A 72,089-nucleotide genomic window follows, 5' to 3' on the forward strand; every position below is an offset into this window, starting at 1 on the left:
TCGAGTACACATTTTGATGAAATGTCATTATATTTCGCCACGTGTATGATTTCAACGGTCAGATCGGATGACAGAATTATAATTTTGTGGGATCCAGTACGATTGGAGACGCTGGCCTGCATTTATGGGCTGAGATTTTGACCATGGTCAAGAAATAACTTTAACCATGGTTAAAAGTGATCAAGTGCTTCTTGATGTATCTTTTTTACCGTGTTACAGCACCGACGCCGAATTCTAGGCCTCTGTTGTATAAAAGGAGTCGCTTTTTAGCGATCCTCGCCGATCCGAAACCAGTTTCTTGGTGAGATTCAGTGTGATCTTGTTAGAAATTGGATTTTCTGTAGAGGTTTTATCAGATCTAGGGTTAAAATACGATCGATTATATTCAAATTTGTTGAAGAACGGAAGATCTGAGATTTTTTAAGATTTTTTTTTGATGTTTTGGAGTTGTAAATGGGAGCGATTTAGGGTTTGAGTTTTATATTTAGTGAAGATCGAAGTGAGGAATGCATATATTGGAAATGTATGTGAACAATGAGGAATGTGTGAGATTTTTGTGGGATTTGACGGAGTAATCGTTGAACAAAAGTAGAATTTTTTTTTATAATTTCTGATTTCTTTGTAGAGTTCGGAGGATTTGAGTGAAAAAGACAGATTTTTAGTGTGAAATTTATCAAATTTTGATTAGAATTGTTTGAGATTTTGGTCGTTTAGTTTCTGTATTTTAAAGATTCGACTTTGGAGAGCCGTAGATAGGATAGCGACTCTGAGGGGATTAAAGGACGTCTTAGGGTTTTTGTTCAATTTTGTAATGGTGCGGCGATCGGTTTCGAGGAGATTTCTGCAATGTCGAGGCGTTGTCTGTAATTAAAATATTTAAGTAAGAAGGAGTCGTCTTGGATTGTGAGGTGAAGACATCTATATCTGTAAATTATTCAGAACTCAGTTGTTCTTCATCTCGATTAAAGATACTTAGATCAGACATTGAAGAAGGGGACGATCGAATCTCCAATACCTCAACCACAAAGCTTCGATTTTTTTTTTTTTTTTGAATTGGGCGGCAAATTCGGACTCAGAATCCAAGTTTCTGGATGTCGTAGATGAGTCGGGTTCAATGCGGGGATGGGAATCACCATGTGCAGGTTAGAACAGTCTAAGAAGAATTCTGATCACAAGGCATATAGGGAGAGATTGTGGAAGATGGGGTTGAAGGCTTTTGGAGAAAGTAAGGCAGAAAATTTGAAGAATTCGATGGTCTCTCGATCTCGAATGAAATTGTGGATGATTCGAGCGATGACTACTGTGTTGCTCTGGACTTGTGTGGTACAATTAATGGCTTTCGATGATATGTGGGGGCCGAGAGTGTTGAAAGGTTGGCCTTCTTGTTTTATGGCTTCAGATTCGCCTTTAGATGTGAAGTTATCTTCTGTTCCTGTCAAAATCCCCCTCCCACCCAAAAGTGAGTTTCAAAATTTCTCAATTTAGATTCATTTCTTTTTTTTCTAATTGGAGCATTGATGACTAAACAAGGGATAATTCTCTTTGATGCTTTATGTGAATTGGATTAGTAGATTTGTATCGATGTAGAGAACCCACATTTTATTCTTCTTGAATTTGTCCATAAATGTATGATGTTATTAATGGGTTCTAAAATTGGATTTCTTGGAATTATGTTATTTAGTTCTTGATTGTGGATGCCCTTTTACCAATCAATCTGAAATTGATAATTGTTTCCTTTAGGGGTTTATAAAAACAATGGTTACCTGATGGTTTCGTGCAATGGAGGGCTTAATCAAATGCGGTCGGCCGTGAGTGGTTTTCTAATTTTCAGAATTCTAATGCATTGCCATGTCCATTGGATTGCCAACCTTACCATTTATCTATTTATGAGCCCCTCACCCTTTGGTCTGCTCTGCAGATTTGTGACATGGTTGCTATTGCAAGATATTTGAACGTCACACTTATAGTTCCCGAGCTAGATAAAACGTCGTTTTGGTCCGATCCGAGGTGTGGGTCAATTTTCTTTCCATATCATTCGAACTCTTTTTAAAAATTTTAAATTTCTGATAGGGATTTGATTTCTGAGTAACAATATATTTGTTTGACATGATAGTGAGTTTGAAGACATTTTTGATGTGGATCATTTTATTAAATCTTTGAGAGACGAGGTTCGGATATTGAAAGAACTACCGCCTAGACTTAAAAGAAGAGTGGAGCAAGGAGTGTTCTACTCCATGCCCCCCATTAGTTGGTCTAATATTTCTTATTATCTTCATCAGGTAAGGATGCATCTGTTTATTTTTCTAGGTCGATACCTTAATTGCATGACTACAACTAATGGTTTATTTTACTTTTTTCCAAACAGATTCTCCCTCTGATTAAAAAGTACAAGATTGTGCATTTAAATAAGACCGATGCTCGGCTTGCTAATAACGGCCTACCTATAGAGATTCAGAAGTTGCGCTGCCGAGTTAATTTCAGTGCTTTGAGATTCACTTCTCAGATAGAGGAGTTAGGTAAAAGGGTTATTAGTCTTCTAAGGCAAAATGGTCCTTTCCTAGTCCTTCATCTTAGATATGAAATGGACATGTTAGCATTCTCTGGTTGTACTCAAGGCTGTAGCGACTCAGAAGTGGATGAGTTGACTAGAATGAGGTGGGCATTTTTCGGTCTTTTTACAAACAAGTAGGCAATCCGAAATTTAATATCCTTCTTTTAGTGGTTTTAATAACTTTAGAACACTTATCATCAGATATGCTTACCCATGGTGGAAAGAAAAAGTGATAAATTCTGAGCTCAAAAGGAAAGATGGTCTCTGCCCTTTGACACCCGAGGAAACGGCCCTTACCCTTAGGGCGTTGGATATTGATCCTAATATCCAAATTTATATTGCTGCCGGAGAAATATACGGGGGGAAAAAGAGAATGGCTAGTCTGGCAGCGGCTTATCCGAATTTGGTTAGTAGATGGAATCGAAAGCAACACTTTTAATATATAATATAATACTTTGATATTATCTTCTTGTCCTTACTGGATGCTATGATTCTTGAAACAGGTTAGAAAGGAAACACTGTTAGGACCTTTGGATCTTAGGTTTTTCCAAAACCACTCATCTCAAATGGCAGCATTGGATTATCTGGTCTCACTGGAGAGTGATATCTTTGTTCCTACATATGATGGAAATATGGCCAAAGTAGTTGAAGGCCATCGCAGGTACTATTCAATTGATTGTTGTGTCACCTTATATTAATATGTAGTAATTAGTTGACTGATCTCTTGTTGTTGTGAGACATCTGATTAAAGATTGCGGATTATAGTACACCCACCTTTTTTTTTTTTGGATGGGTAAGCTGGACTTGAACCACAAGCACAAAGTTGCATTGCAATCTTTCAAACCGTGCTATGGGACTAAGTTCCATGCTTCCACTGACTTGGATAGAAAACCATCCTTACTCCCACTCTTCAGTGGAAAACTCGAAACTTATTGATCCATTGAGCACAACCTGAACTTCCTCTTGAAATTTGTCAAACCTAGCTATTGTTCCAAGCCCATACTACCACCAATTTGGATATATAACCATCCTTACTACCACTTGTCAGCAGAAAGCTCTAAACTTATAAAACCCTTGAGCACAACCTGAACTTCCTCTTGACACTAACAGCCCTTCTTCCCTGTTTTTGTGGCCATAGTGATGAAGTCTAGGGAATAATTCAGAGGGGAAAATTTTGGAAAGAATTGCACTAGTTGGAAAAAGATAAGGAAAGTTGTAAAATAAAAAGTATATATTATTAATTATGGCAAATATATACTTATATATAAACATAATATTAAACAAAATTTATAATATAAAAATGAATTTTTCATATTAAACATAATATTGAACAAAATTTCATATTAAACGTAATATAATTCTTTTCATAAAATCAGATATTTCCGTCACTATGCTTGTGACCCATTTGATTAAGTAGACCGATCAAAAAATTGTGGTGAGTCAGAGGGAATGCTGTTGTAGTCAACTTACAGGGTTTGGGTCATTTCTATTTAAAAGATGAACCTATGGAAGTTTCAGTTATGGTCCTTTAAGTGTGCCACTTTTATTTAGAATTCAAGTGTTCTGTCTCAGATGTGATTGTTGTATTTCTTTGTTTTTTAGATACTTAGGGTTCAAGAAAACAATTCTATTGGACAGAAAGCTTATAGTTGATCTGATAGACCAACACAACAATGGATCATTGAGCTGGGATGAGTTCTCCTCTTCTATAAAGGAAACTCATGAAAATCGCATGGGAAGCCCGACCAAAAGAGTGATGATTCCAGATAGACCCAAAGAAGAGGATTATTTCTACTCTAATCCAGAGGAGTGTTTGCAACATCAAGATGAGCTAACAAGTTTACATGAAGATCCCATTTTCGTCGAGTGATTGATTGTTACTTTTGATCATGATCTCCTCATACGGCATCGTTCTTTCGAAGACTTAAATGGTCTAATTTTTTCGAGGAGGTGGTATTGAAGTGGGGGTAAGGATTTTGTATAAAATGGAAGCAAAAGAGGAGAGATGATTTAGGGGAGCGAACAACTTCCAGAATGTCTGGAAATTCTTCAGGAGTAGCTCCATAATATTTATATCTTTTATATATTTACGAATAATTTGATTCTTGTATAGACAATGCCCTGCCATTTCAGGGAAATATAAGATGAGCTGCAATGTACAATGTCGAGGTATTCAAAATAGAGATTCAGTTGTTTATCAGGGTTTGGGACTCGAGGAAGGTTAGCCCTTCTTCTTCTTCCCATGTATTCTTTTGGTTCTTCCAGGATCTTTTTATTTTTCAAATTCATCACATTTTGATTTGCCCTAAATCTCTGGAACCCATGCCATTCACTAAAAGACTTAACCACGATTCTTTGTGACCCAGATCATGAGCAGGAACATTTATATGCACATGGGGAATGCTGGTAAGTAGGATAGGGTATTTGGCTGCTACAAATTGTAACAAACTAACTTGGGGGAAGACAATAAAGTTGGAAATGTATTATCTAGGGAAGAAGAGGAAAGACTGATAATTTATAAGTTGAAGGGATATTCTTGAAAATGACAGAATAGACAAAATAATAAAAACTATCCTTGAAATACCATTCGTCACGAAGGATAAAGATTGAGATAGAGATGGAGAGGGTGGACAATTGTTGTGTTTTATTATATAAACACTACAAAAGTATTACTTTTTCCTATGGAAGATGAACAAATAAATATTTTAAGATGGAAGAGATCTCTTATATTCCCATTATGCCTTGAAACATTTTCTTGAAACTATTAAAAATAAGCAATTCAAGGATGACAAGAAATCCCAAAGATTTGGAGGTTGGCTAAACAAATCTTGTTCTAATAATCAATTTCTCACTGTTAATTCCTCTATTCTAATGGTCAAACCTTGTTCCTCTATCCCAACATGATCGATCCTAAATAAGGAATTTGGGTAATTTTTTTAATCATTAGTGGTTCCAATATAAAAATTGGCACAAATGAGAAAAATATGATATCTCATTTTGGTTAATATCCGTATTTTCAAAATGATGTCATGCACCTTGATCCCAATTTTGTCTAAAAGATTAAAGTCTTTTGTAAAAAGACGAAAAACATAACCTAAAGGCCATCATCTTCAACATCTAGCCAGGGTAATTTTTTTAACCTCAACCTTAATATTTTCTATCCTTCCACCTTTAAACTTCAAGAACAATATTGGTTTTAAAAAAAAAAAAAAAAATTTGACTAGAAAAATCAAAAATTCTTTACGGGAGATTGAAAATGATTTAAAACAATAAACCTACGAGATCAAAGATGAAGATATTTAGGTAATTTTCAATAGTCTCTTAAAGAAGATTAAGATCGGTTTTTCCTTTCGAACACTTTGATCTTAAGAATGCTAGTTTTGAAAATTGAGTGAATTAATCATTTAAAAAAAAAAAAATACTTAACTTCCGATATTTCTTTGTAATAAAATCTTAGGACCACCTAATGACAATGCGCTGGTTTTGTAACCCTAACCCTAGACGACCCCCCCCCCCCCCCCCCCCACACACACACACAAAACAGCAGTCTATGTTACAATTAATACTTTTTTTTTTCTTCTAAAAAAATAGAAAAATAAATATTATTTCTTGAGTTGACGTCACTCCATAGTCATTCAAGCTGAGTTGACTCACAACATCATATTTAGTATTCTGAGTTTTATAAGATTTGGAGAGGTCATTGGGCCATCTTTCCACCTGGATCATTGGCATTGTCTTTTATATTTTATTTTATCTTATTTACTGGGATCGACAACATGTATACCAACAAATAATAAAATGTATTATATTATAATAAAGAGTCTCACAGATGTCACAAGTCACAACTTTTCACTTTAACTATATTTTACTTCTCAATATATGATATAATATTATTAGATGTATTATAATACAGTATACTTATCATTCATTCCTTCCTCCTTGGGATTCTATTGTTTAGTGATCTAATAAACAATTATTATTTATTAATATTAGATTAGTGGGACGATGAGAAAATGATTGTACAATACAGCTTGTAATAATTTCAAAATGAAAATTTTAGATTTTTATTTGTTGTCATAACTAATCGTTCTAAATCTCACAGGTTGTCCGATATGCCTTTTGTTAGAAAGAACCCTATGATCTGAAGTATAAATTAATAAGAACACAAGAATCTTACAAGACATAAGATATATGTGGTTCGGTCAAAGCATCGACCTATGTCTACGGGCAAAAACGACGATTTCACTATATTAATCAAAGAAGAACTAGGTTATAATTTTTTTCTACCTCTCGTATCTCTTACACCCTTTAAGGTTTCATCTCTTACCTTTTATATAGTTAAGGTTATCAAAAGGTTAAACGGGTCGGATCCAAATTCAAATCAAATAGGTCTAATATTTTGTCCAGAGGCTTTGTCCTTAGACCCCTAATAATGGTGGAGAACCCACCCCACACATTACCAATTAAACAAATCATGCAGGTCGTTAACAGATCATCAAAAAGATCTGGGTTGAATCCACGACAACTCTCCATTTACAAGAATAGAAGACATAACCTAATACCTTTTTTTTTTTTTTTCCTATTTTGTTAGGCAAGCAGAGATTAGTGGTAGGTTCAACACTCCACACGTCTTACCAATTTAACTAAGTTGACACTTTCCCTTTCAAACTTTTTGTGCCTTAAAAATTTTATGGTATTTTGCAGTTAATTTTGGGATGAAATGGTTTGAGAATTTCTACAGCCATATCAATTTTTTTTTGTTTACTTATGATAATGTATTAATTATAAGATAAATTCTCAAATACGTACAAAAGTTTTTGGTATTTTCGAAATGTTGGCAAAATTATCACGTAATGTTGACAATTTGATAACATTATGCGGCAATTGTGTCAACACATGTAACACTTCAATATTTTTGAAAACTTCGACAATTATTTAGGAATTTATACTTAATTATAATAAGTAATTAGACATTTGTTATTTATAATGTTTTTAATTTTTAGGGGAGAACCTAGAGAGGACGAGAGAGCATAACTGAAAAGTTTTCTTTGAAGAAGAAAACATCCTATAATAAATAAGAAGAAAAAAAAGATAATAAGGAAAAGAAAAAGTGAGAGATGGGTAAGCAATGAGTCGTGATTTTCTGACGCCCCTGATGTGGCATGGGTCAGAATCATAAATTTTCCCCTCGGGATACATAATTTTACATCCCCATAAATATGTGTAGTTGTGTATCCCGAGAAAAAGAATCTATGATTCTAGCACATCCCACATCATAGTGCGTCAGAAAATCATTATTCTTTTTCAATTAGATTGAAGTGAATTGATTCCTAGTAATCAATCCAAAAGTGATATTTTTCCTCGTTTAAGATTTTGAATTTTCACTCTCTCTGATTCTTGAAGAAAATGAAGGTTTTTTTTATTTCTTAGAAAAAAAAAAATCTAAAGGAAAAATAAGAGATTGAAATATTTGGGGTTCATATAAATATTTGATGTCTTATATTTAGTTTCAATAATAGGTTCTATTTACTATTTTCCTAACCTAATATCGGAATTACACTAAGAGCTGGTTAGAAACCCATTGACTTCAAATAGATTCTAGACAGGTCTTTTAAGTCGAAAAACAGATTCAAACGACCCAGCCCAAAACTAGGCCCCTTGGACTCCAAAAATTGATGAATAAGTGGGCCCACTAGAACATTCAACACATGCAATTTGGGTTTTGGCGTTGCTTGAATCAGGCTAAACATCCAGCAGTCTCAACATGACATGTGTCCCTATCAGATTGGTCTTTTTTTCTTATGTGTCCCTCTCTTATTTGTCACACATCTTTACCAAGTGCTTCCTTTCAGGAGTTGCCTTCCCAAGAAATCTAAATCACATTTTTTTTTTTTTTTTACATAATGAAATATGAGTTATATAACATTTGGTAATGGTAAACTTTTAAGAAGTAAAAAAAAAACTGCTATCGGCAACTTTCACTTATTACATCCCACAACTATACATAAAGAAAACAAGGCCTCGTTTGATACAACTGTCAGAATCTGTTGTAAGAAATTGTTGTCAAAAATTGAAATACTGAAAAACTTGTTTGCTAAAGTTTTGTAAAAGTGTTGTGTTGTTTACTAGAATCTGATAATTATTGTATGATACAGCTTGTAGAATCTACTGTATTAGGATAAAATGACCAAAATACCATTAAGGTTGATAGTGCACCCAGAATGCATAAAAAATACCAGAATATCCTTATAAATATATAATTACATTAAATATATATAAATATAATAATTTTATATTAAAAATAATTATTTTAATTTTAAAAAGTTTATAATTCTTTAAAAATTTATAATTCTATAGAAATTTCGACATTATCTCCTCTTAAAAATGGACATATGAAATTTTCTTGATAAACAAAATACCTGTATAATACACAATCTTGATAATACATCCAGAATGCGTAAAAAATTATCAGAATACCCCTATAAATATATAATTACATTAAATATATATAAATATAATAAATTTATATTAAAAAAATTATAAATTCTTTTTTTTTAATTTTAAAAAATTTATAATTCTATAGAAATTTCAACATCTCATCTTAAAAATGGACATATGAAATTTTCCTAATAAACAAAATACCTGAAAAATTAATTTTGATAATACACTCAAAATGCACAAAAAATGACCAGTATAATTTATATTCATAACACATCCACATAATATCGCATTTATATTCTAACATCATTTATTAGGTAATCCACACTACATGATCAGTATGTAGCATATGATGAAAACTTGATCAAATACAAAAGAAATACATAATCTTGAAGTCTTGAAAATCTAAGAAAGATGATAGAATGATCTCTTAGATGATATAACGATATTGAATTGTCTCATGCATTGAGAAGCATTGCCACAACAAATTCTAGGGAACTCAAGATCCATAAAGACTAACGAGTGAACAAATCAAAAGATTTTATCAAACAAAATATAGAGGGACAAACTCATCAATGAAGCTTCTGGAGGCCCCTACTAAAAAAAATTGGTGCAAATCTAAAGAGATATTGAAGGATCTAACAAGAACTATAGAAAACTAATTTTAGCTCAATGAGGTAAAGTTCCTTTACTATGTGGAGGGAGGAATTGAAGAAGCCTACACCCAAAAGCTCAAAAACATAGGTTCAAAAAGTAGTTGAAAACCAACCAACAGAAAACCTATATCCCATGTACAACATGTTTAACCCCACAAAGTCAATTTAAGATCTCTTTTATTTCAACAAGGCTTTTAAATAGTAAGTAATTTAATTGGAATTGGGGCCTATTTCTTTCCTAAAATTCTATAACAAATGTAAGGACAGAGCTCCCATACTCTCTTTTTTAATCTTGTATAAGTTTTCTTTTTGTTTTTAAATATATATTTTAGGTGAGATGTCTAGGATGTGAACTGGATTCTTTAAGGTGGAGAGACTCCATCAAACCTTTTTATGTTTTAAAATCAGCTCACCAATCTACATCAAGAGCTTTTAATTCTCTTTTCGACATGAAAAAGATATTCATAATGCCATCAAATTAAACGGCGTGATCTACGTAGATATAAAGTACATAACTTTCTGTTATAGCTGTTTTGTTATCTCACCAAAAACAGAATAAATAAAACCTTAAAAAGGTCAAGAACTTCATAGTAATCTCAGAAAAAAAAAAAAAAAATCAAACAAAACAAGACAATAATCAGTAAAAAAAATTATGAAAAATCACCACAATAAAATTAAACAAATTTCCATCTTAGTGGAAGCTTAAATTAAATAACAGCTATAAATTCAATGCTTAAGACTCAGACAGTTATAAGGTGTATCCCACCACAACTTATTTGTCATTCGATGCATTTGCCCCATCATCCAAACAAACCTAACTTTTTGTCCCATTTCTTTACTTTTAATCAATTCCACATAAGAATTATATGCTTTGGTTAATGAATTTGTTCACCAATCAAACCACCCAATCAAAAGCATAAAACCCAAATTAAACTTTAATATGTAAGTAAAATGAAATAAACAATCCACATCAACCTAAAAATCAAATTAATTGAAAGAGAGGAGAAAAGAATCAAACCTTCGAAATGTTTCTACACCTTAAGAAGACGAACGCCGACCCTCACAGGCTAGACTCTCATTGAAATTATTCGAAGGGTACTTCATTGTAACCATCCCAACTTCAAAAACTAAATTTTCACAACTCGACCGATCAAATTCCAGTAATCGACCACCACTGAAATAAAGCCCTAACTCTTATCCCGCTAATCTTTACGATGTGACCTTCGACGAGTTTCCCCGTAACTATCTCCGAAATTTACAGAGAAATCTCTAGAGGTTCGATTGAGAGAGTAATCTACTAATTTTGTGGGAGGTAATCCGATTGGAAATCTGTGCGAGATAGAGAGAGAGAGAGAGTGAGTGATGTGTGAGATAGAGAGAGCTGTGTGAGCGAAAGCTGTGCGTGAGAGAGAGAGGGTTCCGTCGACAGAGAAGAGAAGAAGAGTGATCGAGGGGCATTTACGTTGTTTCATTTGAACCGTTTTTTGGTAGTTCACATCTCCCGCAAACGTGAATTAGAAAAGTTTGAAAATACCATTTTTCCTATTTGTGTTTAAAAATGTAAATTCGTAACGCAATTCGTTAACAAACGGTAATTATCAAAACTCATATTCACATCGCAAACGCGGTACAAAGCGCTCTAAGAAGCGTTAACAAACACCCACTAAGTGAATGATTGAAAATATGTAAAATGGTGCCAATAGAAACTCTCTCTCTCTCTCTCTTATTAATTTTAATTTTTGCGAGATTTTTAATTTTTAAATATAGGATTTTGGACATTTAGCATAAAAATTTCATAGATTTATGACAATGGTTCGACTTTTTTTAATACTTAAAAAATAGGGTCATTTGCTACAATAACTTGTGTTTTGGACATAAATGCTACCCACTACAATTTCTTTAATAAACCTTTGAAAAATATTCTTTTAAATTATAATTTTCTCCTTCTCAATCTTTTATATCACTGAAATAGAGAGATATCCTCATTATCTATACCAAAACACACCAAATAGCCATAGAGCTCACTGACCTAGCTTTGAGGACCAGTAGTGAACCTTATAGATCTGTCTACTGTCGTGATCTATTGGAACTTTTCTCGAAATGATATCACGCATTCCTCTCTTTCTTTCATTATTTAAATTCGTTTACATATTCTTATCAACTTTGACATATTTTTAGTCATATATATATATATATATATATATGACTAAAAATATGTCAAAGTTGATAAGAATATGTAAACGTGTATATATATATATATATATATATATGACAAGTGATAGTAAAAAACTTAATGATTTCATAAAATTTGTAAGGTATAATTCATAAAATTTACCCTATGTCGAACCTCGACTCTAAAATGAATGTATTATAGCATTGAGACTCGACGTTACCTATCATCGAACCTCAACCAATAGTTATAACAAAATGTTATAATACATTCCAGTGTTGAGGTTTGATGATAGGTATTGCTGAGGCTTGATGCTCTAATATATTCATTCCAAGCTTCAAGGTTTGACACTAGGTAAATTTATGAATTATGCCTTGAATATTTTGCGAATCAATTAGTTTTTGACTACCAATTTTCATTTATATGATTATGAAGGAGAAATATATCAAGGTTGATAAGAATATATAAATGATTTTAAATAAATGAAAGAAATAAGAGAATGATAACATTTGGTAGAAACCTCCAATAGACCATGAATCAAACACAAGAGTAGACATATCTATAAGATTTACTTTCGTTCCTCAAAATTAGAACCTTGTTGGTGAGTTGTAGTGACCATTTGATGGGTTTTGGTAAAAATCATAAAGATATCTCTTTCTATTTTGATGGCATAAAAAATTGGGAGGAAGTCACAATTTAAAAAAATATTTTTCAAGGGATCACTAAAGAATTTGTAAGGTGGGGAATTTTTTTTTTCAAAAAATAAGAGTTATTGTAGCAAATGGTCATATTTTGAGTATTAAAAAAAAAAGTGGCCTATTTTTTTTCATTGTCATAAAACTATGGAATTTTTATGCTAATGAGTCTAATCATAATTGCAAATTGTTTGAACGGGTGTTATAATGTTTGGTAATGTTGTGATTATAATCTAAACTAAACCTTGTTAATGTTTGAAGAGTGTAATGTTGTGATTATAATCTAAACCAAAATCCACCAAATAGACATGGTGGAGCTCTGTAACAAGGCTCTAGCTTTGAGGAACGATAGTTAACATTGTAGATCTATCCACTCCCATGATGTATTAGAATTTTTCTCCAACTGTTATCACTCTTTCCTCTCTTTTTTTTCATTATTTAAATTCATTTACACATTCTTATCAACCTTGATATATTTTTAGTTTTATATATATACTAGCGGATGCACGTATCTATGTCATGGGTCATTTCGTGCATTTCTTCTTTACACATTGAATATTCTATACTTGTTGAAAATCAAATGAAACATATGTTTAACTTAGAGAGCTACTATTGGCACCTAAATTTTCCTCATTACACCCCAATTTTTGAAATTAATTATCACACCCCAATTAAAGATTAAAACATACTCTTCAAACATAGATTTGGCATCCAATCTTTTTAAAAACATTCAAAGCCACCTTTTATTTCACTTTGTTCTCAGAGAAATTTGTTAGTTCAACGTTCTCAATTTCGCAAAGTCTCACCAAGACCTAAATTTTAAGCCCATTTTCATTTTCACTCACTAAAAAAATCTAGAAATTAGCCAAAATCGTCAAAATCCCCTAAAATACTGTGCTTAAAACCATGAAAATTAGCCTTGTTTCACCAAGTTCCACCTTGAGATGGCTTTTAGTTAACATTCATCCAATAAATAATTATCTAACTTGGAACACTTCTTCTTACACCATACAACCCTCTTCCACACAATTTTAGGCTCTTCTCTTCTAATAGATACCATCATGAATTGTCTCTTCCGTACATGAAGATGAAGATAAAGAATCAAAACATAAATTGTCTCAAATTAGTTCAAATAGAAAGTTAAAAAACTATTGAAGAAAAATGTAAAAGATTTAGGAAGTGTTCGATAATTAGAATAAATAAATCCTTACATTAATGAGTTTTGAAGCTTCTAAATATTTGCTAAACCATCTATGTCTAACACAAACTTTTAACCATTTACAAATTTCTCTAGAGAGAGATTTCTAGGATTTGAAAGATGGAAAAAAAATGGGTGGTTTCTAAGTAGTTGAAGTGGTTATTAGTAGAGATTTCTCCCAGCCCTAGGATCTTCCTAAATAGATCTTAGATCGATAACTATGTTTAGGGGGATAAAGATGTATTTTATATATATAAATGAAAAATGACAGTAAAAAACTTAATGATTTCATAAAATTTTGTAAGGTATAATTCATTAAATTTACCCATTGTTGAACCTCCACATTGGAATGAATTTATTATAACGTCAAAGCTCGACGGTGCCTATCATTGAACCTCAACGAATAGTTATAACAAAATGTTATTGGTAACAAAAAAATTTATGATCTACCTCGATATATGTAAGATAAGATTGCAAATGATTTTGATGAAAATGGAGATATAAATTTCAGTATTATCCTTTGATTAACAATAAAGTACAAAAATAGTGGCAACATGCGTGTAGCTTTTTGCTTTTCAAGCTTTACACTTGATTGGCTGAGAAGACTGTTTTAATGGTGGTTTTGTTGTGCTTGATCTTCTATAGAGTCTTTGTGTGAAATTTTTCTTTGCAGGATTCATGTTTGATCAACTGAGAAGGTGGTTCTTGATTTCTTGATAATGGCTTGTGATGTTTAGTCTTCCATATAAACTTTGTGATTTTCTTCTCTTCAAGCTTCACATTTGACCGACTGAGAATGATTTCTTAACTTCTAGAAAATGATTTATAGGTTTGATCTTTTCTAGATGCTTATTGTAAATTTTCTTCTCTTCGTGCTTCGTGCTTGATCGATTGAGAAGGATTTATTGGCTTTCGAAGGACTTTCGTGCTTGATCTTCTCTGGAGTTTGTTATAGATTTAGTTTCTTCAAGCTTCATGCTTTATTAACTGAGAAAGATCTATTGACTTTCGAAGAAGGACTTTTGAACTTAATCTACTTTTGAATCGGAATCCAAGACTCTTTTAAAGAACTATACTTCATCTTTGAAGAAAGTGATCTCGGTCCCCTTTCAAATGAGTGAGGCTTTGGTATTTATAGACTTAGGTTAATCTGTCTTTTAAATTATGCCTCAACTTAAAGACCTCTAATTCGTTCATCTGAAGGTTAAATTCATCCAAATCCAATTTTAAAGATTCTATGGATTGTTGGTGGGTCAAACTTATTATTTTGGTGTAAAGCTCAATAGTTAATGTAGATCACTTGGATTTTGTTGAATCATGGGCTTTATCTGCAAAAACTCAAACTCAAATAGTCGTAAGCCTGTCCCAATCAATGGGCCCCAATTTAGATTTAAGGATTTTTTGATAATTTAAAAAGTTGTACGATACCTTTAAAATTTTAATACCTACAGTTATAATACATTCCAATGTCAAGGTTTGATGATAGGTAATGTTGAGCTTTGATACTATAATATATTCATTCCAATGTCGAGATTCGATACTGGGTAAATTTTATGAATTATACCTTGAATATTTTATGAAATCATTTAGTTTTCGACTACCAATTTCTATTTATATGGCTATGAAGAAGAAATATATCAAGGTTGATAAGAATATATAAATGATTTTAAATAAATGAAAGAAAGATGGAAAGAGGGATAATATTTGGTAGAAACCTTCAATAGATCGTGAATCGAACACGAGAGTGGACATATCTACAAGATTTACTATCATTCCTCAAAAATAGAACCTCATTTGTGAGCTCCAATGGCTATTTGATGAGTTTTAGTAAAAAGCATGAAGATATCTCTTTCTATTTTGATGGTATAAAAAGTTGGGAGGAAGTTACAATTAAAAAATAAAAATTCAAGGATTTATTAAAGAATTTGTAAGGTGGGAACATTTTTGTCAAAAAAAAAAAAAAAACATGAGTTAATGTAGCAAATGGTCATATTTTGAGTATTAAACAAAAGTGGCATTTTTTGTCATTGCCATAAAACTATGGAATTTTTATGCTAATAGTCCTACGATTTTATATGAGCCTAATCATAATTGCAAATTGTTTGAACAGGAATATTATGACTATAATCTAAACTAAACCTTGATAATGTTTGAAGAGTGTGTTGTAATCTTTAATTGGGGTGTGACATGTAATTTAAGAAATTGGAGTGTAATAGTAAAAGTTGGAATGCCAATAGCAGTTCTCTAAAAAAAATGAGTTATATTATTATTAGTGATTGTGTTAATCGAGTGAACAATCTATGTTAATTCACAATTATAGACCTGCTCTCTTTATCCTTCTATAAAGAGTGGTTGAGATTTAATCTCTTTATGAATCTCAATGAGTTATCTTTCCTTTTTCAAGAATATCTTTTCAAGTTTGCCGATCATGACTAATAAGGAATTAATTGTGTGATTAGTAATAGATTAGTGATAGTTCGTGTGTGATTGGGGACATGAACTATATTTTGTTTTAATGGGTATATAGTATGACAATCTTTGCCAAAAGAGCCGTGCTACACTGACTTACTACAACACTGCCTTCAGCACTTTGTGTACGGTGAACCATCGGTTTTCCTCGATTTTACATTCCTTGTAGCCTGAGAAAAGCATTTATGATGGCTACGTGCACAAACAATGCTCAAGATAATATTATTTTTGAAGTCAGTTTAGCTTTGTTCTTGTTGAAAAATACGGTAACTTATTTTACATTTAAGGACATTATGGTCATTTGACAAGAATCTAACAATTAAAATAATAACCTTAATTTGTGTACACAATAGGATTGCGACTGATGTGATAAAGGCACAGAACCACACGTTTTTTTCCTGTGTATCCCGATGAAAACGATCTGTGGTTCCAAGTCAGCCACGCACCAAGACCACGTGCGTTCATTACGACTCTTAAAACAATAGAATCCAACTTTTCTCAATTCTAAATGATTGAGTCCAATTGGAGATACTATTGACTCATTCGAAAGCAAAAGGTTGGTATCTATTGACTCATTCAAAAAGCATGAAAATCCAATCGTTACGAACAATTCTATCTTAGGCGGTGTTTGTTTGCGCTATTTTTCAGTATTTATTGCTGAAAAAAATTAAATTCAGCAATTTTATCAAAATAGCGCATTTGTTTACTCTATATTTTCAGCGCTTATTGCTGAAAATAAGTGAAAAAAAATTCAGCACTATTTTGATGCTGAAAAAAAAATGCTGAAGCGGTAAGCACTTCGCTTTTTTCAACATGGACAAGTATGCCCTTTATTTTTTTTAGCATGGACAAATATGCCCTTATTCTTAAAAGGATATTACCTCTTATATCCCATGGATAAGTATATAAACACCCCACAAATTAATAAACCCACACTATAGCTAAATTATTTTGTCTTATATGGGTCAAAAGTTTTGGAATGAGTTGATTTTTGGTGAGGATGATCTCTACAATGAGGAGATCATCTTTACAAAAAATCAGGACATCTTGAAACTTCTAACCCTATCAAAACAAGTTTAAGAACCGTAAATTGTCCTTTTTTTAAAAAAAAAAAAATTTATTTTTGACGAGTTAGAAGTTTCAAAATAGACTGATTTTTGGTGATGATGATCTCTAGACCATATAGACCATCCTCTCTAAAAATTTGCTCATTCCAAAAACTTTAACCCATATAAAACAAAACAAAAAATGATTATAGTGTGGGTTGCCCTTATTAATTTATAGGGTGCTTTTATAATTACACATCATTCATTTCCATAAAAAGTTATTCATCCAAAATTAAGTTCTTTTAAAGTTGATTTCAAATTTTGGTGACTTGTATGACATTATTATTTTTAATTTGAAATTTATGGGTTTTTATAAATAAAAATTATTATTTATAAATTGAAGATTTGAGTATTATTTATTATTTAAAAATAAATTGTATTTTAATTTTATAATAAATAATATATTTTATTGTGTTTAATAATAAATAAGCATTTAAAACATGTAAATAAAGTATAATATGATTGTAAGGGTAACAAAGACAATTTACCAGTTTCAACAATGTGTAACAAACATGATTCAGCATCTAAACAAACAACTTTTTCAGCACTTAAATTAAGCGCTTAATGCTATTCAGCACTTATTTTTTTCAGTTTAACAAACAGCACCTTAGTCTCTCGATTTAAGTGTTTTACCCCACCAGTTGGATTTTGTGTTCTACCAACCAAACTTTAGTCGTAATAATTGGATTAGCCCACTTGGCATACTCAATTGACGTGACAAGTTCGGGTGCCGCAAATCTATACTCCTTGGGATACATGATTCCCTCGGGATACACTTTTAAATGGGGAATCCCGAGACATACAGATCTACGGCTCCCAAACTTTTCATGTCAGGAGAGTTGATTGAGTGTGCCACATGGGGTAGTCAGATTATCACGATTGATCAAACTTTCATATTTTTTTCATGAATTATCTCTTACAAGTAAGGCTGTCAATGGATCGGGCTGGGCCGGATCTTTTAAAGCTAAAAAAAGTTGGCCACAACACATCTAAATATTGGGCCAGGCTTAAGAAATAAAACTTAATTGATTAAAATAATATTTTATTATTAGATTTGAAAATATTAATAGCATTCTATACAATAATATTTTACGGGCACCATTATTAATTTATATAAAAAATTATTATTATGTAATATATTTTAATATAGTCTAGCGGGTCCGACGCCATTCAAAACCCAAACACGACCCTTTAATAAATAGGGCTTAGCCCGGCCCGAAAATTACATTGACTAATTTATTAAACACAAACCCGGTTCATGGTGGGGCAGGCCAGATCCGGGCAAAACCCAGCCCATTGACAGCCGTACTTACAACCCAACCTCTTTGGAAAATCCATATTTTTTTTTTCCACAAAAAATCCCTTACTGTTCAGCTTTATAAATATTTTAGTGACAAGATCGCTACTTATATAATCTTCTTCATGATTTTGATTAATTACTAAATTGTCAATTATTTCTTATAAATCATTTGTAAGATAAGGGCTCTCAATAATAATATTACCATTCAAAAATACTATTGATTAATATACCACTCCGCCAAAAAAAAAAACTTATTTTTTTCAAGGAGGACAAAAAATAAAGATTGATTTAGATCTGCCCCTCCACATTTTAGTCAAAATATTAGAGCTATCCCTATGTTTTCAAACCAATAACATACCTCCCTTGACCAGTCTTCTTCTCTAAGATGAACATAAATGACCTCATCTTCAACCTCTAGTTGCAGAACCCCTTAATTTTCTCTCAGAAAAATTCTATCATCTTCAACCTGCTTTTTATCCTCACAACTTTAAGAATCTATCTCCTAAAACCATCAAATCTTTAGAACATAATATGTTTTCTTGGTGTAGAAGTTTCAATTTTCGGTTTTCCTGGAAGACATTCAAAGCCATGAATTGAAGATAAGGTTGATTGGGTTAAAAATAGTTTTACCAAGAAGTTAACAAACTTGTAGATGTTAAAGGAGGAGAGAAGCCAACTACTGACCACATGAACTTTCAAGTTTCAACCCACTTCTTTTGGGACCTATACCCCAATTCAAACTTATGAAGCATAAAAATCATTATAGATGCTATCAGTATGATTGTTATTTCTTTACTTTACCTAACTTATTACAGGTCAAGGTATTCAACAGCAGACAAAATATGAGGCACCTTGGTAAAAGAAACCAAATCTCTTAAACAGGTACAATAAAAGAAAATTCCTATGTCAATGGAAAGCTTGAAACAAAAGCAGCTTCTCAAAATCTTTATGGAAGCCTCTTTAAGAAATAAAAAAAAAACAAAAAATACATATTGGTTCATGATAAGGATTCTGTGCACCTGTCCCGACAAACCAGAGACAAAGCATGTACAACCTATCTTTAACCATATCATTTCTGAACCAGGAGATAACATCAATAAACCACCAAAGAGAGAAAGAAAAGAAAGAGAAAAATGGTGTTGGTGGTGGCGGGAGGTGGGAGGTGTAAGACAATTAAAGTCATACTAAAGTTTCCTGTGTCTTGAGCCTCTTTTGAGCTTGATCCGAATCCTCACCACTGCTTGCAACCCTAGAATGTGACATAGCTTGATTTCTAGAGCAAGGGTCTTTATGATCCTGAGGCATGAAGACAATGATTAGGTGGTACTTTGTTCTTAGTTAATAGCCTGCGTAAAGACATCCAGGCAAAAGAGTCACGACTTTAGACTAAACTGAAGGTTATGTTCTTGAGGACACAAGTCCCAAACCCAAAAGCATAACCCCAAGTAGAGTTTTTAAAATAATATGTCAAATTCATATCAAATCTTAACCCCCCAATCGATTTGTATCTATGTTTGAATCCTTTTAGATAAAAAAAAACCAAAGAATTCCAAGGTAATCTTACCAATCACAGTTAAAAGTACTATAATTTGAATTAAAACATGAGGTACATGGCTCCAGTGTATGTAATTTTTTTTTCTTTAAACAATATAGAAATGAGAATTAGTGGGTTGGGTGTTTCAACTGATTGCCTAACAAGAGTGACTATAAGTGCATTGGGATTTGGAACTGTTAGAGTTCATATTTAATGTCATGTGGGCCCAATACTTAAGTCCACACGACCAACCACATGTTTTTAATATAAAAGAGAGACCGAACCCTATTGGGAGTGACCGACTCATTCTCCTCTATTTTCCTCATTCTCTCCTTAACCCTAATCTTCTAAAACATGGTATTAGAGCATTTCTACAATTAGATCTGCTTGATTTCTCTTTTTTTCTTCCCTTTTCTTAATCCTTTCTTTTTTTTCTCTTCAATCCAATACTTCCAAAAAGCCTTGGTTCCAAAAAGGGATTAGGTGTTTGAGATTTGTTTGTTTGCATCTAAATGTTTATCTAAAGCTTCATTTGTATTTGTTTAAGGTGTTAATGAATGATTTGGGAATTGATGGACAGTTTTGAAGTCTTAAAATTTTTGTTTCAACAAAAAAAAATTGTGACTAGTGTCGTGCGAAAAGTGTCGCGTGAATGTGCTCATGAACAATGTTTTCTGCACACAAAAATCGACTTCTCAATTAATAGTTTGAAATTTTGTCTAGATCTCGAATTTTTTTTTCCGGGTGGTTTTGGGTTTTGCGATTTTATTCCGATCGTTGTTTCGAAACCCTCTCAACCCTAGCCACATATCATAGAATATCCCAAGGATTACCATCTTTTTTTAATCTTTGTGCGGGTTTTCAATTTACTCCTCCCCGAGTGGCAAATTTGGGGATTTCTGATGATGTTGGTAGAGGAGCTCATGGTGGTGATTTGAAGTGTACCTATTGTAGCTAACACTGAACAATTTTATTGGAATAAATGGGGTAAACCTGCTTGAGCTAATTGGGCTCAAGAGGAACCTCCTCAGAATTTCACTGATTGCACTTCTCAGAATACATTTAGAGTTGCATTTTCCGATCTTACCACACAGTTGGAAGAGATTCTTCAGAAGTTGACCACGTTGACTGCAAAACCTACTTCACCCACAACTACTTCAGGTAATCCCACATGTATGGCTGCCAAGTCTCCCTCATCTTGGGTCATCGAATCAGGAGCTAGTGCCCACATGTCTCGTATATCTTGTCTTTTTTTCTAAATTTCACTCTTAATTCTCACATTGAACTAATTGATGGGTCCACTCGTAATGTAGTTGGGAAAGGTGATGTTTTTCCAAACTCATCTCTTCCTTTATCTTTTACTCTTTTAGTCCCTAATTTCCTTTTAATCTATTTTCTGTTAGTCGACTTACAAAATCATTACAGTGCTCCATAACCTTCTTCCCTTCTTATTGTGTCTTTCAAGATCTCAAGACCAAGAAGATGTTGGTTTGGGACATGAAAAATATGGATTATACTATTTAATGCATGATGCGCCTGCTTTTGCCTTGAGTGTTTCAGTTTCACCCCTTCAATGGAACTATCGGTTAGGTCATGTGTCTTTGACTAATTTACATCGTGTTATTCCTAAGTTGAGTTCAGTGCTAGTTTTAGAATGTGAGGCTTGTCAATTGGGCAAGCCTTACCGTAGTTCTTTTCCTAGTCATATAGAGAGTCGTTAATCTAATCTTTTTGAAATAATTCATATAGATATTCGGGGTCCGTCGAGAATAAAAAGTTTATATGATTTTCATTACTTTGTGGTGTTTGTGGATGATTATTCTCGTATGACATGGCCCTTCTCATTGAAAGATCGTACTGAATTTTCTCGTGTTTCGCTTACTTTTTATAAAGAAATTTCAGTCCAATTTAGCAAACTAGAGAAAATTATTCATTCTGATAATGCCTTAGAATACATGCGATCTTCTATTCAGTCTTTTTGTTCAGATAATGACATTATTCATCAAACCAGTTGTGTTAATACTTCTCAACAGAATTGTGTTGTGGAGCGAAAACATCATCGTTTACTTGATGATGCTTGCACCATTATGTTTCAGATGCATGTACCTAAGTCTTACTAAGGAAATGTTATCCTCACAACTTGTCATCTTATTAATTGCATGTCATCATCAATTTTAAATGGTCAATCACCTTTCTCTTTGGTTTATCCTCAAGTTCATATCTTTACTGTTACTCCTCGAGTCTTTAGTTGTATTTGCGTTGTTCACTCATTTGACCCTGGATTGATTAAACATTTCCCAAGATCCATCAAATGTTTCTTTTTAGGTTACTCTCGTATACGAAAAAGGTATAGGTGTTTGTGTTTTCTCGATCATATGTTGATACATTGCTCATTTTCTTATAATATTTGGTCGAAATTCCTTGGTCTCTTTGGTTTGAATTGGGTTCCTCCTCGTAAGTTCTCCTCGTTGTTAGTAGAATGGACTAGTAACGTTTTCCACTCCAGAAAAAGGATTCCTTGGGCTTTGCTCCCCTCAGCTATCGCTTGGGGGATCTAGAACGAAAGAAATAACAGAGTGTTCAAGAATCAGAGTAGCAGTTCTCATGTAGGTTTTTTGGAGATCTTGGGTTTGTTATACCTTTGGTCAAAGCAGCATATAGAGTTTGCGGGGACTACATTTGATGATTTTGTGTTTAGATGGCACTCATTTTGTAATTACTAATGTTGTTTTTCGTTTCTTTATTGTTCTTATTTGAGGCTTTCTCGGCCTCTTTGTTTCTTATTTCCCCTTTATGATCAATATATTATACTTTTCAAAAAAAAAAGGTATAGGTGTTATTGTCTTGTCACTCAACGCTACTATGTAAGTGTTGATGTGATATTCTATAAGTCTACACCTTATTTTTCTTCTATTGGTGTCTCATTTAACTTGAATCTTATATTCTTATCTCTTCTCGTCAGGGGGAGCTGTTTCCTACAATTTCCACCACTCTTGTGCTTCTAATTCTTCCTGCAGGTGACCCTTCCACCGTGCCTCTTCAAGTATATCAACGCACTCGTTTCCGAGCACCTCCATCTTCTTTGCTAACCCCAAATCCTTCATCAACTTCACTTGAGGTTCTTCCACATCTACCAGTATCTACTTCTACCTCTAGTGATCTTCCTATTGCTTTAAGGAAAGATCTACTCTTGTTGATTTTGTGTTTTTTCATTTGATGTTAACTTCATTTCGCCAATTTGTATTTTCCTTGTCTGTTATTTCTATTCTCACTTCTTACGCACAAGCATTATCCTCCTTTGAGTTGAAACTAGCTATGGATGAGGAGTGCAGCCCTTCATCATAATCATACTTGGGACCTATTGGGAAGTAGGTTGTGGGGTGTAGATAAGTGTATACAGTCAAGTATCTTCCTAATGGATCTGTTGAGAGGTTGAAGGCTCGCCTTGTAGCCAAAAGTTACACACAGACTTATGGGATTGATTATAGTAAGACTTTTTCTCCAGTGACTCGCCTAAACTCTGTTAGAGTTCTTATATCAGTTGGATATTAAAAATGCCTTTCGACATGAAGACTTGCAAGAGGAGGCATATATAGAGTAGCTATCTGGATACGTTGCCTTTGGTAAGACTGACCTAGTGTGTCGTATTTATAGACTAAAGGCCCTACCCCCGGAAAGAGAGACAGAAGAAGTTGAACTTCGGAGAGCTTCTACTAGCTTGGAATTCCCTTTTACCCTAGCTCAGGAGAAAAAAGGCCCTAGGATATCTTCTCCTACTATTAAATGGAGGATTCCGCACGACAAAGCAAACCCCCTTATTGAGCTAAAAGCGCACTTATGGTATCCTACAGAAAGCAATCTATGGGTTAGAACAGTCGCTTAAAGCTTGATTTTATAAATTTAGCTCAGTTGTTCTCGCCTATGGATTTGTTAAGTCTACGTCTGATCTTTCAGTATTTTATAACACTTATAGATCCCACTACTAAGCTTGATGTTGAACAAGGGAAGATTTATGCTGATGTAGGGCGTAATCGTAGGTTAATTGACAAACAAATCTACCTGGCTGTCACTCACCCAGGTATTACCTTTGTTGTGGGAGTAGTTAGTCAATTTATGCATGCTCTGCAACAGACTCATTGGGATGTAGTGTTTAGGATACTGAGATATCTAAAGGGGTAACCAGGCAAAGGATTATCATAAACTTTCACTTCTTATATCAATTACTGGCTTCTCAGATGCTGATTATGTGACAAGCTGGACTGATCATAGATCTACTTCTGGGTATTGTACCTTCATGGGAGGTAATTTGGTGTAGTCAAAAAACAACAAGTTGTAACTCGTTTTAGTACTGAAACAGAATACAAAACGATGGCACATACTGCATGTGAGATGCTTTGAGTTCAAAGTCTTCTAAAGGAGGTGGGGATTGAAGTTCCTACTCCTATGCCTATGTATTGTAATAACCAAGCTGCTAGTTATATAGTTAGTAATCCAGTATTCCACGAAAGAATCAAGTACATTGAGGTTGATTGTTACTTTATTCATAATATGATGATGGCTAAAAAGATATCTACTCCCTATATTAAGTCAGAAAATCAATTGAGAGATGTTCTCACAAAACCATTGTCAAGAGAGTTCCTTAATATTTTTTGTATTAAATTGGGCATGTCAAATTCGTATGCTCCAGCTTGAGGGGAGTGTTAGAGTTCTTATTTAATGTCGTGTGGATTCAATACTTAAGCCCACACGACCCATGTCTTATTTCTCAATAATGTAAAGTCGTGTGAGCCCAATACGTAAGCCCACATGACCAACCACATGTTTTTAATATAAAATAGAGGCCAAACCTTGTTGAGAGTGACCGACTCATTCTCTTCTCTATTTTCCTCATTCTCTCCTTAACCTTAATTTTCTAAAAGGAACCTATTGAAATGAGGTAGAAATTTATATTCTGACAATGAGATATTGCCACATGATTGGGATTTTATTTTTTTTTAGAAATATATATTGTATAATTAGAATAGTGCCTCGTAGTGCATATTGGGATTTTAACGTAAAAACCTGTTTGGTCAACATTTGCAAGTTTTTGTACAAAACCTTGACATTATTTGTGGGTATTATTTCATAATTTTTATGACTCTTACGATCCACCCACCGACTTGAATCCTAATCATTGTGATTTAATGATATAATTCAATTCTGACAGCTTTGATTCCAAGTACTCTAATGCAATTCCTATAATTCTTAAATGCTAAACTGACATAACAATAGCATAATCACACTAAAGACCTTTGAAGTTCAGATGGGACAGAAGATCCAATAAAACTCATTACACTGCAGGCAAATGCCTGGGTAAATTTTGGTTTATGGTAATATCCAATTATTCCCCCTATTAGGGAAAGGGCTTCAGCAAAAAAAAAAAAGCTAAGGAAAGGAGGAGGGGGTGTGGGGTGGAGTACCTTTGCACCAGATGTCATAGTAGTCAGTCTATTGATTGCTCGATTTCCGACATCAACTTGCACTGATATACTGGCTTGTGACAGATCAACACCTGAGCTCTGCAGTGCTTGCGTCAAATTATTCAACAACCTGCTTCCACATTAAACCCATTCTCACTATAAGCATAAAATTAACATCACTTCAGATGAAGACTCTTTAAAGAATAAACAGTGAACTCCAGTTAGATTTTCTGTTGTTGCCAGAGAACAGAATTATATTTCATGCAAAACAAACCAGGCAAGAAATTTTGTACAACTTATGGGTGTTCAATGTCAATGGAAACAAGCATGACAATCCCCTATCTTCGGCTATCCTCAGCAGGAATATTCTAAATTTCTAGTAATGACTTGAGTAACACACACGGATTCCCTGATGTCTGGACTGATGCAAGGACCATATTTCAAAAATCATATTGACAGCATGATCCTTAAGTTCAATCGCCCTACATTTCTCGTAAACCATAATGCATTTGTTTTCTTTGAGAAATTAATCAGACAATAGAATGGCAGGATTGATGCTATTCTTGGACTATGGAACAAACAACAGTTGTTCCACGAATCAGACAGCCTTGTTAATAGCTATGCATCATTATCCGGTAGAGGATATACTTGTCAGCAGCATGGGTTACTCATTCTACATTTCCATTTTTAGAACTGAACATAATTTTGTTTAAACTTTCAACAATTAAGGTCAAATTAGTGTTATAGATCAAATCCTGTTGACAACAGAGCTGTGAACACTACATGCAAGGATTAGTGCATCAGATTTCAACAAAAGATGAGGGAGTTTCATCACTAGAATAAGAATATAAACAAACTAAAATAACAGTTACTCACCTTTGAGAATAAACACCAGCAATGCTAATTGTGCCCCCTTCAATAGTGAGCTCACCCCGTTCATTTAACGCATCATTTGTGACATTGCATTCCGTTGTGCATGGTGTACTCTGCCACAACTGAGTTGGAGGCTGGGATTCCATATTGTCCACATCGGAGATAGGTCCCTGTTGTGCAAGCCCACTACTCCTTCCCAAAGGAGTGAAAGTGTTTGGCTGGAGAGGAACAGGTAGGGGTATGGTCCTGTTAGCTAGTCCAGAGTGGTGATCCATTGCCTTGTAGGCAGAACTGGCGCTCAGGTCAGATTCTAATGGGTTCTGTGTGTTTGTCAGCATGCTAGGGGTGCCCACCATGCTATTGTCATCGAACTTACCAGCAAACATCAATGCTGGATCAGTGCCATTATTTATGACTCGAGAATGATCAACCATATTTTCTACAGGTCCATGGCCATTTCTCTGTTTCAAACAAAGAAGGATGGTCACTTAAATTTTTCATAAAAATGAATATATTGGGAGTAACAGATCTACAGACTAAAATGCATTAAATGCCCAATGTCAGAGTCCAACATAGGTACAAAGTGTTGGATTCGAAAAATCGTGCAAAATAGGATTCATAGGCTTTACATTATATTTAAAATAATTATTCTTATTTAAGAAAAATGACAACAATGATCATTGGATGGGCAGATATGAACAACACATCAACATTCCATTTATGCACAAACATGGCGTAATGTTGACAAGAGTATGTGTGGGAACTTGTGGACTGCAACACTTTGGACAGGCACATTCAAACATACACATGCAAACAAGACCACCAATCCCTACCCAATCTTCTACCCACTTATGCATGATTCCTAAGCCCACATGGATGCCCATATTCTAAAATGTCTTGGTCAGGCAAAAGCATGGAATTGATATTTTACCCATGGTGTCAACTTCAAGGGCTCTTGATTCCACCCTTGGTATGAAGCTGACGCCTCATACCGATGTACTTTTTCCTGTAAAAGCTGAACGTACTCAATGACCTGCACAGAAATACAGATTTTCTAATCATGACATACCTATTTTGAAGCATCCAGGTAACATAACACATATAATATTAAAATTCATAATGTACCTCCAATAAGAATGATGCCTTATCTCTCTTCTGATCATTCTCGGGTATCAGATCTCTCAATATCTGAAATCTGCATGAGAAGTTTATTGACCATCAAGTCTATTGAAAAGTAACACTGGTGTTCCTTGGGACTAGGAGCACTTTTATATTTAGCAACAGATTCACAAAATCCAAATTTTTGTCTTTCCCTCCATCCTTTTGGATTCTCAGATAACTGGGAATCCAAAAAGAACTTTGGATTTTGTGAATCTGTTGCTAAATATAGAAGGATGGAGGGAACTGGGAAAGCTATTAATCACACAGGAACCTAAGCTGCATAACAATACACCTATGTCCACCTCACATTTTCAGGGGTCATAATTTTAACATCATGGCAGTCATTACAATGAATTAACAGAAAGTACGATGGATACAAGATTATCAAAATAGTTAATAACAACTCTTCTCATATTACTAGCACGCAGTGTAGTTAAAGCTTCATCTAGATGAGCTCCTCACCTAGCTGAGACCCCTAGCACCTGAAGACTGGATCAGGCAGGTGTTCTGACAGAAGTGGTCACACTAGATATTTACACGTTAGGTAGTAGCCAAGGCACTAGGTGTTAAAGCATTGCCTAGGATAGCCATACAAAATTAACGTTAAATGTGCTAACTACATTAGAAATTAATACATTTTAGAGGCAAATCTCAGTATGGTTGCTGCTATTATAATCATTACCATTGTTTGTCTATCCATTTTTTAATGGACATACCACATTCAGCGAGTTCTTATGGGACAATAGAATTGAATCTAAAACAATTCAATTAAGAAGGTAGGTCTACATATCAAACCCATTATGATGGTGAATATGACTGCCTTGCAGAAATGGTCATGGAGCTATGTGGAGGAGATGGAACACCTTTACAGAAAATTATTAAAAAATATATTAATTAATTATTATTATTATTATTTTAAAATTGTAAAAAAGATAATAAACAGATGGTTAACCACTGAATTTTAACTTTCCAATTTTACCCCTACAAAAAATAGGTTGTACAACCACCTGTTTTCACTAACGATCCACGTGGCAAGTCAAAACAGGCAGTTTGACCATGTGTTTTGAATTTTTTATCTTAAAAACCTGAAAACAGGCTGCCCAATAGCCAATTTCTGCCAACACTCCACGTGGCATGTCAAAACAGACAGTTTGACCGCATGTTTTCAATTTTTTATTTAAAATATCAGAAAGTAGATCTAACGGTCAAATATTTAAATGAAACAGGCAGTTGGACCAACCGCTTTCAATTTCAACGGTCACATAACAGAATTTTGATGAAAACAAGTTGTTGGACAACCCATTTTCAGTTCAAACGGTCATCAATGGTATTATTTTGAAAAAAGGTGGTCCAACCGCTTGTTTTCAACTTTTCACCTATAACTAGGCGCTTGGTGGCTGGTAGGAGTGCACATTGGATTGGACCAAACCAAGAACTGAACCATGGCACTTCGGATTGGGTTGGTTCGGTTTTTAAGCTAATCAGTTCGGTTTTGGATCACAAATTTGAAAAACCGATGATTCGGTTCAGTTCTCATTTCATGGGAATCCTAGAACCGAACGAATATATATCTTATGTTCTCCTTTCCTCATCCCAAAAAAGCTTTTGGATTTTGAGAAGAAACCCTAGCCGTCAACCGCATCATCCATCACCAGAGAAACACTCACCGTCTCTCTCTCTCTCTCTCTCTCTCTCTCTCTCTCTCTCTTCTCTCTCTCTCTCTCTCTCTCTCTCTCTCTGTAACATCCCTTGATCCCCCAAACACTTATTTGATTGTGTTTGACTAGCCTTACTAAGTTAGTAAGGATTTCACCATCACTAAGGGTTTTTGGGCTCAACTTGTGGCATCCAAACACATGATCCAAGGCTTCAGGGTTTTAGAGGATAAAATTCTGTGAATTTTGAAAAATAAATCTCAAAAAATTATTACTTTTTCACTGTTGTATTTCAATTTTAAGGTTTGGAGTTATATTGAAGTTCGGTTGCCATCCATTTTTCAAAACCTTGGATCAAGTTTTTATATAAAAAAAAAATTGGTCCCGAGTTTTTTGAAGCATTTTAGAGGTCTGTGGTGTTGGATTGCTGAGGTGGTAATCCATTTGAGAAAAACAATTCTTAGTAAGGCCCAAATCTTTACCAAGTTAGATGACCCGAGAACCAAACCGAACCGAACTAAAGTCAGTTTGGGTTGGTTCAGTTCTAAGGTGTAGTCGATGCAATTTTGATTCCGAATTTGTAGAACCAATTAAGTTCGGTTTGGTTCTAATTTTGCCCCCAAACCGAACAGTGTGCACCCCTAGTGGTTAGGGTGTACAAAGAGAAGAAAACATGCACTCTAAGCACCTGATTTAGTGCGTGAAGAAAACATGCACTTGCAGTCTCTGGTTTCATGGTCAAACGTAGTGGTTACATGTAAAGGGGCATTGAAAACAGGCAGTCCAACCGCCTATTTTCAAGGGGAGTAGTGAGGCCCTACATATGGAAGTATTTTGGGTGTTTAAATTTTAACTTTTCAAAAACTGGTGATTGAACTGCCTGGTTTCATAAGCAGGCAATTCAACCACCTGTTTCTTATCTTTTTTAAAAAATTAAAATATTTTTAATAATTAATAATATTTCGTATAAAAAACTCATAATTATACTTTTATTAAGATAGTACTTCATAACATCTTTATAAATATTCTTGAAGTGAGATAAAATTACGCTACTAGCTACCAAATTGCTTTATAACAACAGAAAATTATTTTAAAAAATAATTAATTATAAAATAATATAACACTTTTTAATAATTTAAAAAAGATAATAAACAAGCAGTTGTACCGCAACTTATGAAACTAGGTAATTCAACCGCCTGTTTTTGAAAAATTAAAATTAAATTACCCACAATACCCTCACGCCTAAGGGCCTCCCTACCCATTGAAAACAGGCACAGGCGATCCAACCGCCTATTTCCAAAGTTCATTTTGTCTTTTCCTAATTACCCACTGCACCATTGCATTTGACCACCTCTTTGACCCTAAAAACAGACACTCCAAGTGTATGTTTTCATTTCTTTATACACCTCAGTGATGTAGGACAGTGAGGGAAAAAGAGAAAATTTGGGAAAATAGAGAATTTGGTTTAGGATTTTGGGTAAAGATTTGGGCGACAATAGTAGAAAATTTCTAAAATCCCAATTGGCTATATTTTAAAATGTAAAACACAAAGTTTTCCAATTACAACTTTTTGAAATTACGATTAAGGAAAGGATTAAGGTATTTTGATTTTCCACATTTTGAAATTACGATTAGGGGGAGATTTAGGGTATTTGGATTAGAGATTAATGAAATAAAAGTTAAAGAAAGTATGAAAGGATTAAGAATTGAGGTTTGTAGGTTTCAAGAATCAAGAATTCAAAACTCAAGTTTCAAGATTTCAAGAAATCAAAAAATCAAAAATCGAGAATTCTTATTAAAAAATCAAGAAAACAGATGTTATGGGTGGTTTTTTGAAAGGATTGGAGGTTTTTGATGGTTCCTTGATCTTTAAAAAAAAATGTTAAAAAGATGGATTTAAGAAGATAGAGGATAAGAAGAAGATTAAAGAAAGAAACAAAAAAAAAAATTTGATATTTACCTTGGAATCACTCCAATGATTTCCATGGCATCAGCCACATTGAATGCACCAACATTCAAAAGAAAACAGAGACTCTTATAATTTTGTTTATTCCATTCATTCTCTCTCTTAAATTTTCAACCCTAATAGACTTAAATAAAAGACAAGTTAAAATTACTAAACTATCCCTAAACATTATACTAAGACCACGGCCAATAAAACATGAAAATAAGCCCAAAAAACATAAAAATAAAATCTTAAAACAATTCAAAACTAAAAAAATAACTAATCTCAAATAATCTCAAATGATAAATCTAGACCTAATTAAGTGAAAATCTAAATAATTACAAATTTTTCATCGGAACCCTTGACCGTTGACTTGATTTGTGTTTCGCATTACCTAGCTACCAAGTGCCTATTTATAGGTGAAAAGTTGAAAACAAACGGTTGGACTGCCTGTTTTCAAAATAATATCGATGATGACCATTTGAACTGAAAACATGTTGTACAACAACCTATTTCATCAAAATAGATTAGATGACGATTGCAGCTAAAAATAAATGGTCCAACCAGCTATTTTCATACAAATATTTGACCGTTAGACCTGTTTTCAGAATTTTTTTTTAAATAAAAAATTGAAAACATGCGATCAAACCATCTATTTTTTTTTTATAAGTATAATTTTATTGAAAGAAGAAAAGATTCAAAGAAAGAAACAACAGTTGTCGAGGTGACCAACCAAAGAAAACGAAAAAAGCCTAAACTATTACGCTATGTGTCCCATCCAAATACAAAACCCTCAAAGAAAACACCCTTGAAGTTAGGCCACAATTTGGACCGAATGAACAGAAGTCCTAAGATATTTAGATTGAGCTCCTGATGAGAGGTTTCCAAGCCTTTTAAGTCGGTTTTGACTTGCCACATGGACCATTAGAGAAAATAAACTGGTGAACAGTCCATTTCAGGTTTTATAAACAAAAAATTCAAAACAAATGGTCAAACAGTCTACATGAATAGTTAATGAAAACAGGTGGTTGGACAACCTGTTTTTGCAGGGGTAAAATTGGAAAGTCAAAATCTGACAGTCCGACCACCTGTTTATTATATTGTTTTACAATTTTAAATATCAAAATTAATTAATTAATTTTTAATATATATATATATTTTTTGTAATCTTTAATGGATAACCATTGACTATGTATACTATAATGGGTGGTCTCCTACTCATCAAAAATAAAATAAAATATGGATGGTTTCTATAATTAACAAATGTTCCTACGAAAGTGGAGTTTGAAAAGGAATTACCAACCTCTACAACACCGTTCATTGTTGAATCAATTTTTCTTCAAGATTGGACTTTCAAAGAGATTCTAGAAAAACACTTGGTGTGGTGATTCCTCTATTTATCACGATTTTCCTCCCATCTACAACCTATTTCTAGTAATAGAAATTTCAATCAATCAATATACCTATGGATCTAGAGTTAAACATGATCCATCCTGGAACATGGGCGGCCAACGGAAAAACCTAAAAGATTGAGAGATCGACATCATGGTTTTATATTTTTTCTTTTTGGTCATAAAGGCTCAAATCAATGTCTTCAACTTCAACAACAAAGAACTTTATGGTATGGATAATCAAACCCCAAAGGTAAATTCTTGATTTCTGTTTGTGATAGGCAATGGTAAATTCTTGATCAAATCTCTCTATGTTGTTATGACCAAAGACACTAAGTCTTTTCATCAAAACCCTTTGGAGTACGCCTATACCTCAAAAGTCTCCTTTCCCTAGATAGCTTGCTTGACAATATTCCCAAAGTTGACCACTTTATTATTTTAGAATTTTGAATCCCTGATAGATGCTCATCGTGTAAGATGGTGGTAGGGAAGTTAGACCACCTCTTCATCAACCAAGAATTCCCTAGAAGAGTGGGGAGTTCTTTTAACCATTTTGGGATTTATTGAACAATTCCCATGTGCATCTTGGACATTATTAAGGGTTGGGCTGCCAATGACTTCTCTACGAGATGCAATATGTTATGAAAATGCTGCCTTCACAATGATTTAGGGCATTTGGAAGGACCAAAACGCATCAAATACTCATGAATAAGAAAGAGGGTGAATAAGGAAGAAGACTCGAAATGGTGGTCTTAAAAGTCAAGGTTCTTACATACAACTGGTCATCCATTTTTGAGGATTTTAGACGCATCCACACTGAGGACTTGGTCATCAATTGGGATTAGATGACCCCATTGATGGTTGCTTTCCCTTTGGGTTTTTGCTAGTCTCTCCCTCACTAGAACTCTTCTAGTGCACCATCATTCCTAATTTTAAATTTGTATTAGATAAATAAATCATCGCCCATACTTCACCAAGGAATTGCACAATGATTTTTACGACATTTGAGCACTTTAATGTCATGTGGACATATTGATTTGTTATTCCTTTGATCATCCCAAGATCTGGGGAAACTGCAAAAAATGACATGGAGTAGCCACAGAAACTCCCACTTGATATGTCACCAGAAAAAACGTTATAAAGATTACATTAGACAACGATTTAAGAAGGTTAGACCGTACAGTTTGAGAAGGTTTGACCAATGATCCAAGTGAAATATTGGTGAAATAGTTGGCACGTGTTCTGACCACAAATTGAGAAGGTCAGACAGGTACAGCATGGTGAGATACAACCTATGTTGGAACTTCTCAACCGTATATATAAAAATAAAAATTATTGAAATAGAACGCATGGGAATAGAATTAAGTGAAATGCACTTACTAAATAGGCGAAATTTTGATTCAAAACATCAAGACACCATGCTCTATGCAGGGGCAGAGCCAGGATTTTGCTCATGTGGGGGCAACCAAGAGTAGAAAAAAAAATTGTGGGGACAATTAAGAGTGAAAAAAATAGTTATGGGGGCAACTAAGAGTGGAAAAAAAAAATTTGTGGGGGCAGCAGTGGCAAATTTCTTTATCCGCCACTAAAATCTATCACAATAGTTCATTAACCCATAGAATTTGAAAATGCTTGTGGGGGCAAGTGCCCCCACAGCCCCCACTCTAAATCCTCCCCTGGTTCTATGAGGAAGGAAAGGCAATAAAAAAAGATCATTCTTTAGTTCCCTGAGACTATTCAGCGAAGTAGTGCAGAGAAAGCAGTGATCGAAGGCAAATATTGAGCCATAAGAAGATGAAACATGAGAATAGGTGGACCAATATTTCTCTTCCCAATTCTTTTCTGTTTTCATTGAGAAAGATTTGCATCATTGATCTCTCTACTCAAGTCACATATAACTATTTATTTGCATCCAACTCTTTTGTAAGTCCCCATCCTGACCCCCACCCACCTCCACTCCCACACCTTCCCTCTACAAAACCTTTAATGGTAGTCAACCATAAAATTAATGGAAAAGGAGGGGATTTTTTATTTGGGAAAAAGGGTGTTAAAGATAGATTGAAAGAACCAAGATTTTGGTTCCCAGATAGAAGTAAGATGACAAGAAACAAGATTTGAGTGGGAAGAAACAAGTGAGATGAAAACCCTAACTCTTATCACAAAAATTCGCCCAGATGTGAGACATTTTCAAAAATTTCAACAACAAATTGGTCCTGGGACATCAACAGTTCAGTCTGTTTAACAATCAAAGTGTTGATCACAGAATTTACACGAACCAAAACACCTTTACTACACATTCCAGTCCGATTTTCAGAACATGAAATTTTTTTTTTTTTTAAATGAATTAGAATCCATGAGAAATGATTTAATAGGGAACTTGCCTCTCGTTGATTTTGCACCTCCTTCGCTGCTCAGTGGCGGAGTGCTTTGATCGTGGCGTGTTGGCTCTCTGATCAGCCCTCTTCCCATCTCCTGTTACCGTTAAAAAAACATATATATTTTTATTTAAATTACAAACTGTATTGGCACCAAAAAAATCTCATTTTTTTATATTTTAAGAAACTCTCAAATACAAGTTATCAGAAACTCATGAAGCATGCAAGGCCGCCCCAAATTCGATGAGACATGAATCTCTCTCATATGCGCCAAGTGTTACAGCTAAATTGACAGTAGTCCCCTCCCCAGCGCATGTTAGATTCTCAGAATAAAAAGGTAACCAAAGATTCATTAAGAATAAAGAGCAATAAAACCCCAACCCACGGCACATGTTAGATACCAGCTATAGAACTCTAGAATAACATACCTTTGTGAGAAGAAACAGACTTTTTAGAGAGGAATTCCTCCTCATCGTCTTCTTCTTCGTCCTGAAGACCTCTCCCAGATTTCATCATCTCCATGAATCTCTCTGATTCTTCTTGTCTGATTTCCTACAAAGTTCCCAAAAACCAGCTCAAAAGAAGAAATCAATTCAAGAACACAAATATAGAAACCCTAGAATAAGTGGAAGAGAAGTGGAGAGAGAATGTGTGTCACCACCGACTTGGAAGTTGAAAAGGAGCTGAAGCTGCTGTGATTGATGAAAGGAGACTGTAATGGCCGCTCTGATGAGTGATCAACACTGCACCAACTTTCAGCTATGCAGGAGAAGAGAGAGAGAGAGAGAGAGAGAGAAATGCCCTAAGTTTTCCCCTCGATTAATTTGTAATGGCTTTGCTATTTTGCGCATGGAAGGTGCTGTGCCTGTTAGGTGTGGACATTGGATTGGGTAAATCCGATAACCGAACCAATCCAAAGCCTTTTGGATTGGATTGATTCGGATTCAGCATGGTTTGGTTCGGGTGTGGATTGTAAAAAACAAATCCAATTATTTTGGTTCGATTCCGGATTAAGGGTATAATAGCACCGAGCTAATCCGAAATATGGGTCCCGTTCAACACCCAACCATTTGCCCAACATGTTTTGTCCTACATGGATTAGAAGTTTTGGAATCGGTTGATTTTTTTGTGAGGATGATCTCTATGGTGAGGAGATCATCCTCACCAAAAATTAGTTCATTCCAAAACTTCTAACCCCATATTTACAAGTTGAAAAATCGTGAAACGTCCATTTTTTGTAAACCATTTGTGATGGAGTTAGAAGTTTTGGAATGGGCTGATTTTTTGTGAGGATGATCTCCTCACCATAGAAATCATCCTCACCAAAAATCAACCAATTCCAAAACTTTTAACCCATGTAGGATAAAACATGTTGGGTAAATGGTTGGGTGCTGAACATTTCCCCCGAAGTATATATATATATATATATATAGAGAGAGAGAGAGAGAGAGGTAACTTATCAAAGTCTTTAACTTCATCCCCTCTGTTTTTTTCTAACAAAAACTCATAATAAAAAATAATTTTAAAAAGTACACAAATCTCTCTTTCAACTCTCAAATGGATCTACCCATTTATGGAAAAACTTTCTCAAGAGTTTGATTCCTTATTTTTTTTATGATAACCTTTATGTTGTGTTTGCTAAATGAAATATACTATACGAACCCAGACTTGGATTTATTAATCTACCATTTATGGATTAGTTTCCTCGCTAATCCATCCAAAATACCAATTTAAAAATTGTAATTTTTTTTTTTAGTCTCATTGAGCTTCCTCTAATTTTTAATTTATATAGATTTCAATCAAAATTTAATCATAAAATCATTTTCATTTTTAAAATACCATTATTTATGATCTAATCCAAAGGGTTTATCTTTTGAAAGAAAAAATATTAGTTTTTCTATTTTGAAAGTATGAGAACTGAGAACCGATCCGAACCAAGGTTGGTTTGGATTGGTTCGGTTCTATAAGGTAATTGGATTGATTTGGTTCCAAATTTGTAGAACCGATCATGTTTGGTTTGATTCCAATTTTACCAAAATCCGAACAATGTGCACCTTATGTTGCGCTCTTTTTATTCATTGTTTTGGGTGGCAAGCCTAATTGGGTTTGGATCATGATAAATAAGTCGAATCCGAATTAGGGAAGTCAACCCGGTTAATTGTTCTGTCATTAATGTATAGTTTTAAATATAACAATAATTATTTAAATATTTTTTAAAATTTTATAATGATTTTTGTGACTGGATACTAATTTATGGTTGTGTGACTTTATTTTTAGTGGTAGAAATGAAACTTATTTTTTTCCAATAAAGATTAAAATTTTACTAAACAGACTATATATGAGTCGGGTCAGGTATACTTATTTATAAATGGGTTGGGTTTAGATTTAAGTTTTTGACACGATTATTAAATAGATTGGACTTGGGTTTGGTAAATTTTCATGATACCATTACCTCAACACAACCCGACACATTGCCACATCTAGTTTTACCTTGAAATTTAGGATCTCAATGGATACCATTTAACTCGAACCAAAAATTAATAATATATATCTATATGAGGAATGTTAACGTCCAATACTTTACAAGGACATTAACATTGTCCACTACATTTATTTTTCAATAATATCCCCTTTCCATTTTGCCTTTTCAGTGAAAAAGAAGGGTGTGTTGGTCTTTTACATAATAAATTTGTGTTTACATAATAAATTATACTAGCATTTAAGTCTTTTGAATTTGGTCTAATTAATGTGTGCCCTTAGGGCACACATTAAAGTGCAATAAATATATTTTGAGAATTGGATTTTGTATTGAAAATAACCTTCAAAAAAATTAATTTTTACCAAAATACCCTTAGATTCCAATTTTCAAAGCATATTTATTGCACTTTTAGGGCACACGTTAACAAAATCCTTTTGAATTAAATGTTTCTTTTATACTAAATATTTTGGCAATCAATAGCAACATAATAAATGCATTTATTAATGGTATAATAAATATATTTATTGTGTAAAAGACATTCCAAGACCTCATGAGGATATTAGTATTATCCAATACTTTTTTTTCCTAATAATACTCTTACTCATTTTGTCTTTTACTGAAAAAGACAAGAGTATATTGGTCTTTTATATAATAAATGTTTGTTTACATAACAAATGTTATAAGCATTTAAGTATTTTGAATTAAATATTTTTTTTTTTTTTTTTTGTAATAAATGTTTTGGCAATTAATGCCAGCATAATAAATGCATTTATCATTAGCATAATGGATGTATTTATTATATAAAAGACTAACATGCCCTTATATATGGGGAATGCTAACGTCCAATACTTCATGGAGACGTTAGCATTGTCCAACAATTTTTTTTTTCAATAATACCCCTCTTCGTTTTGTTTTTTAATGAAAAAAAACAAGAATGTATTTGTTTTTTTACATAATAAATGCTTGTTCACATAATAAATATTATAAGCATTTAAATATTTTGAATTAAATATTTTTTTTGTAATAAATCTTTGACAATCAATGCCAACATAATTAATGCATTTATTAATTACATAATAAATGTATTTATTGTGTAAAAGGCTAATAATATATATATATAGGGGAACACTAACATCTAAGACTTCATGGGGACGTTAGTGTTGTCCAACACTCTTTTTTTCAATAATACCCCTCCTCGTTTTATCTTATAGTAAAAAAAACAAGGGCATGTTAGTCTTTTACCGAAAAATACATTTATTATGCTGGCATTGATTGTGAAAGTATTTATTATAAATATATATATATATATATATATATATATATATATATTTAATTAAAAATACTTAAATGCTCATTGCATTTATCATGTAAATAAACATTTATTATGTAAAAGACCAATACACCCTTATCTTTTTCATTAAAAACTAAAACAATGAGAGGTATCATTAGGAAAAAAGTGTTGGACAATGCTAACGTCTCCATAAAGTATTGGATGTAAGCATTCCTTATATATTCCAATCAAAAGTTCTAAACCCTTTTTCAATATTCGGTCAAAGTATGGTCAATAAAGATGAATTTTAATATATATTTTTAAATTATTAATTTATATCCTCGCTAATAAATTATAATTATTTTTACGATAATGCATAATTTTCTTGAAGGAATAAAAGTTTTACATTGATTTAAAAGAGGCCTTTTCTAATAGGGTCGGAATTCATACTCATGAAAAGTGAACTCATATGTTCACACACAATTTTAACTGTGTATATGTAAGATCCAAACGGTTGGGATAAAGATGAATCCCAAGAATATATTATAGATCACTAAGTCCCAACTGTTGAAACATATGAGTTCACCTTCACGAGCTATGAATCCCAACCCTTTTCTAATATTGCTCAAATTTTTTAATGGAAAAAAATATACTTGCATCTAGAGAATATACAATTTTACTATCATTGGGAGTATTTTTTTTTCTCATTCTCTTATTGCAAATCAGAACCATGGGTACTAGTGTTCTTGTGAATCTAATATCCAGTTCCATTTATTTTAGATTTGAAAGCAAAAAAAGAAAAATTGTTCCAAAGTATCTTTGTAACCAACCCAGAATCGACCCATTGACACTCTTACTCCATGTTGGTTAAATTTTTGTTTTCTAAATACGTGTTAAAATAACACATATTCAAATTATTGACTCAATTGTCTATCTAGACAAATTAACTTGACAATCATAGGCGATGAGTTAAATAATAAGAGTCTGACTATCGTAAGTTAGTAAGGATTTTCAGTCTTACTAAAGATCCTTGGGCTCGCCTTGTCACATCAAAAAACATGATCTAATGCTCTAGGGTTGTAGAGGACAAAATTCTATGAACTTCGAAAGAAAAATATATATATATTTTTCACCGTTCGATTTTAATTTTAAATTTTGAAGTTAGGTGGAAGATCTGTAGTCATCCATTTTCAGAACCTTGATCAAGCCCAAATTAAATCATTTTTTGATTTTTTTATATGAGTTTTTCGATGAAATTTAGAGGATTGTGATGTTGGATTTCTTAAATGATAATCCATTTGAACAAAACAACCCTTAGTAAGGCTTAAAATCTTATTAAGAAAAATGTTTCTTAGATAATAATATGTTATATTTTAAATACTAGAGTTTGCCTGAGCATCCTAGGGGTGCAATTTGATTCAATTCAAATCGAGATCCGAACCTAACCAATAGCTTTGGGGTGGTTTGGTTCAATTTGGATTGGTTTGGTTCCAATGGAATTTGGTTTGGTTCTAATTCTTATTTAGTGGAACCGACCTATGTCAGTTCGGTTCCAATTTGACCTCAAACCGAACCAAGTTGCACTCCTAGAGCATACTCCTTAAGGTTAATAGGTATACGAGAAAATGTAATAAAGTTGATGGGGGCTAATTTTTAGAAAAAAGGGCAAGAGAGGAAATAAAATAAAGCTGAAGGCATATTATTGAAAAATGATATTATTAAGAAGAGTAGGAGAAGAAAGGTAATAAAGTTGGAAGGGTATCTTTAGGGAAAAAATGAGAAAAATAACAAAAGTTAGATTAAATTTGAAACCCTACTCATGTAGGGGATAAACATTGGAAAAAGAACCCTTGTGTTTTATTATATGGACATGGATTTAAAAACTATTTTAATATGTTAAAAGAGATTCTATTGTCACACCATCTTTGGCTAATGCCACTCTAATGCATTTGTAAATCACCAAAGAATTAGGATGCATCTTGAGAGGGCATTAGTAAAAGTTGATGTGATAACAAAAGCTCTCTATTTTAATATAAATAAAAATATAGAGTTGTTATTAGCACCCCAACTTTTACTTATTACACCCTAATAAAAAATAAACAGATCATTCAAACATTAAGAAGGTTTTACTCAAATTATTATCTCAACATTACAACACTCTTTCAAACAATTTCAATAGTTGTTTACTATTATGATTAGGCTCATATAAAATCTTAAACAAAAAACAAAAACAAAAACAAAAAATCTAGAAAAAAAATTTAAGAGAGAACTTCTATTGGCACCCCAACTTTTATACTTATTCTCAACCATTTACTTATTTTCTTTATTTTTAATTGGGGTGTAACAAGTAAAAGTAGGGGTGCCAATAGCAACTCTCTAAAACTTTTGAAATTATTGGACTTAGTCTTAGACCCATAGTTCAATTGGGTTTGACACATTGCAAAACAACTTTGAGGTCGTTGGTTCAAGTCTAGTTTACCCACACACAAAAAAGTTAAAAAAATTATATAATCAAATAACTCAGACGTACTCACTCGATTGAGTTGACTTTACAACATGGTTCCATCAAGCTTGGGGGCCTATTCACCTAGAGATCAAATCATTGACTTGGCCTCATTTCAAGTCGACTCAACCAAGTTTTGACGCGATCCAAACAAGTTTAAATGCTATGACAAATTTTGGGAAGGTATTTGTTAGGGTTGGCAATTGGTTGGATTTTATATAATATCTAATTAGATCTTAAATATAGAATTTTGATCTAGACTTTGGTGTTTTGGATCAGATTCGGATTAAAATTTGAAATCCAATAAAATTTCAAATCGCTCTTAGATTAATCTCAATCTAATCTGATGAATATCTAAACCAATGATTTTTACAAACGTCCTTTTAGTTCAATGTTTATAAAGAATTAAAAGAAGAGGTAGGTAATTTAATTTGAATTAAAGAATGGGTAGGTGTGTGATGTACAACATTTATGAACTTAAAAGTTCAACCTCTCATCTCTCTCTAAAATAATTATCCCCCTAAAATCCATCGTCCTCAAAAACTTACCCAGATGTGAAAATCATATTCCCTCAAAATCCATCGTCTTCAACTCCTCAATGGCTCCACCCCGTCTCTCTCTTTCCCCCACAAACCTAGTCTTCAAACATCTCCTCCTCAAATCATCTTCTCCACATTTTCGTCAAAAAATAGAGTTCATGATGCTTGGATCGAATTGGTTTTGGATAGAGTGAATTCCTAATTGGATCGGATTTGATATTGATCCAATATCGAATTGATCCATTCCCAACCCCTAGACTTTGTTATCTGTCTAAACAAACCAAAAGGTAACTAAAAAAAAAAAACTGTAAATGTACACTAAGTTTATCAAAAGTCTACCTCCTTTTTTTAATGAATTAATGGTGAATTTTTTTTCCTAAAATACCCTTCAAAATTTAAATTATTAAATCACTTTTTTTTTTAATAAAATCAAATTTTCACTAATTGTTTATGAGAAGAGGGAGGTTGATTTTCGATCAAGGGTGGTAAACTTAATCTTACATCTTAAAGGGGTGTAAACCTAATACCAATTTCGTGGGGACCTATATTGCATTACCCTACAAAAAAAATATTCAAAATAAACCCATATAAATATAACCTTGAATTGGATCAATCAAGTCTAAGAGCAACTCCAACGCATCTTCCAAAATCTCTTCCATTTCCATCAAATGCCATATTGGAGTGTAGAATCCACTAGAGGGGTCTCCAACGCAATCTTCCAAAACCTCTTCCATTTTAGAATTTTAAGTTTTCAAGCTCCAAAATAAAAGATAAGTAGAGCTATTCCGGGCTCCAAATTTGTTGATAGATGGGTAGAGTTTCATCTTGGATTGGAACAAAAAATATATTAAAATTTTATGGATCACCAATTTGGAAGACACTGTTGGAGTGCAAACACCATGCTCACACAAAATGGTGATTTATAATGCTCAAATCCTCTATTATGGATTATCAAAATGGAGTTTCCCCTTGGAGTTGCTCTAAGTTTGGTACCAAGATGTTGACTTTTTCAATCACACCCTTGAGTTTGTTTTGTTACAAGCTTTGACTCTAGAGCTTTGTTAGTTGTAAACAAGGTAGGAAGTTTGAGAGAGTTAGAGTTATGGAAATATTTTCCTTATCTCATTGTGAAAGTAGGATTGAGTTTATATAAAGTATTAATAGAATCTTTACAGCTATGGAATCCTCAATAATATATTTTATACAAAAATAATTACAAAAAATTTCATATCACAGTAGATTTGGTGAAGAGGAATTTCCTTAAGTGAATGGGATTCTTATCCATGATTGATTCAGTGTAGCTCAAATTATCATTCTTTAACACGCCCCCATAAACTCAAGGTGGCATCATGAACTTTGAGTTTATCCCTCATGTATAGAAAACGGGTTTTGGGTAGTCCCTTAGTGAGTCCATCGGCTAATTAGTCTTTGGTGGAAATGAACCGGACATCCAGATCCTTGCGGACAACTTTATCTCGGATAAATTGGAAGTCAATTTCTACATGTTTTGTGTGAGCATGAAAAACAGGGTTAGCTGTAAGATAGGTAGCTCCAATGTTATCACACCATAGAAGAAAAGCAATGGAAAGATAGACACCCATTTCGCACAGAAGTGATTGCAACAAAGTGAGTTCAACGACTGTATTGGTTAGGGAGCGATACTCAGATCCGGTATTAGAACGAGCCATAATAGTCTATTTATATGAGCTCCAAGAGATCAAGTTGGGACTAAGGAAGATGGCATAGCCACTTGTTAATCAATCAAAATAAGCAGTTAAAACACAGGATGAAGCTCGTTGGAAGATAAGCCCATGGGTAAAAGTGGCCTTAAGATATCAAAGGATTTGTTTGAATGCTATCTAGTGATCTAAAGTTGGCTGGTGCATGAATTGACACACCTTGTTGATAGCAAAGGCGATATCAGGACGTGTTAGAGTGACATATTGAAGGGCCCCAACAATGCTTTGATACATAGTAGTGTCCTCAAGTAGAGTGTCACTATGATGAGAAAGTGAAGTAGTAGAAAAATGGGTGGAGATCGGCTTGCATTTAACCATATTAGCTCGATCTAGGAGATCTCGAATATAGCGTTGTTGTTAGAAAAGAAGTCCATGATGAAGCAAGATAGCATTAATGCCCAAAAAATAGTGTAAAGGCTTAAGGTCTTTGGTTGCGAATTTGGAGGCCACATTACGAATCAAAGAAACATCGGTAAGAGAATTTCCAATTACCAATATGTCATCAACATAAACAAGGACAGATATGATGATACCTGATTTGTTGTAAACAAAGAGTGGGGTGTCGGTCTTTGAGCCAAGAAAACCTTGCTCTAAGAAAAATGAGCAAAGACGTTCAAACCATGCTTGTGGAGCCTATTTGAGTCCATAAATAGACTTATGGAAATGACAAGCATGGGTTGGATGTTGAAAATCAATGAACCCAGGAAGTCAAGACATGTACACTTCTTCCTATAATCATCCATGGAGAAAAGCATTATGAACGTCCAATTGTTGAATAAACAAGTCCTTGGAGATTGCAAGAGAGATGACTACTCGAATAATTGTTGGCTTAACCACTAGACTAAATATTTCAGTATATTCGATTTCTGCTTCTTGGTTATAACCTTTTGCTACCAAACACGACTTATAACATTTAAGAGACCCATCGACATATTGTTTCATCTTAAAAATCGACAACCAATAACACTTATGGTAAGATGAAATGGTACAAGGGTTTATGTTCCATTATTGAGAAGAACAATAAATTTTGTGGCCATAGTTGAGCGTCATTCTGGACTGGAATTCGCTTGAGTAAAACATGTTGGTTTGGACATGGGGGACATCAACCTAGAAGAAAGAGCTATAAAGAGGAGATATTTAGATGACATAAAGGCCTTTGAGCATCTAGTACTATTTTGAGAACATGTTACCATGTGATGAAGTGGAAAAAATTTTGGTAACTTAACTTTGGGCTGAATTTTAGTAACTTTGGGACATCAGCAAGGTCGGGATGGTGATTGGAATCATGTGACACATCTGAAATAGGCAGGGTAGGTTGAGGAGATGAAATAAAGGGCAAACAAGTAGTGGGAAACTGGGTTCTAACTGAAGTATGTGCTACTACAATAAGTGAGTTAGCCACGCAGATGAAGTGTAATAGATTGAGAGGGCTTACTAAATTAGTTGCATGACCAGTAAATGAGTGAACCAAACCAATTGAGTTGGATAGAACTAGAGAAGGTCTTGCTAAAGTCAATTGAAATTGAGTACATGGTGCAATTACTAGTGGTGGTGCCATGGTAGTTGTTGATCTATACATTTGTGGTTGACTTGTTGGAGATTCTTGAAGTGCAAAAAAAAAAACACCTTCTCATAAAAAATGACATGGTGTGGTACAAGTATTTTGCCCATTGTAGGATTGAGGCAATTGTATCTTCAATGTTATGCACTATAACCTAAGAAGATAAGTTAAAACCCATGTGACGTTTTGGCTTCATTGAGCTAAGTCCATTAACCTCCATGGTTTTAGTTTCTAAATTGCATGTGGATTCTATAATATAATAGATATCAATTTTAAATGGAAATCCAATATCATTATAATTATATTCTTTAAAAAATTAGTAGGAAATCTTGATGGATAGGAAACCTACTAAAAGAATTAACCTAGGCCCTCAACCTTCATCTATAAAAGGGATTGACTAACCCCATATTAGAGTTATTAAAAAGACACAAAACATTGAGATAAAGGAAGTGATACTCATCGATCACAAAAACTCAATCAATTCAAATAGAGAAAAGGAAGAAGATGAGTCTAGAACAAAAGACCAATCCAATTGAGATTTTGCAAAACACGAGGAAATAAGAGATTAAAAAGAGCATCTTCAAAAGTATTGGATTGAAAGTTTAATGATGACACAAGCTAAGTAACGATAATTTGAACTAGATTTTTGTTCATGAATGATTGTTTGAGATATATGTTTGATTGATTCTATTGGGATAAAATAATAGTCGCGTTAAGATTTGAATGTATAAAATAATCAACATGTGGTATCAGAGCGTAGGTTTTGAATTTCCATATCTTGGTTACCATTCATGAATAAAAGATTTCAATGACTTATAAAATTCTTGTGATAATTTCTTGGACTCACTATGTAACCATAATTGTTAAGTTTTTCATTGTTTTCTTTTACATGTATATATATGTTTTTATTTTTATTTTATCTTAGAATTCAATCACATATTGATTTGGATTTCTAATTTAATATTGGTTGAAATTTAAATTTGATATTTGTTTAGATTTTTTCATTATTTATTTATTTATTATTGTTATTGGAATTTTAGTTTCACATGTATGTTAATTTCTAATTCTGCTTTGCATGTATATTTAATTTGCAATTTCAGTTTTATATGTATGTTAATTTTCAATTCGGTTTTACATGTATATTTGATTTCCAATTTTGATTTTACATGTATGTTAATTTTTAATTCTAGTTTTACATGTATGTTAATTTCCAATTTTTTGTTTTACATATATATTTAATTTCTAATTTTGGTTTATACATGTATATTTAATTTTCAATTCGGTTAAAACATGTATATTAAGTTGTCAATTTTGATGTGATATGTATATTGTTCCAATTTTGGTTATTAACATTATTTTGTTTTGATACAAGATTATGATAAAATGAATTGATATTTTATTTTATGATTCTTGACCAATTGAATCTTAGTTTTGGCATTAAAATTTTATTATAAAAAACATTATGCAATATCATGTTAGTGAAATATTAAACTTTGATTTAACCAATCTAGTAAATATTATTGAACAATTTAGATAAACATAAATTTCTTAATTTTGTAGTTACCAAAGTGGCCTTAATTAGCAACATTTATGAGTTCTCTAATTGTATTAAATTTGGTCATCAAGGTGACATTAAAAAATAATAATGTTTACAATTATAGACTCAATTAGAAAAATGGGATTAGTCCAAAAGAGAATTTCATTTAACTAATTAAACTCTAGGTAAGATAATATAATCTATATAATTTAGCAGAATTAGGATTGGATACCCTAAGGTAACAAAATTGACTGAATAAATTATATAAATTATGTTAGCCTTACAAGGTGAATAAAATTAATTTTTACCATTAAATGAATGAATAATGAATATACCTAATTTAATCCAAAATATAAATTTAGGTGATATTAATAAGTTCATCATTATTTAATATAACTCAAAGTACTAATTAGAGCATTGTCCTTATAAAATTTCAATTTCTGATCCGTTGCATTCTCATGCATCCACTATCCCAACTTTATCGAATCGAACTTTTCAGAATGGTATGAGCACATCCAATTCACTTTAAGAGTTCAAGATCTTGACCTAACACTCATCTCTATAAGACTTGTAGACCTAATTGAAATAAACATAGTAGAGCAAGAAAACTTATTTTCTTGCTTGAGAAAGATTGAATAAGATTAATTTGATGTTCATGAGAATGACTATCACTAACAACATCAAGACCTCTATACCTCTGACTGACAATGCACAAGAATACTTGAAGAACGTGAAAAAAGTTTAATTCTGTTGATAAATCACTTACGGGTATACTGATGATTGAGTTGACAACTATGAAGTATGATAGGATACGATGAATACAAGACCACATCATCAACATGACGGACAAGATTGTAAAATTAAGAGTATTAGAAATGAACGTAGATGATTCCTACTTGGTTTAATTCATCATCAACTCTTTCCTGACTCAGTTCTGACCTTTTAAGATTTATTACAACACTAATAAAAACAATTGGAGTATGAACGAATTGACTAACATGTGTATTCAAGAGGACATGAGATTGAGACGGAAAAGGAAATAGTATGTTTTTGTGACGACTGAAGGAGTAAGAAAAAAAATGAATATCAAGGAAATGGAAGAATAATTCATCAAAAAAAGGTAAAACGTTTGGGAATGCCAATTAGGTTGAAGGGAAGAACGACAATGATGTCAAATGCTACTTCTGTGGCAAGACAACACATAAAGAAGGATTACGAAGGGAGGAATATTAAGGAAATAAAAGAATTCATCAGTAAAAGGTAAAGCGCCTGAGAATGCAAATCAGGCTGAAGGGAAAAACGATAATGGTGTCAAGTACTACTTCTATGAAAAGACGGGACACATAAAGAAGGACTACGTAAGACACATAAGTTGATTTGAAAAGGAAGGTCTTTCTTTTCTATGTTATGAATTAAATTTAGTTAAAATACCTTCTAATACTTGGTGGATTGATTCTGGAGTCGTAACTTACATTATGAATTCGATGCAGAAATTCCTTTCAAACAAGAAACTAATATAAAGTGAAAGATCTGTATTCACAGGAAATCGTTTTAAAACACAAGTGTTAGCTGTAGGGACCTATTACTTGGTATTGAAGACTGGTCATCAGAGGGATCTAGAGAGCACTTTTATGTTCCTACCATATTTAAGAATTTAGTTTTTTTTTAATTTAAATTGGATAATTTAGATTATTCAATTTTTTTAAATGTGGATAATTAAAATTATTTTTTCGTTTAGTTTTAGTTGAATCTAGGATTTTAATTAATGATTTATATAAAATAAATTTAAATTATGATTATGCCTAGTCTTTAATTTCTTTACATTCAAATAATGGTTTGAAACGTGACTTGATTAATAATTTTTTTTTAATCTTATAGTATAAACATTTGTGACACATCTCCAGAGCTAGGATATAAAGATCAGTGAATGACAAAGTTTTAAAAAATGTAGACTTCATATATTTCTCTACATGCATAGATTGTATTAAAGGAAAGTAAATTAGATATACTAAGAAATGAACCACAAGAAGTAAATAACTTAAGATCATACACATTGATATTTGTAGACATTTTCCTACTACATGTTTGAGTAAAGAAAGATATTTCATCACCTTTATAGATAATTTCTATAGGTTTGGTTATATCTATTTAATTTATGAAAAATCTCAGTCTGTGAATATCTTCTAGATATTTATAATTGAGGTAGAAAAGTAGTTAGACATGAATGTTAAAATGTTAGGTCAGATAAAGGAGGTGAATATTATGGTAGATTTAATGAATCAAATCAGAATCTTGACCCTTTTGTTAAATTCTTAGAAAAGCTAGGTATTTATGCACAATATACAATGTTTGGGTCGCCTCAACAAAATAGCGTAGTTGAAATGTGTAATGTTACACTTATAGACATGGTTAGGAGTACATTGAGTCATCCAACAGTTCTAGAATTCTTGTGAGGAGAAGTATTAAAGACCGCAATGCACATCTTAAATAGAATTTCCAGTAAGGTAGTTCCTAAAACTTTATTCGAGTTATGGATTGGTAAGAAACTTAGCTTAAGATACTTACATGTTTGGGGTTGCCCCAACGAAAACAAAGATCTATAACCCACAAGAAAGAAAATTAGATCTCAAGATCATATCCGAATATTTCATTGGTTATCTAGAAAAGTCTAAAATATACAAGTTTTATAGCCTTAACCACAGTACGAAAATAGTTAAAATCGAAAATGTCAAATTTTTAGAAAATTGTGATATTAGTGGGTATGTCGAACCATGTAAAATAACTCTCAAAGAAATAAGAGTGGATATCCTATGACCTCTTAATCTTTATGAAACTGTTAATTATCAAGATATTTAGAAACTTGAGGAGAATGGACAACAATTAGAGCAAGTTGGTTTACTACTTTATCAAGAAATAAACATTGTAATTGAAAATTTACCACCGATAGTTCTAAGAAGATCTCTCAAAGTAAGAAAATCTATCATTTTAGATGATTACGTGATGTATCTGTAAGAATCTGACTTTAATATTAGGATAAATAAAAATTCGATTACGTTTTTGTAAGTAATAAAAAGTTATGATTCTATCAAGTGGATGAATGCCATGAAAGAAGAGTTAAAATCTATTGACCAGAACCGTGTTTGGGATCTCATCAAATTGCTTCTTAAATGTAAGAAAATCGATTGTAAGTAGGTCTTTAAGACTAAGTGTGACGCAAAAGGCAATGTCGAACGATTTAAAGTCAGATTTGTGGTCAAAGATTTTATTCAAAAGGAAAGTATTGATTTCACTGAGACTTTCTTTTGAATTTCAAAGAAAGACTCACTTAGAATCATTATGACATTGATGACTCATTATGATCTGGAGTTACACCAGATGTATGTGAAAATGATTTTTTTAAATGGGGGTTTAGATAAAGAAATCTACATGAACAACCTTAAGGATTCACAGATAAGGAAAAAGAAAGTTTAACCTACAAACTTAATAAATCTATTTATGAACTTAAACAAGCTTCAAAGTAATGGTACATAAAGTTTAACGATACTATTACCTCTTTCTGATTTAAGAAAAATATCATTGATCAATGTATATATCTAAAGATCAGTGAGAGCAAGTTTATTATGTTGGTTCTGTATGTGGATGATATTCTATTAGTTAGTAATGATTTTGGTTTGTTACACGAAACCAAGAATTTTAAGATGGTTAATATGAGTGAGGCGACATATGTCATTTGTATAGAAATCTCTAGGAATCGGTCTGAAAGATTATTAGGATTGTTTTAGAAAGGTTATATCAATAAAATCTTAGAGAGATATAATATGCAATCTTGTTTTAATGGTGATGTGTCTATCGAAAAAGAGATGAATTTAACTTGATACAATGTCTACAGAATGATTTAGAAATAGAACAGATGAAAGATATTCCATACGCTTCAACTATTGAGAGTTTGATGTATGCTCAGACCTATACCAAACCAGATATCAATTTTGTAGTTGGAATGTTAGGAAGATATCAAAATAACCTGGGAATAAATCATTAGAAAACTACAAAGAAGGTTATGAGGTATCTACAAGGAACGAAGGACTATATGCTCACTTATAGGAAATCAAATTATATAAAAGTGATCGAATACTCGAATTCAGATTTTGTCGGATGCTTTGATAATAGAAAATCTGCATCAGATTCCGTATTTCTACTAACAGGAGAGCTTTCTCATGGATGAGTATGAAATAAAACATTATTGTTTCATCCACTATGGAGACTAAATTCATGATATGTTTTAAGATCACGAATCATGTTATTTGATTACAGAATTTTATCTCTAGACTTGGGATTGTCGAATTTATAGTCAGGAAGTTGAAAATATATTGTGATAATACCATAGTTGTGTTTTTCTCTAAAAATAGAAAATACTCGAATGATGCAAAACATATGAAAGTCAAGTACTTGGTATTTAGAAAAAGAGTTCAGAAACAGTTAGTATTATTAAAAAATATTAGTACCATTCAAATGATAGTTGGTCCATTGACAAAGGGGTTATCACCAAAAGTTTACAAAGAACATGTTACCAGGATGGGTTTTTTGGAAAAATCTTTTATATATATGGAATTGTAATACCCTGAATTTTTAACTCGTATCTCGAGGGAACTTGAAAATGGAATTATGGGAAAATTCTAAAAGAAAACTTAGATTAAAGTACTCGAATATTGTTATGTTCATTTTCAATAAAAATCGACTTCGCCATTGGATTTAAAAAGGTTGAAATATATATATTAGCTTATAAGCAAGTTCGAATTCGAGTTCAGGTGGAAAAGTTATGAAATTCTCGAATTTCATGTTGAGTGGGACATAGAAAGGTAAATTTTTGTTAAAATGAGATTTAGGAAAATTCGATGACACCATTAGTTCCGTAACGAAAAATTATTCGAAATGGAATACTCCTCCGTCAAATTTCGAGTCTGGAGAGTCAAAATGTCGTCAACCATCAAAAGGAATAAAAATTACGAAGATGCCCTCAGCCTTGTTATAAAAGAAAGCTAACTTTCTTTTAATTCATTTCTTTCTCTTTTTTTCTAAAGAACCTCAAATCAGCCCTTTATCTATTCTAGGGTTTCAACCCATTCTCATCAACCTCCATCGCGATCAAGCCAGTATTGATCGTCGACGAAGAAGGAAAAATCGTCGGCATTGACGAACTCCATGTTTTCACCCCATTAAACCCTCATTTTCATTTTTTTCTCTTGATCTCTCACTAAAAATAGCATGAAGGTTTGAGTCTACCCACTTGGAGACCCATCCAACGTCGAAGAAGAGTTGTCCACCATCGTTGAAAAAGAAAGGACACCTTCATCAAGGGTTTCGTGACCAACTCGTTCGTTTTGCACCCAAGTCAGTCCAAACTCGTCTCTCGTGCTGCCAAACATTGATCCTTCATACTAGCTTACCACCTTTGGCGTCCACAAACTTCGGTAGGGGACTTTCGATTCTTAGTGATAATCTTTATATTTCAAAATGTGTATTTAGGAACTTTTATCGAATATGTGTCATATTTGTAACTCATAGAAATTATTTGTTTGATTTTCAATTCATAATAGAAATAGATGTTTGATGTGTTTTTATCAAGTTTAATTGTTAAATTTATGGTTGGGTTGAAGGGATTGAAGAAAGGAAGAAAATTTTGAAAAATGATCGAAAACCCAAATTTCGGGAATGTGTTCAGTGCTGTCGGTTCCACCGACACCTACCGAAGGCCAATCTATCGGTTCCATCAACAGAATGATGCTTTTGCCACCGACAGAACAATTTGATCAAAACTGTTCCTGACTTTTGAGTTATCTTCCTCATGCCTTATACATGTTTTTTTACATTTCATTTCATTTGTGACACCCCGCCAAACGCTAACACAAATCCCAATGCCAAACCTCAAGGTACTAGGTGGCACCTCGAAATTTCGGCATGGTTTCCTCTGTTTATGTTAACGTTTCACGGAACTCAAACTTGATAAACCAATTTATAATAAAACCTGTATATAAAGCTGTAAATACAGGAAATGAACAGCGGAAGACTAAATACATCTAACATGTAAGTAGATCAGAGTGTAGAAGATTTAACCATATACAGGCTTACAAAATACTCTTACTCTAACATGGGCCTAAACTCTAAATCCAAAAACTACATACATCCTAGAAGAAACTGACAACACTAAGGGATATAGCCCTAGTGCTCACTAGGCAAAAGATTCTGGTCGTCGATCTGATCGACTAGATGCTCCTCAATTACTAACTTTACGCCTGCCTCGGTAGCTGCAAGTGCTGAAACTAAAAAAAATAGGAAGGAAAGGGTGAGTAACAATGGTTACCCAGTAAGTCCACAGTCAATTCCTACTAATAACCCTTCCTAAGCATGATCGAATAAAGCATACTGAACATTTTAATACATGCAAGGTTTTACAAGATAAAATACGATCAACTGGTACATATAGCCAGGGATGAGCAACTAAACAGTTGTAAAAATTACACATAACATCAATCATCCATACTCATTATACATTTTCCATTTTATGCAAATAATGTTGACAACATTGAAATAATAGACATGCTTCTCAGTTTGTAATTCGAAATATAACAACAGATACATAATACGAATGGTGGAGTATTAGAATTAAAGAGTTGGGATTCACGACTGGATCGCTCCCAGTCAGGACATGATATTCCTCAATAACATCGTAGTTCCTGATTTTGTGGTTGGTCGTGTCTACCACGCTTGCGGGACCATTTATCCGGCTCAGGCTGGCCGTTTGACGTGACCGTAAGCAATGGGTCTCTTTTCGATGTGTCAGAACGTTCGACTACTACTAGATTGTTAGTGATCACTGACCAATCATCTTCGTCTATGCCTATCAGGCGTGCATGTGATTCCCAAATGACACTCCACTCGTATACGACCACCTTTACAATACACGTTCACTGGTAAAGATAAGAAATGAATGAACCCGGATTCCAGTTGTGACTCCACTCTCATACGCGTCCCATACCACGTATGAGTTTGGTAGTCCCTACCGTACATCCCAGGATAGTGCACCCCTCCGGATGATGTGACGCACTATCCCTTCAGGCATTCACAAACCCTTTAACAGCTCACAAAATAGTTACGTATATATATAGTTTTTCATTTAAAACAAAAGAGAAATTAACAAAACAGGGTTGAGAATGGATATCCAGTTCCTACCATGCAACTGTGGTCACCCGGCCTAAAAATGAACAACAGTACTCAGCGCACGCGCTAACATAATCGGAAATAAACATGCAACCCTTTTATTAATAGCCTGGATATCCTTTCACCAACCTACACACAACATACAATGTAAAATGCAGACATCACCCCTCGGGTGTGATTCTGACATTTTACCGTTCATTCCCTTTTCCCACTCTTTCGACATTCTCACTTTTCATCTTTTCAAATCAACCATCCATTTCCAATCTTTCAAAGTCATTCTTTTGATCTTTCCATTGAAAACCACCAAAGTTTATTCAAAAACAAGGTCCCAGCTCGGGACCAAAGCTGTTAAAAATAGAGAAAGCTGGTGAAAATTTGGCTAAGTGTCGGAAACTCAATTTTTCAAAGTTCTCGAAATGGAAAACGGATTTTTCGAAATGAAAGTCTCGATCATGAGATTCAACACCATATAGTTTTTGTAATCTAATTCAAAGGAACGCAAAAGTTATTTCATTTTGAAAACTTACCGAAAACGTCGAAAATTACATTTTGTTCTTGAAACCAAAATTCGGATTTTGATCCTTTGAGATTTGGATCTTAAAACCATTTCTATTGTTCCGAAATGGGGGGTAAAACCTTAATTTCATTAAAGAACTTAAAGTAAATGGAAAATAAAAATGAAAGAGGACATTTACTTAAGTGTTTTTAATGAAATGAAGGGTGAGAAATAGTGTATAGGCAATGGGGAGATCAAGGCAAAAGTCAGAACACTGTTTTGATCAAAACTGTGTTTGTCGGTGGTAGAATCAATATGCTGTCGGTGGGACCGACGGTCCTACCGACAATGTAAAATTTCTCGCGCTGTTTAGCTTCGTCGCTGGCAGAACTTCATTCTGTCGGTGGGACCGACAGAATGCCTTCGGTAGGTGCCGGTGGCACCGACCCTACCTGCCTACAGCCTGAACCTCACTCGAACTTTCGAGTTTTCGATCCCCTTTTCGATTTCTTCTTCAATTCTTCGAACCATTCGACCCACCCACGATTTTTGTTATCAAAATTTGATAAAACATAAACAAAACATCTACTTCTACCATGAATTTGAAATCAAACAACAACTTTCTACGATTTAAATGCAAACAATAAGTTTTGTTTCAAAATCCTAAATGCACATTTGAGAAATCTAAAGTTACCAATAGGAATTGAAAGTCCTTTACTTGATTGTGGATGCCAAGGATACAAGCTAGCACTACAAATCAGGGTTGGATGGCTCGAGAGTCGAGGTTGGGCTGACTTGGATGCGAAACGAGCGAGGGTTTGCAAGGTATCCGACAATGACGTTCTCCTTCGCTTCTACAATGAAGTATAGACCTAGCTCCTAACTCGATGAAGCCCTCGGATGGAATGTGTTGAGGTTTACTCGAGCTACCCGGCTGGTTTTGATGGAGGATGGAGAAAACGAACAAGAATGGGTAAGTAAAGATGGTGAAGTTGTTGCCCTCGCCGTGGCCGACAACTTTGTCTTCTTCGTCGAGGTTCAACTCGGCTTCGTTTGCGCACAAACTTGATGGCAATGGGTCGAAACCCTAGTGTGGAGAAGTGGCTGTCGTTTGGGGTTTCTTAGAGAAGAAGAGGAAATAATGAAATAAAAGAAATCAGATTCCTTTTTATAATAAAGTTGAGGGGCATACTTGTAATTTCCCCCTTATTTCTAGTTTCGACCGTAACTTAACTATTCGAACTCGGAAAGCGACAAACGAATATACCATTTCGAATAATTTTTCGCTACGGATTTAATGGTGTCATCAAATCTTTTCGATTCTCGCTCTAACGAAATTCCACTATTTTGGATCCCACTTAACACGAAATTCGAGGATTTTATAACTTTTTCATCCGAACTCGAATTCGAACTTGCTTACAGGCTAATGTATATATTCTGATCTTTTTGAATCTAATGGCGAAGTCGATTTTTCCTTGAAATTAATCATAACAATATTCAAGTATTTTTCTCTAAGTCCCTTCTCCAATATTTTCCTCCAAATCTCACCATTCAATTCCCTCGAGATATGAGTTGAAAATCCGGGGTGTTACATCATTAAAAATATTTAAGTAAATATCCTATTTAATTTTTAATTTCCATTTACTTTAATTTTTTTTTTAATGAAATTAAGGTTTTGCCCCCCCCCCCATTTCGAAACAATGGAAATGGTTTCAAGATCCAAATCTCAAAGGATCAAAATTCGAATTTTGATTTCAATAACAAAATGTAAATTTCAACGTTTTTGACAAATTTTCAAAAGTTGATATCTTTCGCGTTACTTTGAATTAGACTATAAAAATTATATGGTGTCGAATATCGTGTTCAAGGCTTTCATTTCCAAAAAAATCCTGTTTTAAATTTTGAGAACTTTGAAAATTTGAGTTTCCAACACTTAGTCAAATTCTCACTAACTTTTTCAATTTTGATAGATTGCCTTCGCGTACCCATTGGGACCCCATTTTAATAAAAAATTGATAGTTTGTCGATTGAATGATCAGAGTGAAGTTGAAAACTTGAAAAAGAAAGGTTTTAGTTTGAAAAGTTGAGAAATGAAAACACCGAAGAATAGGAAAGGGATGAAACGGTAAAATGTCATAATCACACCTGATGAGTGATGTCTACATTTTACATTGTATGATGTGTGTAGGTTGGTGAAGGGATATCCAGGTGTAATGAATGGTTGCATGTTTATTTAAATTATGTTGGCGCAGAGACTCCGAGTACTGTTATTTATTTTAAGCCGAGTGGCCATAGTTGCTTGGTAGGAAACTGGATATCCACTCTCAACCTTGTTATGTTAATTTCTCTTTTGTTTTTAAAGAAAAATAATATATATATATATATATATATATATATATATATATATATAATATATATATATATATATATATATATATATATTGTGAATGCCTGAAGGGATAGTGCGTCATGTCATCTGAAGTGGTGTATTATCCTAGGATGTACGGTAAGGACCACCAAGCTTATACGTGGTATGGGACGCGTGTGAGAGTGAAGTCACAACTGGAATTCGGGTCCATTCCTTTCTATCTTTACCAGCAAACGTGTATTGTAAAGGTGGTCGTATACAAATGGGGTATTTATTTTGGGAATCACATACACGCCTGATAGGCATAAAACGAAAATGATTGGTTAGTGACCTAATAATCTAGTAGTAGTCAAACGTTCTGACACATTGAAAAGAGACCCATTGATTACGGTCCGTCAAACAGCCCACCTGACCGGATAAATGATCACCAGTGTAGTAAGCGCAGCGACAGACCACAAAATCAAGAACTAAAAGCTAGATTTATGTTGTAACATCATGTCTTGACTGGGAGCGATCCAATCGTAAATCCCAACTCTCTAATTTTATTACTCCACCATTTTGTAATATGTATCTGTGTTCTATTTTGAATTATAGACTGAAAAACATGTCTACTATTTTAAACATTGTCAATTACATTTGCATACGAATGAAAATGTATACTGAGTATGGATGACTGATGTCATGTGAAATTTTAAACTGTTTGGTTGCTCATCCTTGGCTTTATGTACCTGTTAACCGTAGTTTGATTTGTAAAGCTTGCATATTTTGAAATATATCAGTATAATTACTCGATCACGTTAGGTAAGGTTATTAGTATGAATTATTTGTGGACCTATTGGGTAACCCTTGTTACTCACCCTTTACTTCATATTTTTATAGCTTCAAAGCTTGTAGTCGGAGAGGCACTCATAGAGTCATTGAGCGAAAATCATCTGGTGGGTCATACCGATGATCAGAGTCCATTACCCGGTGAACATTGAGACTACTTCCCTTAGGAGTCTGTTCGTCTTAAAAGGTGTACATAGTGTTCTGGGCAGAGTGAAAGGGCTATGTTAGAATGATGATAAGTTTATGTAATCCTGTATACTTTATCATTTTGCGCAACTCTGATCTAACCTTATGCTATTTGTAACTTACTATCTTTCGTACCTTGTATAATCTTGGTATCTGTTATATTCAGGTTTGGTTGGATATTGATTTATCAAGTTTTGAGTTCCATGGAACGATAACATAAACAGAGGGGACCATGCCAAAATTTTGAGGCGCCACCTAGTGCCTCGAGGTGTCATTGGAATTGTGTTAGCGTTTGGCGGGACGTCACAAGAATAGATTATTTTGAAGTAATTATGTAATTGACATTAATATTAGTACTAAATAAAGTTTGTTTCTACTTATTTCCTATTTCCAATTATATTATGCATAGTTTGCTTGGATTCAAGTAATACAGAAAATGTTTTGACAAGATAAAATGAAAGATACACAATTCAAGAATATATCAAAGAGGATATTGATGGCATGGTAAATGGAAGGAAGTATATCATAGAAGACATACAATCACCATGACTCACATTAATATTTAATCAAAATATGACATTAAGGAATCTAATTACATATTGGGATTATTGATGATTTTAAAATTCATGATCATGTATAAAATGATTTTGATTATAGAATTTTAAAATTGAGTCAATTTTCAAAATATTTTGAAATTCACTATTAGCATAATCGGTCTAATGGGCCAAGTGAGAAAATGTTAGAACCCATGTGACGTTTTGGCCTTATTGACCTAGGTCTATTGACCTCTACAGTTTTAGGTTCTAAATTGCATGTGGATTTTATAATATAATATATATCAATTTTAAATGGAAATCCAATATCATTAGAATTATATTCTTTAAAGAATTAGTATGAAACTTTGATGGATAGGAAACCTATTAAAAGAATTAATCTAGGCCGTCGATTTTCATCTATAAAGGGATTGACTAACCCCAGATTATACTTGTTGAAAGGACATGAAACGTTGAGATAAAGAAAGTGATATTTATCGATTACAAAAACTCAACTAATCCAAATAAAGGAAGAAAGAATGTAAGTCTAGAAGAAAAGACCAATCCAATTGAGGTGTCGCAAAGCACAAGGAAAGAGGAGATTAAATGGAACATCTTCAAAAGCATTTGATTAAAGATATACCGATGGCACAAGGTAAATAACGATAACTTGAACTAGATTTTTGTTCATGAATGATTGTTTGAGATATGTGTTTGATTGATTCTATTGGGACAAAATAATAGTCGTGTTGAGATTTAAACATATAAAATAATCAACAACATATGCCTAAAAGAGCAATATTCAAATTTTGTTTTGTTGAAGGGGCGCATGTAAGGATAACATACATAACCAAATACATACAACAAAGTGTAATCTGAAGGTGCGTGAAACAACTTGTTGATGCGAGTATCATTGTGAATAGTAGGGGTTGGCAAGCGATTGATGGGGAATGCTGCTATAGCAAAGGCATAATCCCAATAAATTTGAGGGACATGAGCATGAGCCATGATGGAGAGTCTGGTCTCTACGATGTGGTGATGCCGACATTCAACGAAGCCATTTTGTTCATGTGTGTGAGGACAATACACACGATGCTCAATGCCAAAAGTGGTAAGATATGTAGAGAATGAGTGATACTTGCATCCCCAATCACTTTGGAATCGTGTAATGCGTTTACCAAACAAATTTTTAACTAATTATTTGAACTTCTTAAAAAGAGGTAAAGCATCTGATTTTTGTGACATTGAAAACAACCAAATAAATTTACTAAAGTGGTCGACAAAAATCACATAATAGCGATAGCCTCTAGAGGAAATGATAGGAGTTGGTCCCCAAACATCTAAATGGATAAGATCAAGAGGTCTAGAACTCAGTGTTGACCATGTAGAAAACAAAAGTTTGCAACTCTTTCCTTTTTGCAGACATCATAGATCCCATGCAAATTATTATTGGAGAGAAGAACTTGAAAGCGAGAAATAACAGACTAGACTATGCGCAATGCCAGGTGTCCAAGTCAATTGTGCCATTGTGTAAAAGAGGCACACTCGCCAAGAAGGGCTTTTGGAGTGCGCTTATTTGTCCTACTATGCCTACCACAAGTTGATAGAGGCCATCCTTAGTTGTTCCCTATAGAAGGCAAGTCCCTGAATTGTGATCCTTGACACAAAAATATTCCGAGTGAAATTCAAACATAATGTTATTATCACGAGTAAATTGACACACAGAGAGTAAGTTTCCTGTGATTTTTGGAACATGTAAAATGTTTTTAAGGACTAAATCAGATGATGATGTAGGAACCATTCAAAACCCAATGTGATAAATTTGCAAACCCGAACCATTGCCAATTTGTACTTAATCGATCCCATGATGTTCATGAGGAAGGGATAAGTTGGCAAGATTAGACGTGATGTGATTGGTGGCACCTGAGTCTAGGAACCAAGCTTCTATGTCTATGTTAGCTTATGTGTGATATGCTGCTAGAGTCGGGTTGGTTTCTACAACAAATGCATGATCAAAACGATGGCGACATGTGAGAGCCGAATGATCTATTTTGTTACACACTTGCCAAATAAGTTTAGCAGTGTGCGAACTATTGTTCACTGGTTAGGAATGCATGTGTTGTTGTTGGCTACGACCTCCTCCATGAAAGTAAACTCCATGACCTCTTCCTGTTCCTGTTTGTTATGAACAAGTGAACCTATTGGTGGGAGCCATAGATCAGTTCGTAGTGTGAGTGTTAGCTAATGCACCAATTAGGTCTAGAAAAAAGGAATGTTCAACATTGATCCTAATTTCTTGGCTTAGGAGCATGCCTCAAAGGTTGGCAAAGGAAACCATCTCACTTCAAGTGGTAATAGATGTGACAAACGCACCATAATCTGGACCAAGACCATCGATGGCATGTAGGACGAGATCTTCACTAACGAGTTTGCCAACGGCTGCGAGTTGATCAGCAAAGCCCTTAATTTTCAGGAGGTACTCCAAAACTGAGGAACAACCACGTTTAGTGTTCTATAGTTGAAGGCGGAGTTGCACGATCCTTGCCTTTGAGTGGCTTGCATAAGAATTTTCCAAGGCTGTCCAAACTTCATAGGACAAGGTTAATCCTATGGTTTGAGCATGTATTACCTCTGTTAGGGAGGAGATGATCCAACTCATGAGGATCTTATCTTGGTGTTGCCAAGTTACATATTCTGGGTTGATGACTAGTTCTAAGCCTTCTTTCTCTTGAGTAGAAATGAATTCTGATGGACACTTACTTAGTTGTCCCTGTAACAAAGCCATATAAGTCATAGCTTTTCAAGATGGGTATGAATTGAGACCTCCAAAGTTGATAGTTTGTTTTGTGAGTTTTATGGGGAGAAAGTGGAAAATATTTGGTAAAGGAAGAGGGGTTGTGAGAGGTATTGTTGATCCTGTCATTGATGATAGGCTTCCAAGCTTTGATACCATGTAAACGAGGTAGGAAGTCTGAGAGAGTTACAACTATGGAAAGATTTTCCTTATCTCATAGTGAGACTAGGATTGACTTTATATAAAGTATTAACAGAATCTTTACAGTTGTGGTAACCTCAATAATATATTCTAAACAAAAATAATTACAAAAAGTTTCATATCACAGTAGATTTGGTGGAGCGGAATTTCCTTAAGTGAATGGGATTCTCATCTCATGATTGATTCAGTATAACTTAGAATATCATTCCGTAACGTTAGCAATTCAGAACACGACAAAAATTCGATTCGTGAAAAATTCAAGTTCTATTTGATTTTGGATTGCAAAATTTCGGTTTAAATTCGTCACAAAATTCGATAAATAGAAACCATGCAGCATATACTTCATACATGGATTATCCATTTCATTACAGAAATTCGAAAACTAAAAATTCGGCCATATGATAGTGATGTTAATGGTGATGGTAATGGTAATAATGATGGTGGTTTTTGTTCCATTGATTTTTAAAAGAAGACCAAAGTCAAGGTACAGATTATCAATTTGGAAAATTAAGATATAATCTCAAATAAATGTAGAGGGTCATGTTATTATTTTTTTTTAAGATAAAAGGGACATTTGTCACGTAAAAATGTGAATTCCTCCAAAATTTTGAAGCATAGCCGCTTCAAAGTCGACTAGTGTTACACATCACAACTTACAAATTTACACTTTGCAACATACAACGAGTGATAGTAGCATTTTTTTTCCACCGAGTTTTATAAAAATTCATATAATTAGTAAAAACTGCATTTTATTCTTTTCTAATTTAAAATCCGTAAATTATTTAGAATATGAAATAATTCAAAGAGTAATATTTTCATTGAAAAATATAAAAAATTCGTGAAATTTTACAAGAATTAAACAGGATATTGCTAACAAGGCTCCAGCCTCCAGAATATTCATTGTGATGTCCCAGAAGTTGTATTATAAAGTGTAACAAGATGCACCATATCACTAATATGGTTATAAATAATAACTAGGACTATCAATGGATCAGGTGGATTTGGTATCAACCACTAAGGATCGGATCTGATCTGATAAGCATTAGATCAGACTCTTATCAGGTCATTTTTTTTAATTCATTTTCACTATTATGATTCAAACTTGATCCAATAACAATTAGATAACATCCAGATTGGGCCAAATCGGATTTGATATACAAAATTTAAATAAACTTTGTATATTTAAACAAAATAATGAAATATATAATATAATTTGTCCTCGCACATTTTATTTGATTCGTGAAACCCCTTCCCTTACAAAGATAATGAGATAATGAGATTTTGCTCAAATTGATTATCACATCAGAAATTCAACACCACAGCCCTTTAAGTTTCATCGAAAAACTCAGATCCAAAAAGAAAAAAATTCAAAAAACAATTTCTTTTGAACTATATCCAAACTTAAAAATGATATTCAAAAGTGAAAAACAACTTTTCTTTGATTTTTTTTCTTTCAAAATTCATAGAATTTTGTCCATTGTCCTCTATACAACCCTGAAGCATTGGATCCTGTCTTTGGTGGGTTTTTTTTTTCCTTTCTAAACCATGAAGGTTAGTTGCTGACCTTGTTTTACTCAAACAGTTTCTAAGAATTTTTCTTGGATATTGTCTCTTAACAGTTACAAAGGAAATAAAAGTAGTGTCATGTTTGTATCTTGTATGCTAATGGTGGTATAGAAGGGACTGTTTACCAAGGAGTGATACTAAGCATTCAACTTTATGCTGAGTTGGTTTGGAGGGGGGGGTTCGAGTAGGCAGCGCACCACCCTCTACCTCAAAACTCGTTTTAGGGTTACTATGAGGGATTATCAGATTTTCTAGTAGGAAGAGAGGTTGTTGGGTGATTGTAACCCTAATTTTCATAATAATGGTAAAAGGACATCATCATCGCCTGTGCATGTAGACAATATTGTTGAACCACATTAATTCTGTGTTGTGTTCAGTAATTGTCGATTCTCACCGATTTTTCTAGAAGTAGGTTGAGACACAAACTAATTAATCTATGGGTATTGTTAGGCTAAGGTATGAAGTTATAGCCAAGATTCCTGAGACGAAAGAGAATATACGAGCAGAAAATAAGAGACAAAACATGGAATCATTGATTCTTTTCTTCTGATCAAAAGCCATTATTATAGTTTGTAGCAGAGAAAGAGAGAGTCTAGGAAATGCTACATGTATGTTGAGAGTAAGATGAAAAAAAAAATGAAATTGTCAGTTTTCTAATTAAAAATATACAAGAGCACATCAAAATTGGGTTGTGATACATTAAAATGACACTCTTCTGTCAAACAAATACAACATCTTTGAAGAGAGCTTCTCGAATTTGATCGACAGGAGTTGTCGGGACAATGTTGAGCCCTAGTCATCGAGTCGTTGAATCACCACACCAAAGGATATGAAATAGATAACAATTGGTGACATTGGTCCTCAACAAAGAGATTATCGGCAGTTTAATCAACTTCTCATCTATCTCCACTCTCAAGGTCATCCCCGTCTTCCATTTGGACTTCTTTGTTGTTTGTTTCTCCCCCACCAACTTCATGACTACTACTATGCCAAAGGAACAGTCCTGATGCGGTATCTTCCTCCTCAAGATCATCCTCATTTTCCTTATCCTTTGATGATGGTGAGATCGAAAAATTGTCCATCCAAGACGGGCAACGGTATTCAACTCCAAGAGAAACTTGAAACTGTGAAGGACTAGAAGCATGAGATGATGATGCTTGGAAAGGGTCATGCTTCAAGCATGAGCACTCAGGGATTGGATGAGAGAGAAAGGAGAGTGGTTTTGAGGTTTTTGATGATTCAATTAGCCCATCAAGTAAGGTTCTGCTGAGTTGCTTGCGCATCGATGTCAACCAAGTGCGGTTTGCTGCATATAGGTCGTCACGGGTTTCTTCTAAAAGCTTGGCGATTTCTTTTCTGTGTTAAGAGAAGCAGAAGATTAAAATATAAACAGCCATGTGTCTAGCAAGTTGGGAGAGATCACATCGGTAAGTAATTCAAATATTCAATAATAGATGGATATATAAGGGGAATGACAACCAATAGAGTAATCTACTACATTGAACTTCATGTTTTTTTGTACCCATTTATCTTTAGTTGATTCACCGTTGTTAGTTCATTGTTAGTTCTTTTCTATGTTCACGCCTATCCTTCATTATTCAGAACTATAAGGTGCAACGGCAAACGCACATGTATCGCATAAGGACTTACTTGTAATTCAAAATATTAATTAGAAGGTTAGTAAAAACTAAGCAACATGTTTATTCAGTGGGTTTCAATTTTTGTGGTTTTTGGCCAAAATGACTGATTATATTAAATTTAAACATAAAAGTGGGGGCATTTAGGGCAACTCAAAGATTTACAAAACTTGAAGTAGCAAAGGCATGGACAGGAAAATATACCTGTCAGGTCTGTATGTTTTAGACGCTGCAGATTGATATAGTCTGTGACCCATCACCAAGCTAGCAAAGTTCGGACGTCCCTTGCCATCACGATCAAATCCAGGAATAAATGCATCAGCTTCAATGCAAATCACATAGTCGATCGCTTCCCATAGTAGTTTATGAGCATTGGTTCTCAACTCTATAACAGTACTGTCAGGCTCGTTATCGCTCTCAGCTACCCAACCCCACCAACCCTCAATGTTGTACGGATATTTAGGCCTTGCAGGTGGTGGTGGAAGTGGACGAGGACGCGGACCCGAAGCTTTCCATGTTTCAAGCTTTACTTCTTCCAATGGTGGGGGTTGGTGAGAAGTGCCAACAATGTTACCTTCACGGCCATAGATTCTAGTGAGCTCTCTAACAGTACTTAGAGATGTCCTATCGACAACATTTTCAAACATGCCATGAAGTGGAAGTAGAGTTCTCTGGCCACCAAATACTTCTCCTCCCGACATATATATTATCGTGTCTGATGAGTATCCGAAGGCACGAAGAAGAATACCAACCTGCATGAGGGATAAACAATTATGTTTCAAAATTAAGAAAACATATATTGGTCTACATTAATGTTCATAATGATGCTCACAACATCCTGTACTATAAACATGGCCCACCCAATCATCGACCACCTCAAGGATCTGGAATAGTACAAAAAATCAGACTGATAGGATACATCTTACAAACCAATTTAAGAACTCGCTGTCTTGACAACTGTCATCATCTTATTCCTATCATGCCAAGTCATTAAGGGCATAAAATGGGTCGGATTTTATCCGAAATCCAAGTGATCCAAATTTAGCAGGTTTGGACACTTGGAGTAGATCCGAATAAAAAATGTGTCGAATATGGGTTGATGACCCTTGATCCGAGTTGGATCCGAGCCAGATACGGATCCATCCCTATATCCGCCTAGATTTGAATGATATATTGCTTTGACAATTATATTTTTATGTTTTCAAAATATCATTTTTCGAGTAATTTAATATAACATGAATTCTTATAAAATAAAATAATATAACAGTAAAATAGAATAGTATAGCAATTAGAAAAGAAATATAGCAAAAAAAATGTTGAACCGAAATTATCCGACTGACCCAAATCAAGTGCCGGGCTGGATCCAAATCTGGATTTAGTAAAAGAAAAATGGTTCTGATATGGTTTTAGCTAATAGGATCCAAGTCAGATTCAGATACGGATCCAACTAAAAAACGGATCTAGATATGGTGTACTCAGATCCGACCCGAACCTGACCCATCATAAGCTGTACAAGTCATAGCTCAAGATCAAGAAAGAAGATCTTACATGCCGTTCTGATCTTGTACTATTCCCTATCCATGATTCCATAAGCAATGTGCCATATGTGACATAGGAGATCTATGGTGCATCAGATATTCCATGCTTAATATCATCATATTAATTTTTGAATTTTTTATATCAAGAATTAAGTGTTTATACGATTATAGTATCTTGCCTCTTCTGGCATCAGTGGGCAAGACCCATTAAGATGTTGCTCTATGGAGTCCACAGAAAGCTTCCCCTTGACAATGCCACGTTTTATCATCCATGCTCTTCTATGCTGAATGAGTTCGGTATGTACATCCTTTCAAAGAGTATATAAAACATGGTGGCACGTAATCAGATTATTGTGGAAAATAAAGAGAGAAGACTTACATGATGAAACATGTCTTGAGGGCTTGAAGTTGTACCTGGAAGAGTTCTGAACAACCATGATAAGCTAGAGCATCTCTAGTCATTCCGGGATAATAGGCCATATATGGTCGTCCAGAAGCCCGTAACCTGAAAGAAGATTCCCAATAAGATAAAGTTTGAACGGCAAAACAAGGATAAATATACAGAAACTAACCTATTTAAAATTTTAGTGGCAAGTTGCTGGACTTCCTGTCGAAACTGAAGAGCATGAAAGGCAACCCTACATCTAAGTCTCTGGTACTCTTCAAGGTGTGATGGAAGAATGGCCTGAGTGTGATTCAAGAAAGATATTCATCACTTGAATATAAAAGAAATGGAATTATAAAACCAAGAAATTTGTGCCATGGAAGAAAGGTTCATGAGAATTTCCAGCGCACAAAATCACATAAACGATGCAACCAATATAGACAAAAATATGTGGGAAAAGATAAAAAATAAAAGCACTAGTGTCAATGAAGACAAAACTCAAACGATGCTTGGTAAAATAAATTATAATAACAATAATAATAATAATAATATCGATAATGATAGAAGATTGTTAAAGATCAATAGCATTGGGTTACCATAGTTAACTTTGGGATGAAGAAAAAGATAAGCCAAACATGGCAAGTTTTTCTAATGTGGAACTCTTATTGAACACAAAAATATCAGCCACATATTGCAACATTTTACAATGAAATCTTTCTATTTCCGCTACACCATTTAACCCAATAACCCATTATGAACTCATATTTAGCAAGAACAAAATCATCAAAGTACAACTCCATGTTTCCCATATATCTTGACAATTAGAAAAGTTTATAGTTCCACATATAGTCATGGCACTGGTGATATTACAAGTATTTAGAGAAAAGCGAAGCTTAAGCTTTTCTAATATGATTGAGTAACCAACATGAGTACGGGGACTGGCAGCCCATTCCCAGTGACATAGTTCAAGTTACCAAAGAAAGGCTAGACGGAAGGAAGGAAGATAGAAAGAAAGAATAATTAGAGTCTGGACTGACAAGTTTCCTCTCCCTTCCCACCCATGGTTTTAAATCTCATTTAAGACTAAGATCTCACCCAAGTCATCTCGGTATCATTCAGCAACAAGACAGATATACACTGTGTCTCAGCCTTCCCACCATCTCGTGAGATAAATGAGATGACTCGGACGATATTTTAAATCTTGGGCGAGTCAGTAAAACTTGGCTGAGTCAACTGGGATTTTGTAGATTTTGGTTAAAATAATTACTTTTTTTAGAAATTTAACATTTATTATATAAATAAATATGATTTTATGACTAAAGATCTCAAATCTCCCTTATTTTATTATAAAAATTATAATTATTTTCATTTACATATATAACTAAGTAATTAGAAACTGAGTTAAATGGTTTATCTCGTCTAGGGCAACTTGGTCTCGTCCATGGATGAGACGAGACGTCAAACCGAGTTTTGAAACCATTATCCCACCCAAACATAGGCACGCACACACTTACACAGAAAATTAGAATTTAATTGTCATTTGTTATGTGATAACATAAAAGACAACTATGAATATCCCTACCACAAAGCACAAATGTGAATACATGGCAACCCCCCCCCCCCCCCTTATTTTATTAGAAAAATTATAATTATTTTCATTTACATATATAACTAAGTAATTAGAAACCGAGTTAAATGGTTTATCTCATCCAGGACAACTTGGTCTCGTCCGTGGATGAGAAGAGACGTCAAACCGAGTTTTGAAACCATGATCCCACCCCAACATTGGCACGCACACACTTACACAGAAAATTAGAATTTAATTGTCATTTGTTATCTGATAACATAAAAGACAACTATGAATATCCTTACCACAAAGCACAAATGTGAATACATGCCAACACCACCCCCCCAACCTAGTACACCACAAGTCTCCTGTAATTGACTACTTAGATGAGCATTAACAAAAAGACATCTTCCAACTTATGCTAATCATATTTCATGCTAATGCCATCTTAAATGCTAAAACGGACCACCAGGCCTCAGTTCTTATCCCATTACAATAAAATCAAGTTTATTTTGTCCAACTATCTTGAAACAGATCAACATTCATCATAAAAGGTTCAAAGGCCTCTGATCTTTGAACAGAATCTTGTAAAAAAATTGAACAAAGAAAAAACTTCCATATTCGACACTTCAACTTTCAACACATGTTTTGGTATCAACAGCCAAAGAGATTTATTAATTTCAGGCTGGCATCTTCAAAGAGTCCAAATTATATGGAAATTGCATGCAAATCAAGCAAGGGAGTCCCAAATGTTTTGATCTTCATGGATCCAATACTGTTAAAGTATTAGGTAAGATGGCATTGTAAAAAGGTGTACTGCAATACACCAAATCACATTCGTATGGAGATTAGGATAGACATTATCTTTAGAAAGATTTGATTAACTAAAATTTTCAAGATTTAATTTCTATATAGAATTCTCTGATATTTCTATATAAACCCTTTTAGGGCTTTTGTAATCTCAATCATAGAAATCAAGAGAATCTCATTTCTCTTGAAAATCTTGGCTAGTCAAATCTTTCTAAAGATAATGTCTATCCTAATCTCTATATGAATAGGATTTGGTGTATCGCAGTACACCTTATTACAATGCTTATTACCTAATACTCTTAACAAATACCAAATCAATTCAGTCTAGTTTCTAGTTCATACCTATCGGGTTGAACTCTGAAGAAGATTAAAGCAATGAAGATATTCTACCTTAAGTTTCTAGCCCATGAAACGAACATTAATAATAGTACCTGCAAACATCCTCCATCAGAAACAGTAAGTTCAACCACTGAATGCCGCTTTAATACAGGAAGAACATGGTGAAGATAAAAATCAGGAGAAGTTGAATGTGGCACTCTAAACGAAGGTATCTCCTTCTTTCTCCTTGCCCATTTGAGGTTTTGGGGGAGATTTTTTACAACTACGACATCCTTCGCTAGTGCTACTATGAATTGATCCTCATTGTAAAGATATGCGAAACTCTTGAATTCAGAACTACATAAAAAACATGAGACAAAAAATAAGTGAAAAAGCTAAATAATTGCATCAATTTGAGTTATATGCATGGACTTCTAAAATCAGTGGAAATTATAGAATTCATTTGGAAAATAAGAAACCTGATTCCCTTGCTACTTGTTGTTGATTGGAGTTCGGGAATAACTAAGGTAGCATTGAGAAGCCGAGCAACCACAACCACGTCACAAATCTGAAAGATTGAGAATATAAAAGCTCATTAAGTGAATAATAGAAGGAAATGCATTATAGCAAACAGTTTGTGATTTGAACATGATATACTTACTGAATTCCGGATCTCATGGAAACCTCCTTGTATCCTGACGAAGATATAGCCATTGGTTCGTGAACCAGGAGCTGTTATGAGTATTTGGTTAGGAAAAAAAGTACACAAAGTATTCCATAGAAACATATGATAATATAGAGAAAATAATTATATAACGTCACTGAAAAACGTGCAGGTTCTTGTTTTTTTTTCTTTGAATGCATCTGTGACATCAGCTTAAAACAACTTAAAAGGATAGATGGATGTGCATAATTGGTATATACTTGTATGTGATCAAGAATAGGAAAATACTCGTGTACATTAATTATCTAATGAATGCAAGTAGATGACATAAGAGGATAATTTTAATGGAGATCAATGATATCCTATGTACGACACCACATGAAGAAGTTCAAGAAATATCAGACATCAAGATCCTCATTCGAAAAAAGAAAACAAACCCAAATATTGTCCATACACATACTTGTGTATGGTGTGCAAATATAAGTATCCAAAAACCTTTCTGATGGAGGCGAGAAATCCTAATTTTTGTTTGACACATTATCATTGCACAGCCTCAACCATGCAAGGACAACCCTCGTTCTCTACCACCTTCTAAGGGTCAAGAAGGCCCAAGTATAACTACGCTCCTGCACATTCTCAAGGCATCATTCTATGATGGGAAGTAGACAAAAGTTCATGCCTAAACCTTGAAGACCAAAACCAAAGACCATACACCGTCTCTTCAAAAGTTGAGAAAAGAATTTGATGGTAGGAAGCTTATTCCTACCCCTTGAAGACCACAACCAAAGACCTATGCCGTCTCTTCATCAGTTGAGAAAAGAAGTCGACGAAAGGAAGCTCAAAGAACCTTCCATGCACCAACACCCCCACCAAAACCCAAATGATCAAAGGATTGGAATCAAAGACAGCAGAATCTTTCTTTTGTAAGAATGTATGCTATGGTGTCAGGACTTAGTTACTTTAAGTAACAGAAATATTTTCTTGTTTGCTAACTCTTTACATCTTCTTTTGGCATAGAGTAAGGCAAATGATCACAATTTCCACTATTTATATGCATTAACTTCTTCAATTATACTTTGCATCCTTGTGAACCATCTTGTCTTCTACTACAAAGATAAAACCAATACAAAATATAAAATATAACATTTAATAAATAAGTGGGACCAATAAAGCATGACAAGTGACATATTTACGTATCTATCCAAAATGGGAGGCAATGAACACTAGAGTCCACATTCTACTTTTCAGGGGAAAGGGGGAATGAACTACAAAAGGATATCTAGCTTTCTAACTATGAGGATTTCATTTTCTAAAGATTTTAATATATCAGTTCAAAATTAACAAACTACAATAAAGTTACAAAAGATATCACTCAAACCACCCAACGAAAAAAATAAAATAAAAATCCCATCGCCTTGTACATCTTAAATCAAAAAAAGTTTCTTGTTTATAAATTTCAAATAAGACACGTCATTTTTTTTCCTCCTCACCTTCCCCACACATATAGTTTCTGTTATGTTTGTACCTTGTATTTAGTTGGTGGCATTATATTGGCAATATGGATTCTACACCAGATGCGATTAGTACCTTTTTCCTCAATTTTGTAACTTCTGTCCTAGGTGCAATTTCGTCTTTTGAATTAATTATAAAATCAGAGGGAACCCTTTTTAGGGTTTTTATGAGGGAGATTTTCAGTTTTTTTAGAGAAGCAAGTTTGAGAGATGTAATCCTGCTTTTCACGGAAATAATGAAAGGATCTCATCATCAGCTGTGACCATGGCAATCTTGTGGAACGACAAAAATCTTGTGTTTCTTGCTTGTTTTCTTGTTAGTTTCATTATACACATTGCTAGATCTAGGAATCCGCTCGCACAATTCCATTAATTTTGAACTAAGAGCATTGTACACTTGAATCTCTGTTTGCATTGTACACGTGGCTTTGCAATGTGTCAAACCAAATGAGCTCTGGGTCTAAGCCCCTTTAAGAATTTCCAAATATCTAAGCTTTCAATTCTAACAGAAAATGAGAATTGGAAAGAAAAAAAAATAGTTGTTTTTTATTTTAGCTCTTGTAATTGGATATAAATACTGCAAAAAAAACACTAGAGATACACATTACAACTAACCTTCATAGTTTCCTCTAGGATTAGCAAGTGGGTGTAAAGATTGGAGAAGTCTTACAGGACCCCATAATCTTCTATGCATTGAGATCTAAATAAGAAGAAAGGAAATAACAGTAAACATGCATGAAAAATAGGTGAAAAGAGAGAGAGATCCTCCTGTACTAATCATAATTAAAGTACATATAAAGTTAACCATTCAAGAAAAACAGAGGGAGAAAAATCAAGCTTGTTTATCTATCTTTTAAAAGGAAACCTA

The 72,089-nt window shown here is 33.8% G+C and overlaps 3 protein-coding genes across 5 annotated transcripts in view; 1 reads left to right on the forward strand and 2 right to left on the reverse strand.

Moving 5' to 3' along the window:
* The first annotated feature begins 251 nt into the window (after positions 1-251).
* Positions 252-4,842, forward strand: LOC147401404 (rhamnogalacturonan I rhamnosyltransferase 1-like). Its single transcript, XM_086442702.1, has 8 exons — positions 252-1,459; positions 1,741-1,808; positions 1,919-2,007; positions 2,114-2,279; positions 2,366-2,655; positions 2,753-2,957; positions 3,055-3,212; positions 4,154-4,842. Exons 1-8 carry the CDS (start codon positions 1,123-1,125, stop codon positions 4,419-4,421), a joined length of 1,581 nt encoding a protein of 526 aa, XP_086298828.1. The 5' UTR covers positions 252-1,122; the 3' UTR covers positions 4,422-4,842.
* A 14,597-nt stretch (positions 4,843-19,439) lies between these two features.
* LOC147401405 (transcription factor BIM2-like) lies at positions 19,440-35,806 on the reverse strand. 3 transcript variants are annotated; one of them, XM_086442703.1, is made up of 8 exons: positions 35,642-35,806; positions 35,405-35,528; positions 34,983-35,073; positions 27,575-27,644; positions 27,381-27,482; positions 26,453-26,910; positions 25,577-25,706; positions 19,440-19,879 (listed from the first exon to the last, which is right to left on the reverse strand). In XM_086442703.1, the coding sequence occupies exons 2-8, from the start codon at positions 35,496-35,498 to the stop codon at positions 19,763-19,765; spliced, it is 1,062 nt and encodes a 353-aa protein (XP_086298829.1). In that variant the 5' UTR covers positions 35,499-35,528; positions 35,642-35,806; the 3' UTR covers positions 19,440-19,762. The 3 variants fall into 3 exon arrangements, with proteins under 3 accessions (XP_086298829.1, XP_086298830.1, XP_086298831.1); XM_086442704.1 differs by having other exon boundaries at positions 35,635-35,787; XM_086442705.1 differs by having other exon boundaries at positions 19,791-19,929.
* A 27,596-nt stretch (positions 35,807-63,402) lies between these two features.
* Positions 63,403-72,089, reverse strand: part of LOC147401406 (O-fucosyltransferase family protein) — a 9,234-nt gene continuing 547 nt past the window's right edge. The window contains exons 2-10 of the mRNA XM_086442706.1: positions 71,837-71,921; positions 69,708-69,778; positions 69,526-69,614; positions 69,160-69,403; positions 66,539-66,651; positions 66,381-66,471; positions 66,146-66,274; positions 64,633-65,180; positions 63,403-64,147 (exon numbers count right to left, since the gene is read on the reverse strand). Coding sequence (XP_086298832.1) covers positions 63,688-64,147; positions 64,633-65,180; positions 66,146-66,274; positions 66,381-66,471; positions 66,539-66,651; positions 69,160-69,403; positions 69,526-69,614; positions 69,708-69,778; positions 71,837-71,921 — 1,830 coding nt within the window. The 3' untranslated portion in view covers positions 63,403-63,687. The remainder of the gene's footprint in view (positions 64,148-64,632; positions 65,181-66,145; positions 66,275-66,380; positions 66,472-66,538; positions 66,652-69,159; positions 69,404-69,525; positions 69,615-69,707; positions 69,779-71,836; positions 71,922-72,089) is intronic.

Source organism: Akebia trifoliata, chromosome 5 (genome assembly GCF_017979445.1).
Source record: "Akebia trifoliata isolate Shusen 1 chromosome 5, ASM1797944v1, whole genome shotgun sequence".
Classification (NCBI taxonomy): Eukaryota; Viridiplantae; Streptophyta; class Magnoliopsida; order Ranunculales; family Lardizabalaceae; genus Akebia; species Akebia trifoliata.

Excerpts from the sequence above, each read along its gene's own strand:
- LOC147401405 (XM_086442703.1), bottom strand. The coding sequence starts at position 35,498 with ATGGAGATGATGAAATCTGGGAGAGGTCTTCAGGACGAAGAAGAAGAC. Across the intron at positions 27,483-27,574 it reads AGGCATCATTCTTATTGGAG|GTCATTGAGTACGTTCAGCT; the intron begins GTACATTATGAA and ends ATTTCTGTGCAG. Across the intron at positions 26,911-27,380 it reads CCTTGAAGTTGACACCATGG|AGAAATGGCCATGGACCTGT; the intron begins GTAAAATATCAA and ends TGTTTGAAACAG.
- LOC147401404 (XM_086442702.1), top strand. The coding sequence starts at position 1,123 with ATGGGAATCACCATGTGCAGGTTAGAACAGTCTAAGAAGAATTCTGAT. Across the intron at positions 2,008-2,113 it reads TCGTTTTGGTCCGATCCGAG|TGAGTTTGAAGACATTTTTG; the intron begins GTGTGGGTCAAT and ends TTGACATGATAG. Across the intron at positions 3,213-4,153 it reads GTAGTTGAAGGCCATCGCAG|ATACTTAGGGTTCAAGAAAA; the intron begins GTACTATTCAAT and ends TTTGTTTTTTAG.